The sequence below is a fragment of the Cnephaeus nilssonii genome, assembly GCF_951640355.1.
Source record: "Cnephaeus nilssonii genome assembly, chromosome: 1".
NCBI lineage: Eukaryota > Metazoa > Chordata > Mammalia > Chiroptera > Vespertilionidae > Cnephaeus > Cnephaeus nilssonii.
This window is the reverse complement of record NC_137072.1, coordinates 117,674,429-117,737,439: the sequence shown is the minus strand read 5'-3', so window position 1 is coordinate 117,737,439 and position 63,011 is coordinate 117,674,429. Positions and strand designations below refer to the sequence as shown.

The following is a 63,011-nucleotide window of genomic DNA, read 5'->3' as shown; positions in this document are numbered from 1 at the left end:
GACAGTCACCAGGCCCGAGCTGCTGGCCAGCCCTGCGGGTCGTCAGTTGAAGGCTCTACCGGGGCTCCTCAGGCTGCGGCCCCACCTCCCGGCTCTGCACCTGCCTGATCGGAAAGCCTCCCAATCGCTGCTCACGGAACCCGTGGTGTAGGGGCGCCAGGAAGGTAGTTTCAAGGCCTACGAAACCAGGAAACGCTTTATTTGATGGCACTGCCGGAGCGCTGCATTGAGGAGAAACGGACAATCCTCCCACTGCCTCTCGTGAGCTTGTGGTGAGTGCGTGGCGGGCGGCTGGAGTGTGGCGGGCAGGGCAGGATGTCACCTCCTGGGCGGGAAGCCCCCGAGGCTGGCAGACCCTGCGGAGCACAGACCAGAGACACCGTGTGAGCACCACCAGCCCCGAGGCACCAAGCGGAAGCTCAGACACGACTCAGGAACACGTGCTGCCACACGCCACGCTGGTCACGCCTCTCCAAGGGAGGCGGCGGTCCTTGCCTGACTGCTGCCTCTGCAGGAGCCCCGAGATGCTGATGGGCGGCCTGGGTGCCGGGGCCGAGCCCCCTCCTCCCGCTCTGCCGGCCGCCTGGAGGCCAAGGCTTTGGGACGACCCCCGGCCGGGCATCAGCACAGGTGGGATCCTAGGAGCAAGGTCACAAAGTCACCAGCGCTTCAAATGACTTTGGCAACATCATACTTTTTTAGTTTTAAAGGCCACGTGTTGATTAAAACACACGTTCCCAGTGCCCAGGAGGAGGTCATGCCCTGTGCTTGGGCGATGGCACAGGGACAACGGCACACGCAGTGCTCGCCAGGCAGCTTCTGATGCGTGTGGCTGCCCCTCACCAGGGCCCGGTGCCTGCTCTCAGCAGGCCCTCCCACTGCTGTCCTCTGTGCTGGTGCCCACAAAATCCAGGAGTCACAATCGCAGGCACCTGCGGGAGGGCCAGTCCCCAGGCAGTGGATGGGGTGAGGGGGCCGGGTCCCAGGCAGCGGGCGGGGTGAGGGGCTGGCACAGTCCTGCATGGGAGCTGTGGTCAGGCAGCGGGTGGGGTTGCCCCATGCACCGGGGCCGTGGGCACCAGTGTGGCTCTGGGCTGGGGAGGATGCGAAGGCCACGGCTGGACGGTGGCAGGCGGCCAAGTGTGGACGTGGCCTTTGGCATGGGAAGCCAACAAGGGGCTCTAGGAGGGGTGAGGGGCACCCGCCTGACCTCCGGTGCCCAGGCAGAGCCCTGCGCAGATGCGGGCCCACGTCTCAGGCAACAGGCTGGGTCGCGGGTTATGCTCTGTTCAGGGGGTGGCAAAGGGCAGCCCAAGGGCCAAACCAGCTCCTGCCTCTGTCAGCAGCTGTCGGGACACAGATGTGCCATCGGCTCCCCGCCCGCCTGCGAACCCTGAGACCAGACGTTGCAGCCACGCAGGGCGCCTGGGAGCTGCTTCTAACAGGAACAGCCTGAGTTACATTTTAACTTCAGAAAAGCGAACCATAATGTGGTCCGCACAGCATGATCCCCGAGCGCACAGCGGGCTGGAAAGCAGCACGTGGGACCTCCTTTCTCACTCCCCACCCTGAACGTCCTTCGGGAGCTGCCTGGGGACCTACCTGAGCGCCTGGGACCCGCTGGTGCGACTTGGCGTCAGGCTGAGCTGCTGAGGGCCGAGGTGGGAGACGCTGCCTGCAGGCATGGGTGAGGGGGGTGAACACAGCGCTGCTTCAGGAGGACACACCTGCTGTCCCGCCCACGCCCACACTTTGCCCTGCACACTGCCCCCCCAACTCAGCCAGCACCCCTGTGCACCGAGAGCTTTCACACCACCACCCTGAGCAGCCGTGTGACGGCCACAGGACTGCTCAGGGCGGGCTGCGGGCCGCGTGAAGGCCACAGGGCTGCTCAGGGCGGGCTGCGGCTGACCTCCGCCTGTGCTGTGTGGTGGCGAGGGCGAGGCCGGGGCACAGGGCGCTCAGCACTCGCCCCCCCACTCCACTCCTGGCAGAGCCCACGTCTCCCCCAGCCCGCGTCACCAGGCTTATGAGAACCATTCCTGATGCAAAGGCCGGCTGTCTGCCAGTGAGACCAGTGGGCACGCGTGGCCCTGGCAGCCCTGCTGTGGAGGATGGTGACGGACAAAAGGCAGAGACGGGAGAGTGGGCAGGGGAGGCTCCCTGTGTCCTTTCACAGCCCAGAGCCCGGATCAGAGAGGCTGGGCACCGCTCCCGAGGCGGCAGAGCACTAAGTGGCCTGGGCTGCGTGGACTGTAGGGGACACTGCCCTGGTGACGCGCAGACCCCGCGGAACAGCTGAGAGCCCGCGATGCGAACACCCCAGCAGGTTCTGTTACTCCTCTTTTTATTTCCTGTATTTTCAGATGGTGGGACTCCCGGGGCCTTGCTAATCCAGACACACTGCTTCTCACTGGGCAGGCTGTCGCCTGGGTCAGAGGTTTGCCTGTGAGGATGTGTCTGCCCACAGCCTGTGCTCTGGCCACCTCCTCCATCTGGCACCCCGTTCTGCCCTAACCCCTGAGGCAGGGCCGACCCGAGGGGCAGCCCCTCACCCCCACACCGCCAGGACCCCCACACCGCCAGCACCCCCACACCGCCAGCACATGCACACCAACCAGGCCAACCCCGGCAGCTGGCCTGAGGAGCCTGGTGCCCACGGGCCCGTGTGGCGGTCGTCTCCCGGTTTGCGGCCTCCCGGCCAATGTACAAATCCCGGTTTCACGCTCAGGCAGACCCACACACGCAAGCACCTCCTCTTCACGCTCACAGGGGCTTGTGGGGTAACCGTGGTCAACCGTGACGAGGGCCTCGAGGCCCCGACTGGTCACGAACTGTCTGGGTCCGAGGCCAGGTGGCCCGGGCCCTCCGGTGCCCCGACGTCGGGCTCTCCATCGGGCTCTGCGGGTTCAGGCTGAGCCGTGGGCGCAGGGTCTGCTGGGGCGCATGGAGGCGGAACCTCTTGAGCAGAGCTCAGGGCAGACGGAGGGCGCCCTTGGGGCCTCAGCCCAGCAGAGACAGCCAGAGCGCTGCCGACCCAGGGCCCGAGCCGCGGCCTGAGGCTTCCGCGCAGACAGACCTGCCTCCGAAACACCTGGCGTCCAGGAGGGAGGGTCAGCCCCGGGCGCGTGGGAGCCTCGTCTCCCTGTGCCACCAGGCGAGGCTGAGTCCCCGCTGAGCAGGCGCCCGGACGCTGTGAAGCAGGGGGAGGGGAGACGGCTGACGGCGGCCCTCGGGCACGGCCTGGAGGACGCGATCAGACAACCTCAGGGTCCGGGTGAGGGAGGGACTCACCCATGCGTCCGTCCTGGGGGGGACTGATCAGGGAGACTCTGGTGGGGCCGGCTGGCTCGGGCTAAGGACGGGAAAGAGAACAGTGGGTCACATCCCTCTTCATGGGTAACGAGAGCCCCTCCGCCCCGAGAACACAGCCCCTCGCCAGCCTGCCAGGCCCGCCTCGCCCGGGCTGCTGGGATGTAGCCCCGTGAGACAGGGTGTCCCACTGCCCCCACTGTGCCCCTGGCACCCACAGCACTGAGTGGACAAGGGATTCGCTAGGTGCTTCTAAGAATTTCAGAACAGAGAAAAAGCAGACAGTTTTAGCTGACGTTAAACATTTTAAAATCCCGTGTAAATCCTCATTATCGGTGCAAAACCATCACCTGGAAACCCAGGTGTTGAGGACGGGGCCTGGTACTGCCCTGGCAGGGCCCGCGTGCTGGGCCTGCTCCCAGCCAGGCACATGCCAGCGCCACCCATGCTTCTCTCACGGTGAAGCTGACCACCTCCTCACCGACAGGTTGTCAGGGGTCCTGGATTCACTCAGCCCCCTTCCCACCACTTGCCCAGACAGAGGCAGAGCATGGCGGCAGCCCACCACGTGTCCCACGGCAGCGTGGCCCTGCCTTCTGTGGCGGCATGGTCAGGAAGGAGCGGCCACGGTCGGGACAGAGCAGCCACGGTCGGGAAGGAGCGGCCACGGTCGGGACGGAGTGGCCACAGTCGGGATGGAGCGGCCACGGTCGGGAAGGAGCGGCCACGGTTGGGAAGGAGCGGCCACGGTCGGGACGGAGCGGCCACGGTCGGGAAGGGTGGCCACGGTCGGGACGGAGCGGCCACGGTCGGGACGGAGCGGCCACGGTCGGGACGGAGCGGCCACGGTCGGGAAGGGTGGCCACGGTCGGGATGGAGCGGCCACGGTCGGGAAGGAGCGGCCACGGTCGGGAAGGAGCGGCCACGGTCGGGACGGAGCGGCCACGGTCGGGAAGGAGCGGCCACGGTCGGGAAGGAGCGGCCACGGTCGGGAAGGAGCGGCCACGGTCGGGACGGAGCGGCCACGGTCGGGAAGGGTGGCCATGGTCGGGATGGAGCGGCCACGGTCGGGAAGGAGCGGCCACGGTCGGGAAGGAGCGGCCACGGTCGGGACGGAGCGGCCACGGTCGGGACGGAGCGGCCACGGTCGGGAAGGAGCGGCCACGGTCGGGAAGGAGCGGCCACGGTCGGGACGGAGCGGCCACGGTCGGGAAGGAGCGGCCACAGTCGGGACGGAGCGGCCACGGTCGGGACGGAGCGGCCACGGTCGGGAAGGGTGGCCATGGTCGGGATGGAGCGGCCACGGTCGGGAAGGAGCGGCCACGGTCGGGAAGGAGCGGCCACGGTCGGGACGGAGCGGCCACGGTCGGGATGGAGCGGCCACGGTCGGGACGGAGCGGCCACGGTCGGGATGGAGCGGCCACGGTCGGGATGGAGCGGCCACGGTCGGGACGGAGCGGCCACGGTCGGGACGGAATGGCCACGGTCATTAGCGCTGAGAAGCAGGAGGCCCTGAATGTGCAGGAAACACGACACACAGGGGAACAGACTACTCACCCTTCTCAGCGGGGAGGGCGTGAGGTCGACCTCCATGGGCTCCACTCTGTGAACCGACAGCCGGACAGTTACTGGCCTGAGACTTGGACGACTGACACGCGCACGATGCGCCAGGACGCCTGTCTCCATGCTCCTCGCTCACGCTGGGCCCCATCAGTCACCTCCCTCTTAGCTCTTGACTGGCTGCCACTGTCTGTCAGACCGAACCCAGCCCCACCGCAGAGGGAGGGCCTGCTGCGCTCTGGGAAGGCCCCGCCTGGCCGGCCCACGGTGTCTCCAGGGCAGGCGGCCTCCTCCACCGTGTCTCTGCTCCTCCAGGTCCTCCAGGTGCCCTGGAGGTGCGGCATCTCGTCTGCTTTCGGTGCCACTCAGTGCTGGGCTCACTGCACACAATCAGTGCTCGCAGGGCCAGCTCCTTAGCTTACTGCTCAAGGCTAACAGAGAAGCATCCCCTGGCTTCCCCACAGGAGGAAAGGGCAGGGAGGGAGGGGGGAGAAGAGAGAGGGGGGAGAGGAGGGAATCAATCGCTGAGTCACCTTCTGGCTGCGTGCTCAGCGCCAGAGCCCGGTGCCCTGGGGACACGGACGGGCAGTGCGCAGATGCCGCCAGGGCCTCCGGTGCTGCGTTCGGACCCAGCTCCCAGCATTTCAAGGAAAAACAGGTGGAGGAGGGATGCTCTCCAGGGACCGGCCGCCAGGGGGTCCCCTGTGCCACATTTGTTCCTGAGCCGCCCTGGGCATCCTGACCCCAGAGGAGAGAGGCCCACCCAAGTCACATGACCACTCCTCCACCTGCCGCAAGGCCACAGGGACAGGGCTGGGATGGGCCAGCCCCCAGGCCCTGGCGATGAGTAAGAACTGCTGCAGGGCGAGCTCCGGGGGCCGGTGCTGAGCGTCAGAACTTGGGAACCTGGAGGGGTGGAGGTGGCAGGAGGGGCGTGGGATGGCAAAGAAGGACCTGCAGCTCCTGAGTGTGGCTCACAGACACCCCCCCCCCCCAGCTCCCCCAGCCCTGCGCACACACCTCTCGGAGGAGGCGGAGGAGCCGGGAGGCCGGAACAGTTGTCCGCGGGGCTCTGCTGAAGGAGCTGTGACAAAACACCGCACGGTGAGGGCGCGCCTGCCCTCGGCTCTGCCCTGGCACGTCCTCGGCTCGCCGCGCAGCAGGCCGCCACTTACTTGAAACCGGACTTCGTAGCGCGCCGAAGGCTGTATGTTGGGACGGTCTCATACTAAACAGACGGGGAAAGGGATTGGTAAACCATAAGAACTTATTCCCAGCGGCGGGCAGGGCTGAGACCCCCTCGGTCCCTCACCAGCGCCTCGCCCGCCCAGCGCTCACTTGCAGCCCAGAGGCTCTGAGGAGCGCGCCTGGCCAGGAGGCCCTGAGGCTGGCCACGCAGTGGCAGGGCCGGGCCCATCGGCGCCTCGGCAGCACTTCCCGCTTCCCAACGACCCCAGAACTGGGCACGTGGGAGGCTGTCTCCCCGGACCACACGGGACAGAAAGCAGGGCAGGGACCCCTCCCCCCAGGATGCCTGCGAGGGAGCGTGGACACGGGCGAGGGACCTGCCGGCGGCGGGGTGTGTGGGGCCCACCCTGCAGGAAAACCAGGCCACACTGGCGTGCACCGACCCCATGCCCAGAGGACCCTGCCCGGACCGCCACCCCAGAAACGCTCCGCGGCGAGCGCGAGCCGAGGGGGAGGCAGGCCTGGCCTCTCAAGGGTTTCAGGGGCAGGAAATGGGCTGCCCGGCAGACACAGAAATAAGCCCCGGTCAGGGTGACCAGATGGCCTGGACGGCTGAGCAGAGCAGAGACACACGCTCGAGGGAGAGGTGAGAGCAGAAGGGCTGGAGCCTGAAGGACGCCCGCAGGCGTCAGGGGGCCTCGCGGGAGGGCCAGCCTGCGGGCGGGAGGCACAGACAACGCTGCCGGGGACTCAGAGGGCCACAGCCGGGAAGGCGACGGCTGGAACTTTCCAGAATGATGAGATGATTGCCCAGAGGGAAAGCAGGTTATACAAAGGGGGACAAATACAAGGGCCCTGTGCGCCCCTGCAACTGGGTCTCCCTCCGAGCCGCACCCCAGGGGGCCTGTTCCCAGTGAGGGCTGGGGTGCACCCTCGGAAAGCAGCCCTGTGATGGCGGCGGGTGGGCAGAGGCTGAGCGGGACAGAGTGCCCAGCTCCTGCTGCAGCCCGGCCACAGTGCGCCGGGCACCTGCACACACAGCCAGCCGACAGCAGCCCCTCAGGACCTCGGCGCCGTGGCCTTCACGTGAACGTGTCTTACACACAGGGCTTCGGAGTATTCAGCCGCGTCCCACAGCACCGCCCTCCCTGACCGCGTGGACCGTGCACGGACGGCAGCCTGTGCTCACCTTCCATGACCGCCATTCCTGGGAAAGGCCCAGGCTCCCCAGCCCTCCCGCGGCCTGCTAGTCACAGGACAGGATGCCCCCTGGGAAGCCACTCCCCTTCGCTGTGTGCTCTCCTCTCCCCTCCTTCCGCACCTCTGCCCCGACAGCTTCTGGGAAACAGGGCCCCTCGTGAGGGCTGGCCTGGGAGGCAGCGAGCGGACGCCTGGCTGGGCTCCGGGGTGCGGGGTGAGGTGGGGGTGGGGTGGGGTGGGGGTGGAGACCCACCTTTGCAGCTGCTCCACCCGCAGCATGGCCTTCCTGAGGGACTCCTCCAGCCTGGCGATCTGCACACATGCAGCGAGTGACTTGGTTACAGATGGCGGTGCAAAGATCGCGACCCTCAATTCTTACACCCAAGTCGGGAGGGAGCTGCTGGGCCTGGGGCAGCGTGCCGGGGCCAACGGGGCAGTGGCCAGGTGCGGACTCTACCCACAGGGGCCGGGGCTGGGCAGCGACACGTCCCCTCTGGGCAGACCCACCCAAGGTCTGGCCTGGGGCATGTAAGGAGGGCAGCCGGCAGGAGATACCAAGCACTGGAGGGCCAGGCCTAAGGGCAGCGACACCTCACACCTGCCCTGTTGCACAGAGACGTCACGGCCACAGGATGGACACCAGCCGGCTTCCACACTCGAGGGGGTGGCCGTAGAGTCTGTGGCTTCAAAGCCAGGCCCCTTACCCTACTCACTCCATAACCTTCAATTTTTAAAAAAACACGATGGTATGATTGAATTGTCTAAGCTGCTCTGAGGCCCAGACATCACTCCCGCCCAGGTGAGGAAGCAGCCAGGTGAGGTGCGGCCCTGGGGTGTGTCCTGTGGGCGTGGCCCCAGCACAGGAAGCTGACCTTGCCCCTTTGCCCTCTGCCGGTCCCTGTCCCTCCAGGAGGCCTGGTCCCAGCCAGCTAACGTGCCCTGAATGAAGCTTCCTTTCCCGGAGCGTCCCCTGCCTTCACGTAGCTCACCAATCAGGGAAGGAGGATGTGTGTCGGGCAAATGAGCAGGCGTTTTGAGCCTCCCGTGTAAGCGCTCATCAGAGTCGCTGTTTATGAAATGTGCCCGGTGAGTTTGGGGGGCACCACGGTCAGAAGTGACCCCGATATAAAACTGGCCCAGTGACCCCTGGCCCTGAGCATCGCTGTGGCGGACAGGAACCGTGCAATGGGCTGAGGGTCCACGGGACAGATGCCCACCCTCAGCCCTCCCCCGAGATGTGGGGTCAGTCACAGGGTCACATGAAGTCGAGATGGCGTTTACCTTTTCTCCGTAGAAGGCTAACAGCCTCTTTCTGTGTTTTTCTTGAAATTCTGAAATCTGGGAGGATGACACAGGTCAGCTGCTGCAGCAGCACATGGCCACCCTGTGCATTCCCCACCCCCTGCTGCCTGCTGGCCCAGGGCTGCCTGCGTCTTCGCGACCTTGGTCACCCCGCCGTGCACGCAGAATGCAGCGGGCACGCTCACACCGGGGAGCACGCCCCACTGAGGCCAGGAACACACAGGGCACTGTCTCTCTCTAGCCCCCCCACCCCCCGCCCCCGTGACACATTCGTGCAGAGGGCTAGGTGGGCGGGACAAGCCGCCTCCCGGGAGCTGTGACGGGGCTGGGTTCTCAGCCGCACTTCCGTTCAGGAGCTCCCTTGCACGCGGAGTGCACGCAGTCTGGAGGCGGCCCCAGCGCTACCAGCTGTGCTGACCCGGGGAGGGAAGCACTACGTCACGTCAGGGACGTATCAGACACAGAGCGGGAAAGCCCCTCCGGCTCCTGCACCTCGAAGGTGGGGCGGGTTGATGGACGCAGCGGGGTCCCAGGGCGGGTCCCAGGGCGGGTCCCAGGCTCACCTTCAAGTTATTGAGGACCCCTAAGAGCTCTGCTTATGTGGGTTTTACCTGTCGATGTTTCCCCACGAGAAGTTAATACTGAGAGAAACGTAAAGCATTTATTACTGTAAAATAACAGCAAGCCCAATGCTGAGGTAGACAGCGAGCTGCGATCCCTGGTGTCCGGGGCTCTGGAATCCCAGGTGGCACTGGGACAGACATGACGCCCAGGGGCCTGGAGGGAGGCACTCGGCAGCCAGCTGCCTCCATGGCCTCTCTCCACCTGGGCGGGGCGTGGGGCCCGAGATGGAGGCGCCCTACCTCCTCCTGAGGCTGCCCAAGGCTCTGCCTGCGGGTCTGAGTGCTATGGGGAGGGCTCCCCAGCTCACCAACACGGCAGCTTCTGGGTCCCGGGGACCTGGCGCAAGAGGCCCCCTGGGAATGTGCAACGAAGTCAGTCCATGTCCCTGCTTGGCTGTTGCCTTGTGCCCAGGCCCCCGGGAGCCTGCAGGGTGGAGGGGCACAGCCCTGACACCGTGGGCACTGCACCCGAGAGCAGCCCCCAGAGCAGGGCAGTCCTGGGGCTGACATGTCTCCGAGAGGACAAGCTAATGGCCGAGAATGGCCTGGCCAGAGTGTGGTCGCTCAGCCTGCTGCTCGGCCTCTTCAGGGAGGGGCGGGGGAGGTGCCAACAGCGGGGGGCGGGGGCAGCACTGCTATCAGAGGGGAGGCAGGATGGGCTGGCGGAGAGGGCTGCTCTCCGGACAGCTCCTTGGACAGCCTGGTGGACCAGGAGGTCAGACTGGCATCGGAACCAGGTTGGGCACCGACTCGCAACCTCAGAGGCTGGGGCTGGGGAGCGCGCCTGCAGCCAAGAGACTCAGGGTCAGATACTGCAGCCACAGCGCCATGACACAGACTCCTGCCATCAGCCGGGCGTCCCGACCAAAGGACCCGTCACCCCGCAGCAGCGGGGCAGGAACACGGAGCAGAGCGAGTGGCATCCCTGCAGGGGAGATGGGGCAGGGGCAGGGAGCCCCACCCACCCCCCCGGCCCCTGGGGTCTTCTCTCCAGGGTGAGATCACTGGCCCTGGGTCATCAGGAAACGGGTTCCCACGGCGACGGGCACGCGTGCCGAGGAGAAGGCGCCCACGCACCTGGGAGGTCTCCCTGGAGTACTTCCTGCACAGGCCGTCTATGCCCACGAAGAGCGCCTGGATCCCTGGGTCCGTCTGGAAGAGAAAGACTCCAGCTGCTCGCTGCCCTGGCACACGCTCAGGGCGTGATGCAGAGGCAAACTGGAGGCCCAGAGTGAACCTCGGGGACCTGTGCTTCCCTCGCTGTCCCCAGCAGGCACGGGGCACCCACCTCCTGGCGGCCCGGGGCTGTGGGTGAGGGCAGCCTGCCCGGCAGCTGGTAGAGCCCTCTGGGCCACGGGTCCCCCTCTGTCAGAAGGAGCCCAGGCCTCTGGGGAGGGCTCAGGGCGGAGGGGAAGCCAAGCTCAGAGGAAACACTGTGTCCGGGAGGGAGTGCTGAGGAGCCTCCCATCAGTCAGTCCTTCAAGAAGCAAATATGAAGAACTCGAGGAAAAGCGGGGTTCAGAAGTGGTGCTGCCCACTCCAGAGTCATTCCTGCCTCCTCCTCCCCCCCCTCCCCAGCACCCACAGCCCGGCATCCGCAGCGGCCAACAGTGACAGCCATCCGAGGGCATAGGCGTGGGAGGACGCCCTGAGCAGGGACAGACGGGGACAAACACAGCCCCCGGATAAGGACAGCAGACCCAGAAGATGCCGGCGAGCCGTCCCCTCTGCAGCCTGGCCCTGGCTTCGGAACCGTCAGCATGACCCGGGCATCAGAATGGAATGTGAGCCCATCCTCTTAAACTCCCTGTGCTCCCAGGTCCCACCAAAATGAAGTAAAGCTAAGTGTAGGGAGGACACTTGATGGACAGTAGGAGCTAGAAGATGTCCTGGAAGGCCGTGCCTGGCCCTGAGCCGCCGCCAGACCTTGGAGGGAGAGGCCACACAGGGTGTCTGGACAGCGGGGTCCCTGGACCCCACCCTTGCAAGTCACATGCAGGGGGACCTCAGGCGGGGCGGGGCTCCAGGTGCCCGTGAGCCCTGCTCTGCACCAACTCAACCTGCCACCCTGGCCTCGCCCCACACCTCAGAGCCTGGCCCCGGGCCACAGGAGGGAAGCATGCCTTCCGAGGACCTGGGGGCCCAGGCCGCAGGAAATGGGGAGCGCCCACAGAGCGTGGCAGCCTGTGCTCAGGAGTGGAGAGCAAGTTACACACAGATTGTCACACAGTGAAGACACCTGTGGACAGGGACCCGCGTGGACAGGCAGGTGTGGCTTCACTCTACGTGGACAGGATCCCGAGTGGACAGACAGGTATGACTTCACTCTACATGGACAGGATCCCGAGTGGACAGACAGGTATGACTTCACTCTACGTGGACAGGATCCCGAGTGGGCAGACAGGTATGACTTCACTCTACGTGGACAAGATCCCGAGTGGACAGGCAGTGTGGTCTCACTGTGTGAACAGGACCCTGAGAGGGACTGGGTGTAGGGAGCAGAGGCTGAGCACCTCCACTCTGATAACAGCCCCTGCACAGGTTTTGGGGTCTCCCTGAAGCTCAGCAGGATACCACAGGACAGCCAACCCGTGAAAAGCCACCGCAAACAGATCAGTGTTATCCCAGACACAGGAAGCATTCATGTCCAGGAAAGCAGGCTAACGAGTGCAATATGCATCACAATGCAGGCAGCTAGGGGCGCTTGGCACCAACGGCCTCAATGAAGGACTGACAAAAGGAATTCCCGAGGGCAGAAAGTGACCCTCAGGGGCGTCAGGGAGCCGGAGCGGGGGAGCCGGAGGAAGCGGGACTGTGGGAACCTGGGCTTCGGTGGCGATCTGGCAGCGATGTCTGTGGGCTTTACGTCTCTGGGAGAGAAGGTGTGCGGGGCAGCACTAGGAACCGTGGGAAGGAGGAAGTGGAGTCAGAGCGTCCAGGCCCCGCCCGGGGGGATGGGAGCCTGTCTGACTTTAAAGGCAACAGTGCTGTGCGCTCAGGTGTCCCCGACCAGGGCGAGTCACTCTCAGATCGTGCAGAATTCGCTGAGCTGTGCCCTTTTACGTTGTGCACTTCCTGCATTAGACGCCAATGAAAGTTAGTAGAAATGGTAACTAAAATCCCCCAGTATTTCTAAATTAACCAACATACCCATGGGTCGCAGAATAATTGAGAAGAAATGTGAATTGTCTTGCTCAGGCAAGGATGAGCAGAGATGGAGGGCCGGCCTGGGGTGGAAACAGGAGGAAGACAGGTGGGGAGTGATGTGAGCACCATCTTACAGAGCGAACGAAAGCAACGAGAAAAGAGAAGACAAAAGGGCAGACAACAGTGTACAATAAAGAAACACAGAACCAAGCGTTAGTTCTTGAAAAAGACGAATAAAGGTCAACAAGCACTTGACAAGACTGTTCAAGAAAAGGAGAGAAGCCCTAACCGGTTTGGCTCAGTGGATAGAGCGTCGGCCTGCCGACTGAAAGGTCCCAGGTTCGATTCCGGTCAAGGGCATGTACCTTGGTTGTGGGCACATCCCCAGTAGGGGGTGTGCAGGAAGCAGCTGATCGATGTTTCTCTCTCATCAATGTTTCTAACTCTCTTTCCCTCTCCCTTCCTCTCTGTAAAAAATCAATAAAATATATTTTAAAAAGAAAAGAAAAGGAGAGAAGGCACAATAACCACCATTAAAATGAAAAAACACGTTTCACTCCAGACCTTCCTGACACTGAGAACCGGAGGACTGAACACGTGGTGGGGGCAGGACGTTCAAACCTTGAGATGAAGTGCACACACTCCTGGTAAACGCTCACTTAGGTCCTCTGAGGAGAGGGAGGCACGCTGAGCAGTCACATGTCTACACAGAAATTAAGTCCCTGGTGGGAACCTCCCCCCCCCCCATCCCTTCCCGGTGCAGACAATTTCACCAGAGAATGCCACCACATTTTACAAATAACCCCCATCGCCGAGAGGAGCGGACGGAAGGCCCCAGCTGCTTCCACGAGGCTCGCCCCGAAGCCTGGAGAGGCCCGGGAGAGGGCCACGCGCAGCCCACGTGGACACAGGTGCACGGCGTCTAGCTCATCTAGACACGCGCACCAGCTGCCTCGCACCAGGCCGGACCTATTCCGGGAGCTAGTGTGAGTTTCAAGCTCTAAAAAACAAATGCAATTCACCACACTGACAAAATAAAGTAGGAAAACCAAATTATAAGCTCAATACCATTTGGTAAAGAAAAGCCATTAGGTAAAGCTCAACACCGTTCATGATAAAAAGCCTTAGCAAAAAAACCACGCCGCACACAGCACCTCACGGAAACACTGCCACGGACCCTGAAATCGGGAGACGTCCCGGCGTCTGTGCTCCACACAGCACGGAGCCCAGGCTGAGCCGGGGAGACAAACACAGAAGGACTGACACACAGTCGGAGACGACGCGACTGCGGAGTGTGGACAAACCACAGCCGAGCCAATAGTTACCAAGCGCACTTAGGAGGCCCGTAGGTGTAAGTTCATAGACCAGACTCATCATGCTCGGCCCGTGTGCTCAGGGTTGAGCATTAACACAAGAACCAAGAGGTCACATGCCTGGGTTGCAGGCTCAATCCCCAGAAGGGGGCGTGTGGGAGGCAGCCCATCCATGTTTCTCTCACATTTATGTTTCTCTCTCTCTATCCCTCGCCCTTCCTCTCTCTAAAAAAAAAAATAATAATAATAATAAAATAAAAATAAAAAATAAATAAAAACATATTTAAAGGGCTATGCAGTCACCTTTAAAGAGTGTGGGTGTGCCCACAATATGTCGCCTGAGAAAATACCATTTTTGTAAGAATAAACCCGAGTAGCACACAGACCGGGCGCTCCACTCCTGGCTGCTGTCTTTGGGCAACAGTGTCTGGGGCTTCCACCTCCTCCACTGTGATCTTTCGTATCATTTGCATAACGTGTCACTTTGTTTTACATTTGTCATCAGAACAATTGTTATAGATTAAAGTATCAGGTCAAATACACATCTCGGGAGCCTAAGTGTAAAGAGGACAATTATTTGTAACTAAATTTAAAGCAAACAAGTTAAATTCATGTATTTTACAAAGAGAACAAAAGACATTGTTTTAAGCCTACTGCAACAGCAATCCATTTAAAACCTACTTTCCTCCAATCCTCTTAACTAGATATGACAGCTGTGAAAAACCAAACTCGATAACCTTCTTCTTTTTGTTGTTACTCCTCACCCGAGGTATTTTTTCTATTTATTTTTAGAGAGAGTGGAAGGGAGGGAGGAAGGGGGAAGGATAAGAGAGGGGGAGAGAGAGAGAGAGAGAGAGGGAGAGAGAGAGAGAAACATTGATGTGAGAGAGATCGATTGGTTACCTCCGGCACATGTCCCGACCGGGGCCGGGAATCAAACCTGCAACCCAGATATATGCCCTTCACTGGGAATTGAACCCACAACCCTTTGGTGCGTGGGCTGACACTCTAAGCCAGTGGTTCTCAACCTTTCTAATGCCGACCCTTTAATACAGTTCCTCATGTTGTGGTGACCCCCAACCATAAAATTATTTTCGTTGCTACTTCATAACTGTAATTTTGCTACTGTTATGAATTGTAATGTAAATATCTGTGTTTTCCAATGGTCTTAGGCAACCCTGCTAGCGGTTCTCAATCTGTGGTTCTCAACCTCTGGCTGGTGTGCTTAGTAAGCACTGAGCACACCGGCCAGGGCTCCATCACCTTAAGGAGCTTGTATTGCCCTGAAGGAATCCATGCAACACATTTTCATTCCCAGGAACAACGCACAGCAAATGACCAACCTACAACTAAGAAGGTTGTATGAAGTCTCCCAAACCAAATCCTAACGGTACTTTGAAATTCTGTAAGACCTTCCAGTCAACCTGACAAAATGAACGAAAATTTTAGACACCACAAATGACTGAAAATCGAATCTCAAATGGAAGGGGAAAGACGGTGATCAATATTCAGAGTATACACTGCAGATTTCAACTTACATGTTTCGAAAGTAAAACTGTTTGACAAGGAAGTTTACAAATCAAGCATTCATCCTTTTTACCTATATGAAAAAAGAGCAAATGCTGTATTATCCTGGTCGGCAGTGCTTTTACACATAAATACAGACTTGAAGTGGTAACACTTCTTCAAAAAACAGGCAGGGTTTTGGCCCTTACATTTTTTTTTCACCTTCAGACAGTGGGTGAGACTCTGGATGGAGTTGAAAAGATTTATACAACTAACAATCCTTTTCTTCCCTGTTTTCCAAAGACGCCCCCAAACAGCGACCCTAAAGGGACAGACTGCCTCCCCCAGTCTCTGCCCCAAACCCAGCGCCTGCAGCACCTGCTCCTCGGGGCTCCGCTGGAATCCCAGCTCCACCGCGTGGCCAGCATCAGCCTTTCCTCCCTGCAGGCCCCGCACCGCTCCCCGCCAGCTTCGCTCCCTCCCCCAGCAGCCTGGGCCCAGGTGGCAGCCCGCACCCCAAACCCAGCTGCCGGTGTCCCCTGACCCAGGACGGCATCACCCAGCTGGGAAGTGGGTCCCAGCACCGCGGGCTCTGCAGCCCTACGGGGTGTCCCCTACTTCCTGGGTGTCCCCCATTCCTTCTGCGGGGTTCGTACGGGCTGAGGAGAGAGGGGCCCCCAGTTGTGACCGGCTTCAGCGTCTCCACCCGTTCCCACCACGGAGCCCAGCTCACCACCCCTTCCTCTCCGTCCTGGGGGGGAACGCCCCCCCCCCACGTCCCCGCAGCGCTGACATCTCACCATCCCGATGTCTCTGCCACTGGCCCCACCGTGTCCTGGCCACGCCCCTCACGCCCCGCCCCCCAAGGCCCCACTGCGCCCCCCAAGGCCTGCCACCCCACGGCCCCGCCCCACCACGGCCCCGCCCCACCACGGCCCCGCCCCGCCCCGGGCCCGGCCCCAGGGCGGCGCCCACCTCTGCTCAGGCAGCCGTCGCAGTACACGTGGCCGCAGCTGGTGAGGCTGAAGTGCGAGGCCCGGCCGGGCGGCTGGAAGCAGCCGTTACAGAACACCCAGCTGGCCATGCGTGCGCCCGCCGCCACGCCCACGCCCACGCGGCCCGCACGCGCGGCCACGGCGGCCCAGGGCTGGCCGGAAGTCCGGGCCTGCGCCCGGGGCAGCTCTGCGCCTGCGCCGACGGGAAGCGCAGCCCCGCGCATGCGCACCAGCACCCCCGCCTGCGCCCCGTGCTCCCGCCAAAACCCCAGCGGAACCCCCAGCCTGACAGGCGCGGGCGAGGCGGCGTGAGGGCGCGGGGCGGGCCTGTCTCCCCTGCTCCCGCCGCACGTCTGAGGGAGCAGCAAGCACCGAGGACCTGGCACCTCCTCCCGGGCTGGACTGTCCTGAGGGCAGCAGGTCGCAGGCCAGGCCACCGCCAAGGTGTGGCGTCCGCGTGGGCCGCAGGGTCAGGTGAGGCCGCGACTGCGACTGCGGGGACACGGCGCGGCCTAGGGGGGACCAGGTGGCCCCGCATCTGTCCGTCTGTCCGTAACTGTGGGTGCAAGGGTGGGTCCTTGGGGCTAGGCAGGCCGGGCGGGGACACGGGTGTCCAGAAGTTCGGGAAGGGTGATGGGGAGGCGGGGCGCTGGGGGGACAGGGAGGTGGGGTGCTGGGGGGAGGGGCGGTGGAGTCCGGGGACCTGAGGGCCAGGTGCGCCCGTGGGCGGCCGCCTCCTCTCGCGCACCTGGAGGGCTCGGCCAGGGCTGGGTGCTTCCCCACGTGCGGCCATTACCTCCGCGTCCGAAGGAACAGGAAGCAGGTGGAGCCCGCCGCCAGGCCTGCTGGGCCGAGCTGTTAACTCCTCTCAGAGGGGCCGGGGCGGTGGCTGCGCGCAGGAAAGTGGTGTCTCCTGGGCAGTCGGAGAAGCGGAGCTTCAGGATGACTCTGCGCTCAGCGTGGGCCGTCCTACTGTGGCTGTGACCCCTGGGACGGGGCTGTGACCCCTGAGATGGGACTGTGACTCCTGAGACATGGCTGTGACCTCTGAGATGTGGCTGTGACCCCTGGGATGTGGCTGTGACCCCTGGGACGGGCCTGTGACCTCTGAGATGGGGCTGTGACCCCTGAGACATGGCTGTGACCTCTGAGATGTGGCTGTGACTCCTGAGACATAGTTGTGACCTCTGAGATGTGGCTGTGACCCCTGGGATGGGGCTGTGACTGCTGAGATGTGGCTCTGAGCCCTGGGACGTGGCTGTGACCTGAGATGTGCCTGGTCCAAGCCGAGGTGTGTGCCTAGTGCAAAATAATATAAAATAACACCCACGTTCCCAAGCCCTCATATGGAAAAAGGAGTGCAGTAACAATTTGTGCTGATTCTATATAAGCCGTAACATTAAAAAACACGTTTGTATTGATTTTAGAGAGAGAGAGGAAGGGAGAGGGAGAGATGGATAGAAACAGCAACATTGATGGGCTGCCTCCTGCACGCCCCCTACTGGGGGTGGAGCGCAACCCAGGCATGTGCCCTGTTGGGGAATCCAAGACCTGGTGGTGCAGGGGTCTGTGCTCAACCACTTAGCCACACCCACCAGCAGTGGTAACATTTAAAAATATATATTTTTATTGATTTCAGAGAGGAAGGAAGAGAGATGGAAACATCAATGATGAGAGAGATTCATTAATTTGCTGCCCCTTGCACACCCCACACTGGGGATGGAGCCCAACCCGGGCATGTGTCCTGACTGGGAATCGAACCTGGAACCTCTTGGTCCATGGGATGATGCTCAATCCACTGAGCCACCACAGCCGGCCCATTTTTGATGTAATGGGTTAAATATGTGTCACTAGGGTTGATTTTGCTGGTTTTTAAAACCTTCGTTATGTGACAAGCAGAAAACTTCAGTTTTGCCTATGTGGCTGAGACTTTATTTCTGTTGGGCAGTGATGGCATACGCCAAGTTTGAAATAAGAACTGATGATGCGCTTACCCATCAAACCCAGGAGCTACGTTGTCAAAGCAACCTTTTATCAGTGTTAGAATTCTATAACTTCAACCTCTGATGACTGGAGTCATGGAAGTACAGTAATCCTCACTTAACGTCGTTGACAGGTTCTTGGAAATTGTAACTTTAAACAAAATAATATATAATGAAACCAATTTCACCCTAGGGCCTAGGCTAATTGATATTAACAAGAGTTAAGTTCCTAAGGCATATTTCTGGTCAGAAAAACACCTAACTTCTAAATAAAGACCCCAAACACTTCTCATATTAACCATTGAGGTAAATATAAGCTACATATACATTTAAGAAAGATTAATGAAAAAAAGACAAAAAAAAAAAACAACAACAAAAACAAAAGATTAATGGAAACAAGATCATTATTTTCCAACCTGCTTATTCCTGTTTAGGATCACTGATGGCCAGCCCATCCCAACAGCTCAGGGTGCAAGGTGGGACCCCACCCAGACAGGATGCCCTTCCGTCGCAGGGTCACCCACACCCACGCCCATACTCACTCCGACTGGGACAGTGTGGATGCACCGTTCACTTCACATGTACATCTGTGTGTGTCATTGGGATGTGGGAGGACCCCCCCCCCCCACACACACACACGGGGAGAAAGTGTAAATTCCACAGATAGTGAGCCCAGCTGGGAAACATTTTTCTTATCAATATTATGACAAAACCAGGGGCCCAGTGCACGAATTTGTGCACCTTGAAAGGAACTGTGGGCTGCGAGGCTGCGGTGGGCACAGGGGCAGGTCTTGGCCCATCTTCCGCACCCCCACCCAGCCCCTCCCGCCGTGGCCCCGGTCCCCTGTCTGCTAGAAGCCCTGCTCCTGTCGCCGCCGCTCCCATACACTGATGGTGCCGGCCCCGCTCGCACCCGCTGACAGCATGGAGCAATTGGGGCCAGCGCCAGCAGTGGGTGCAAGCGGCTGCTGCTGCCCTGATCACCCCTCAGGAGCAGAGGGAGGTGGAGAATTCCTTAGGGGTGATCAGGGCCTACAGCCGCCACTCATACTGGCTGACAGCACCGAGCAATCAGGGCCAGCGCAGGGCACCGGCAGTAGGTGGAAGTGCTGGGCAGGACCATGGCACATGGGAGCAAAGAATTTTCAGTAACCACCAGAGGCTCGCCCCGATGACAGCGACCAGGGCCCCACCTTGGTCTGGTGCCCCCGTTCACCTGCTCCACCATCCTGCTGCGGCTGACGCCTGTCATGTTCCATGTGCGCCCCCTGGTGGTCAGTGCACATCATAGCGACTGGTTATTCGGTTGTTCAGTTGTTCTGCTGTTCGGTCTATTTGCATATTAGGATTTTATATATATACTAGAGGCCCAGTGCATGATTGAATCATGCACGTGTAGGGTCCCCTACACGCTTTCGCTTTTCGAGGTGGAGCTGGGTGCCTGTCTGCTCTGGCACCAGGCCTTTCTGAAAAGCCTGGTGCAGGAGCAGACAGGCACCCAGCTCCCACGCTTTTGATGGTCCACAGCCGCTGAGGGGGGCTACCCTGCTGTTGAGAGGCGCAGGGGGCGGGACTCCCGCCCCCTGCGCCTCTCAACGGCTGCTGAGGGGGGCTGCCGCGGACACCTGGCTACCCTGCTGTTGAGAGGCGCAGCTGGGTGTCCGCGGCAGGCCCCCTCAGCGGCCGCGGATCTGGCCGTTGACAGGCACAGGGGGCGGGAGTCCCGCCCCCTGCGCCTCTCAACAGCAGGGTAGCCCCCCTCAGTGGCAGCGGATCCGTGCCTCTCAATGGCCGGATAGGCCACCCCGAGTCCCGCCCCCCAGCCTCCCGCCGCCCAATCGTGGGTGTAGCAGAGTGATGGTAATTTACATGTTACTCTATTATTAGATAGGATATATAGATGACATTAAACAAAATGATGTTATTTGAGGATATGCTGTAATACACATTTATGAATGTATTTTGATTTATTAACTCAAATGTTATGCAAATCAGCAGGTAGTTATCTGTCTTTATTAGCATTTTAAACAAGCTTCTTAGCTATAAAGAAGTCTTTAAGGTACTTCATTTGGAAAATTCCAACTGAGATAAAGATTAATGTTTGTGCAAAAGCCCACCATAAAACATTGCTATTTGTGTCTTCACTGGTCATTCGAAAATTTTCTTCACGGTCCTATACAGAAGAGAAATAGGCAGGTTTAGTTTCTTTTTCTTTCTTTCTTTCTTTTTTTTTTTTTTGTTAATCCTCACCCAAGGATATTTCCATTGATCTTTTTTAGAGAGAGTGGAAGGAAGGGAGGAGGTGGAGAAAGAGAGAGAGGGTGGGGGGTTGAACCTGCAACCCAGGAATATGTCCTTGCCTGGGAATTGAACCCACAACCCTTTGGTGCGGGGGGCTGAAGCTTTAACCACTTAGCACACCGACCAGGGCAGTTTCTTAAAGAACTTACCGCATGAGTTTGAGGGGAAGGTGTTGTATGCATTCAAAGTATTAGATATAAAATAAAACACACACACAAAAATACAAACAAACAAATAAAAAACAAAGTATTTGATGTTTCTCAATTAGTATCTTATACCAAAGTGTCATCTCTGATTTTCTAAGCCAGGTGTGGTGTTGGCAAAGACAAGGATTAAGAATCAACCTTTTAAGACATTTTTGTATTTTGGTGTAAAATATCAGATACTTGATCTATTACTTTATACATCTGTCTCTATTAAGCAAAGTGAACGTTACCCAATAGTTGTAGATTTTCATGGTTTGAATTCTTACTTTACTCTAAGCTGGACTCTGTGTCAGGCACACCTGCCCTCATCTTATTTCCAGATGAGGGAACTGAGGCCTAGAGATGACACGAGGTTAGTGATTGGTGGAGCGTATTTGAGCGCTCGTCTGACCAGAGTCCACTGAGTGCAGTGACCCAGAAAGCATGCTGTCGCAGGAACAAAGCTGTGATTTAGAAAGTGGGCATGCTTAGCCTCTTCACATCCGTGGGTTGTATTTGGAAGCACTTATTCCTTCATTCTGTAAACTCATACCCCAAAGGTGAGTGGGCCGCAGCCCCCAGTCCTAGAGGAACCTGCTGTCCAGGGGGCAGAACTGCCCTCCCCCCACACCCCGCGTGTCCACGCAGTGTGGCTCAGAGGGAAGGACCGAGCAGCAGTTTATTCTTTCCTCGGTTCAGGGACTTGGTCTGCGGAATTACGTTCCTGGCAGGAAGAGAGAAAATGAGCTGAACAGGCAAACTGACCCTTTGATAGTTTTGTTCTTTGACTATTTGCTCAATTTGCTCAATTAGATGTTCAAGCTTGAAGCTAACTTCATTAACTTTGTCCTTGGCTTGAGCAATGGCGGCATCGAGGTCATGTTCTCCAACGCGGATGTCTAAATGGATCCGCTGTGCAAACAGAATGAAGAAGGCGTTTTTAAAATAGCTCCCTTTCTCCTTCTCTCTCTCTTCGTGTCCTCAGTTCCTCTCTCCTTCCTTTTCCCCCTTTCAAGAGCAGGCAGCCCCTCGTTCTCCAGCTCCCCTTCCCCTCACGGCCACTCTGTCCCCCGTTTTACTCAGCAGTCCTCTTTGTCATAATAATGCACTGAATGCTCACCTACTGACCCGAGGGACTCACACCCTCCTGGACATCAAATTTACTATCAGGCAAATGCGTTTGGTGCTGAGAATCTGATTACTCCCAGCAAAGTTTCTTTACACACAACTGAGTTTCTGATGCTAAAGTACACATTCTCCTCGTTAGTTCTCAGCACATTTAGGAAATAGCCAATCACCATCTACCGTGAAGAGTTTTATTTATTGGAATTCCATTATTAATTCACCCTCAGCCCTCACTTGTTTTCAAGCCTGAATAATCACAGTTCCTTTAACCTCCCCTCACAGTTCTTACTTTTCAAGCCCTTTAATCAACTTCGTGGCGCTCCTTTGAACCCCGTCCAAGCTTTCCAGCTCCCTCCGTGGTTGCTGCGCCGAGATCTGGGCGCAGGACTTTAATAAGTTTCTAGCCGGCCCGGGTGTCATGGCTCTGCATACTGATGTCATGCCTGAATAGTGCTGACACTGTGTGCAGCAGCAGCGACGTGGGGCGGGTACTTACCAGCTTACTCCCTCCAAACGACACAAGCCTCGTGGAATTAGATTCTAAGCAAATGATGTGTTCGCCAGGTGAATGTGAAGTAAAATAGAATGTTCCTTGTGGGCCATATAACTTGGACAATAGTACCTAGGATGGAGGATTTCCATAGTGTAAGTTTATTATTCTCTAGTTGCCCTTCTTAAAAATAAACCTTCTCTGTATATCTAGTAAAAAGTGTGCAATTCCTAAAGAAGAAATCAAATGGCCAACAAACATGAAAAATATTCAGACTTCCTAAAAATAAAAAACATACAAACCACAGTAGGATATCCCTTGTTTGTTACCAGGTTGGCAACAATTTAAAAGTGCCCAAGGACGTATTGAGAAATACTATCTCCCAACACTATTTTGGGAATTGAACAACCATACTGGAGAGTACTTTGGCACTATATATTGATTATTAAAATGTGTGTAACCAGTGACCCAGGAGTTCTACCTATGGAAGTTTACCCTATAGAAATGCACATGTAGATAAAGTTATATGTAAAAGGATATCCAGTGTGATGTTATTCATAGTAGCAAAATTACATTAAAAAATTTTTTAAAATCTTCATCTGAGGATAGTTTCATTACTTTTAGAGAGGGAGGAAGGGAAAGAGAAAAACATTGATGTGGGAGAGAAATATCGATCAGTTGCCACCTGTGCGTGCCCCAACGGGAATCGAACCTGTAACCCAGTATGTGCCCTGACTGGGAATCAAGTCTGCAACCGTGTGTGTGTGTGTGTGTGTGTGTGTGTGTGTGTGTGTGTGTGTGAGTGATGCTGCTGTTCAACCAACTGAGCCATCTGGCCAGGCCAAAATTGCAATTTTAAAATAATTTTAACACCTTTCAGTGAAGGGGATTGATTAAATTCAGGCAAAGCCAAATAACGAAACATGTAGCATTAAAAGAGAATCTATACATATAAAGAGGTAATATGCTAATTTGTCCATTATGGTGTCCCAGTCATGACCAGTCTGTGGGCGGGGACGGGGCGGGGACTTCCGCCCCCAGCACTAACGTCAGGCTGCCTGCGAGCGTCCCTGCCCAGTGCTGAGGTGAAGCTGCCTGCCTGCATCCCCGGCTAGGATGTGACACTGCCTGTGTGCGTCCCCCTTCAGCGCCAATGTGATGCTGCGGGGCAGAGGGGGCTGGGCTTGACGGGGGACCTCAGGCCACGTCCCCCGCCCCAGTGCCAGGCCGGGAGATCTCAGACCACGTCCCCCGCCTGGCAGGGCTTGACAGGGGATCTCAGGCCGCACCCCCTGCCCCGGTGCCAGGCTGGGGGACCTGAGGCTGCGCTCCCCACCTGGCAGGGCTTGACAGGGGACCTGAGACTGCGCCCCCCCACCCGGCACCGGGCCCGGGGACCTGAGGCTGCGCCCCCGCCCAGCGCCAGGCTGGGGGACCTGAGGCTGCGCCCCCTGCCTGGAGGGGCTTAATGGGGGTGGGGCTGGCCGGGTCTGGGTCTCACCCAATGAGGGTAGGGCCAGCGGGTCTGGGTCTCCTGCATTTTCAAAGCATGTGCGGGTGGTGGGCGGGGACTTGACTCTAGGTCCCATGGCGCGCCCTGGACTCTGACAGGAGGGAGATTTTATATACATTTTACTAATTTTCTTTCATCTCTGACACTTCTATTATAGAGAAAGAGCAAATAGCAATATTAAAATGTTTCTCCTAATTAATTCCCTTTTAATGTGCACGGATTTCGTGCACCGGGCCACTATTATATATTACTAGAGGCCCAGTGCATGAAATTCGTGCATGGATAGGGTCCCTAGACCTGGCCGGCAATCAGGGCTGATCGGGGCCTTCCTTCCCCTGACTGCCAGCTGCTGGCTGGGCCTTCCTTCATTCCATGCTGCCCCCTAGTGGTTAGCATACGTCATAGCGAGTGGTTGAACTCCCGGTCAGTAGAACTCCTGAGAGGACAATTTGCATATTAGCCTTTTATTATATAGGATAGGATATCCATATCTGTATAGAAGGTGTCCATAATATCCTCTGGTAGAGCAGTCTGTATAGGATTCTCTTTTTGTAAAAAAAGTATCATTTTTAAAAGAATGAATACACGTATATGTTGCTGTGTGCTTACAAGAGAATTGTAAAGAACACACACCAAATTGTTAGGTGGTTATATTTGTTGGGGAACTTTGGTTTATTTATATATTGTTTGGGATTTTAAAACAGGTATAGGACTTCTAGTCTGGCATATAAGGAGCTTAGAAGTTGTTGTTTTGTCCTAACAACGAGTAACAAGCTGAACAGAAGGAAATTACTTCTTAGAACTGTCAGAGAATTGAGGTCACAGGGCCAACTGCTGCCTCCAGAATTGGAGAGAAGAACAAGCAAATACAAAGAATACAATTTACCAGAGAAGAACCTCTGTGGGAACCAGTACTGGGTTCCCTTTACCCATTACGTCATGTGCAGCTTACAACAATTACAAGGCACATTGTAAGGCAAGAAGACACAGTTTGAAGAGACAGAGCCAGCATCAGAATCAGATTCAGACATGCTGGGATATTGGAATGATCAGAACAGGAATTTAGAAAAACTATGACTAATATGCTAAGGGCACTAATGAAAAAAGGAGACACTATGCTAGAACAGATGGCAGTGTAAGCAGAGAAGTGGAAATCCGAAGAAGGAATCAAAAATAAACTCAAGAGGTAAAAATGCTGCAGCAGAAGTGAGGAAGACCTCTGATGGGCTCCTTAGCAGACTGGACACCGTTGAGGAAAGAGCCTCGAAGCTTGAGGATAGATCAACAGGAACTTCCAAAACTGAAAAGCAAAGAGAAAAAAGAGGGACAGAATATCCAAGAGCCATGGGACAACTGCAGAAGGTGTAACACACACATAATGGGAACCCCCGAGGGAGAAGAAAGAGAGAAATATTTAAAGCATCAATGACTGAGAACTTCCTCCAAATTCATGTCGTATGCCAAGCCACAGAGCCAGGAAGCTCAGAGAACACCAAGCAGGATAAATGCCCAAGCATATTATGTTGAAACTGCAGATACTAAAGATACACTCATGAAAGAAACCAGAGGGGAAAACCCTTAGCAACGATCAAGTAAGTAGAGAGGGGAGTGGAACAGTGTTGAGAGAGAGAGAAAAAACCGTGCCAACATAGAATTCTGTATCCTGCAAAATTTTCCTTCAAAAGTGAAGGAAAAACAAAGATTTTCTCAGACAAACAAAAAATTGAGGGAATTTGTCACTGATAGACCTGCCAGGAAAGAGATGTTAAAGAAGTTCTTCGCAGAAAAAGAAAACAATATAGGTCAGAAACTTGGATCTACATAAAGAACAGAAGAGCATTAGAGGAGGAGTAAGTGAAAGTAAACTTTAACATTTAATTTTTCTTTACTGATCTAACACATAACAGGCTGTTCACAATAACAGCAGTAATGATTATAGTTTATGCATCAGTGAAATGAATGGCAGCAGTGATGCAAGGGAAGGAAGACTTAGGGATACCAAGTGCTGTAAGGCACTTGCTGTGCTTGTGAAGTGATAGGATGTTGTTTGAAAGTGGCCTCGGACTAGTTGCAAATATATATTGCAAACACTAGGGCAGTGGTCGGCAAACTCATTAGTCAACAGAACCAAATATCAACAGTACAACGATTGAAATTTCTTTTGAGAGCCAAATTTTTTAAAGTTAAACTTCTTCTAACACCACTTCCACAATAGACTCCCCCAGGCCGTGGTATTTTGTGGAAGAGCCACACTCAAGGGGCCAAAGAGCCGCATGTGGCTCGCGAGCCGCGGTTTGCCGACCACTGCACTAGGGCAACCAATAAAAAAAAATGTTTACAAAAAAAGTATAACTGATGATTCTCTCTCACCATTGATGTTTCTGTTGCTCCCTCTCCCTTTCTCTCTGAAATCGATAAAAATATATGAAGCCTGGCTGATGTGACTCAGTGGTTGAACATTGACCTATGAACCAGGAGGTCATGGTTCGATTCCCAGTCAGGGCATATGCACGGGTTGTGAGCTCAATCCCCAGTGTGGGGCATGCAAGAGGCAGCCAATCAATGATTATCTCTCATCATTGATGTTTCTGCCTCTTTTCTCCCTCTCCCAAATCAATAAAAAATATTTTAAAAATATTTTTAAAAAAAGAAACATCAATGAGAGCAGCTGCCTCCTGCACACCCCCTCTGGGGATCAAGCCCCCAATCCTAGAATGTGCCCTGACTGGGAATTAAACCGGTGACCTCTGCATCGGACAACGCTCAATCCACTACACCACACCAGCCAGGCTTGATGGGGAAATTTTATTAAATAAGACAGCATTCAAAGTTCTGATTTTACCATGGATTTCTGATTTTAAATGAATAACAGAGAACTCTTCTCTGAAAAAGCATTATGACTGCTGGTTATCACATTCGGTGTCTGGGCTTTAATTTCATGTTTGCTTCAGGCTCTGCATAGTCTACTTCCAGGGCATAGTCAAGTCAGCACACACTCTGAATGCCTGCTGATTGGTGTATTGGAAAAGACACACATACATGAGTTTAAATCTCGTTGTTGCCACTTGCTGATGGTGAGCTCTTGTCTGTCATGTAACCTCTCAGAACAACAGGTTTTCTTCTACAACATGGAATAGGAATATTGGACACGGAATAGTGGGAAATGGAGCACAGAAGACATGTTTGTATGGTACATATGCATTGTTGATGTGTTCTGCCCTGCATGCGCATGCTATTCTATTGGGCTGTCGGTCACATGCATGAATGGACGCAACTTAGAGGACCCCAAACCCCTAGTGTCCTTGTGGTGGGGGTGCCGATAGGTATCTTAAATGGGGATCTGATCTTGTACGAAATGCTGAAACTAGAGCCATTTCTTTTTTTGAAAAAATATATTTTTATTGATTTCAGAGAGGAAGGGAGAGGGAAAGAGAGATAGAAACATCAATGATGAGAGAGAATCATTGATTGGCTGCCTCCTGCACACCCCACACTGGGGATCAAGCCCTTGACCGGAATCGAACCTGGGACCTTTCAGTCTGCAGGCCGATGTTCTATCCATTGAGCCAAACCAGCTAGGGCGTTGCCATTTCTTATCTTATTCCAAACAGAAGGGCCTTCCTGAAAATAAGGCCTGAAGGTGAGAGTCTTGTCTCTCCTAGGCCAAGCAGAGGGCCGGGCGTATAGTAGGCCCATGATAAGATGTGTTGGGTGTTTGCAGAATGAACAGAAACCTATCTCCTCTCTTAGGCAATTGTGTTTTTGAAGAACAGACCTTCTCTGTCTTCATAACAGTAAACAGATTTTCCTGTGACAGTTTTTAGCCCAACTAGGATTTGGGTTCTGGTTTTAATAACCCGTGGAGACAGTTCCAGATTGCTCATGAAGGGCTACTGGGAAAGAGCAAGAGACCTGGGCTCCGGTATCCCCGGACAAGGGCCACGGGAGGTGGGGTGCAGGGAGGACAGGGGCCTGGAGGAGGGAAAGGGTCCCATTGGACCTGTTAGGAAGGAGGTGGCGAGTGCGCCAAGGGAAGAACTAAACAGGCAAGAACCAAGTGTCCAGTCGTCCAGCTGGAATGGAGTCTCCAGCGACCGCTCCAGCCTCCACATGAGCAGGGGTGTCACATGTCTGCCCTGCGCTCAGGCCCAGGTACCCCTAGTTTTCATGAGAAGAGGAACGTTGTCCTGCCCACACCAAGCACCTCTCCGCGCAGGGGCGGTGCCTGTTCTACCGGGCGGCGCTCCACCACATCCTGCTCCCAGGAGCCAGCGCAGGACGACGGCAGTCGGGGCAGCAGTGCCTGCAGCTGTGTTTGCGGTGCTGGCCGAGCAGGCCGGAGCACCTTGAGCTGGCTGGTCAGGGATGGCCGTCCTTCTATCCATCGTGCAGACGGAAAGTGGAGGGTCACGCAGGCAAGTGTCCTGCTCAGGACTCAGCTGAGAGGCAGTCTGCACTGTACTTGGCTCTGATCCCACCACCCGTGTCTGTTCCCCTGGGTCAGGAGGCCTCCTGCTCCTTTGCTAACGCCCAGAGGCCACACAGACCCTGCCAGAGGCTGCCAGGACCCGGGAGGTGTCCTGTCTGGCCCTCACGGGGAGGGTGTGTATGTGGCCCCGGCAGAAGCATTGGGACGCCTTGACCCCGTGGGTGCCCTCTGCCCAGCAGGCCCAGCAAAACTCGGTTTGTATTGTTTTTAAACTCTCTGTCCGGGCATCAGCTAGACGAGGCTCATGATGGCAGGCCCCCTCTGTGTCTGGTGCAGTGCCTGGCTGACTGTTAAAAAGTGAAAATGCTGGTTCGTGAGTGCTTATGCGGAGATTTTAAACATTCGTGGGGATGCGTGCCTTGTGAATTTAGGGACTGGAACATGTTAGTGACAATGTAAGAGCGTTTTACCTCCTCGCTGTACGTTGTGACAGTCACGAAGAGCCCCAGGCCAGGCGCCGATTCGAGGAAGTCCTGTCTGACCACGTCCCATTGCTGTAGCTTGAAGGAGCCTGTTTCAGAGCATGAGACACGACAGGTTACAGGGGAACTAAGGCATGGCTACCGTGATCACCGCTACACGCACTTGTGCTTTGGAGCCGTTTACACCCTGAGTGGGTCACGTGGCAGAGGCGGAAAACTGGAATATGTAGGAAGGTTTGAGCTCTTGGTCCCGTCTCTTGTCTACGGTGGTTTCGCCGCCCTGAGCCTGCATTTCTATGCAGCGAGGAGGGGACAGTTCTAGTCCTGAGGTCTCAGCCATGGGGCTGCGGGGAAGACAGCCTATGAAGCTTTCCGCCAGAGCATAACCTGGCATGGGTCATGCAGGGCCTCCTCCAGCACCTCCTCAGCGGTTCCGCCTCAGTGTCTCCCCGACCCCCAACTCACCCTGAACACTCCTGGCATCATTCCTTCTTCAAGCTTAGGTGTGTGCATGCCAGATGCTTTTGTCTCCAAAGGCTCCTGCTAAAATGTGGGTTGCTGAAGGGACCCCCGCCTTCTCGCTTTAGGACCCAATAAGCATCCTATGGCTCAGCTTTCCCCTCCTAGCCTTCAGAGGTACGATCAGAAGGAAGAACTAGCTAACACTGGTTGGAAAAGATCTAACAGTACCTTATGTACGCCAGGCATTATGTTAGCATTTAACATTCACTGTCGCATGCGTTCTCAAAGCGTGCTCTTAGGAAAGTATTGGTATCCATTCATTCATTCACCCAGCCGTGTGACAAGTATGTAACGGGTGGGAGCCCTGCTCCAGGAGCTGAGGACAGAAGTGAATGGAACGGACAATGTCTTTGTCCCGGGAGCTTTCCTACAGGCAGTCAGGTACAAGCGGGCGGATACCCAGTGTGGGGCGTGCTGGTGCCGACGAGCAGGTAGCAGCAGGTGTGCTCGGGACTCGAGGACTCTGTGGGGAGTCGGGGGGCTTGCTGGCATTGAGCACAGGCCTGAGGAATAGGGGGTAGAAATGCACAATTTTATACTATTTGCACTTAGAAATGTAATATGAAAGTTACATTTCTATCACACTCAGTGCTAATTATGTGCCAAGCACCTTTCTAAGGAATTCACACATATAATCTGAATTTTAATGACAACATTATATAGTTAGATACTATTTTTTATTGATTTTTAGAAAGCGAGAAGGGAGAGAGAACGAAACATCGATTTGTTGTCCACTTATTTATGCCTTCATTGGTTGACTCTTGTATGTGCCCTGGCCAGGGATAGAACTCAAAACTTGGTGTATCAGGATGATGCTCTACCAGCTGAGCCACCCGCCAGGGCTGCTAGGGACTATTCTTATGATGATTTTACAGATGTTGAAGCCACAGCCTAGAAAAAGCCATTTACCAGAGGTCACGTACCTAGCACGTGGCAGACTCGGGGTTCAGACCCAGGCAGCGCGTGCCTTTTCCCTCAGCACCACATGGTGCTGTCCCCCCGGGGAAAGGGCCTTCTGCAGCAGCAGCACGTGCAGAGGTCCTGGGGCAAGAGCATGCTCGCTGTCTGAGGAACAGCAGATGGCTGGAGTGAGGTTAGCAGGGAGAGAATGCTTAGCAGGGAGATGGGTTGACGGGAGAGCCCGGGCCAGACCAGGGAGGGCCTACAGGTCCGTGGTAAGGATTTGGGGAAGCAATTGGTTGGAGGAGTGAAATGCTGTGGTTTTCATTTTGAAATTTTATTGTGTGGAGAAAAGGATGAGGACGGATCAGGAGTGGCAGCTGGAGGCTGTCGTAATCCAGGTGGTGTGGAGCAGGTGCTAGTGTGGAGGCTGCACAGAATGCTGGAGTCTGTGTTACTATCCCTGTTGTTCAAGCTGGGAGCTTGGTCTCAGAGAGGGAGTCACAGCCCAGAGCCGCCCAGGAATAAGTGGCAGAGGCAGAATCACCGCCAAAGTCACCTGCTTCGAAAGCCCAGAGGTCTCCAGTGCACACGGCCTTGCTGGGAGGCAAGCGGACAGGCCTGACAGGGACCTGAGATGGGAGCCCTTCCCTCACGCAGCTGCAGGGGGCAGCTCTGAAGTGGGGGACCCTGAGGGACACCGGGAGAGCATTTCCTGGGACGGAGGCTGCAGCCTGCACCCTGAGTAACTGGGACCTTCGGGATCTTTTGCATAGACCTGCCCTCTTCCCTTTAGAAGTCTGCTAACTGAATACTCTGTCGTTTTTAGAATGGTCCACCTTAAGGTCTTTTAAAAAGTATCATAGATGTTTCTGGAAAAGAGGGAGCAAGTCTATTCCACCCCCTTCCTCCTGCTAATTACAACTGAGCACTGGGCAGCGGTCAGGAAACTCTGGAAGATGGAAAAACAAGCTCACTGGCTAAGGACCTCATGACTCAGCACGACTCTGCAGTGCATTCAGTTTGTTTTCCCCACACTTACACGTCCTCACCTGGGAGCTAGAGCAATATGCAGCTGCAGACCAAATTAGAGGGGGGGGGAAGGAAGTGAGAAAACCCACTCCCAATACGTCTCTCCAGTCAAGGGATCTGGAACAGGTGATCCTGCAGGATGCAGCCCCTCCACGTCTACCTGCCCTGCTCCAGATGGAAGAAATTGCTCTCCTCCCCCTGGACACGGCCGATGTTGAGGTCGGTGGGGCCTGTCAAGATGCCCGCCCTGCACTAGAGGACAGTAGAGGCAGCATATCCCGCTTCAACCCCCGAGCGCTGAGGGAGGGTCCCAGAGAGGAGGGAGCTGGAGAAAGGGACCTTGAAGACCGCGCCCGACGTCCTGCACACACTTCTGAGCAGCCTGTGCTGTAGCCAACCAGGTCAGCGTGGCAGAAGCTCGGAGAACCCACCTCGGTGTGGAATGCTGCCCAGGTTTTAGGTGGGCCGACGTGGAGCACACAGCAGGGTAGACCACAACAGTTGTGCAAAGTCTCGGAAAACTAAACTAGCATCAGGGTGTGTTCTGAATCTGAATGGGTCGGCTGCCTACTGAAACAGTAATTAGATGGAATTCAGAATCATACATGATACTCAAACTGTCCAGGATACATTACATTACAGGATTACTCTCCATACCAAGAACCAGGAAAGTCTCAACTTGAATGAGAAAAGATGGTTAACAGACACCAACATCAGAATGACATAGATGTTGGAATTATCTGACAATTCTAAACAGCCGTCTTAAAAGTGCATCAACTAGAAGTTGGAACACCCTTTAAAAAATGGAAAAATAGGAATTCTCAGCAAAAGAGTAGAAGGTATAACAAGAAAAAGTGAACACAGAATAGGAAAAATACAACATTTGACATTGAAAACTTACCGAATAGACTCACTAAAAGTTTGTAGACAACAGAAAAAAGAGTCAGTGATCTTGAAATTGGATCAATAGAAATAATGAAATCTATTCAATGAAAAGAAAATGAATGGGGGAAAGAGCCTCATGAACCTGCGGAACAAGGTCCCGGGGGAGAAGTGCAGCCACGCCTCGGGGACGCTGCAGGTCAGTCCAGACCACGCCCGTAGGTGCACGTGGCAACGCAGCGAGCCATGTGACCTCTCGTGTCCTAGTGCGCGGGGAAGTGTGTGCACCGTACTGTGGTCCAGGTGTGTGACGGCACACATCTAGAAACATGCATGCCTAATTAAAAATACTTCCGCGCTAACAATGCCGGCATCCTCTGAGCCTCCAGCGAGTTACAGTCTTTTTGCTGGTGGAGAGTCCTACCTTCAGTTTGTAAAAAGTGCAACATCTGCAAAGTATAATAAAGCAAATGGGAAGAAATGATGGCTGAAAACCCCAAATCTGTTGAAAGAAAGAAGCCCACAGATTGAAGAGGCTGAGTGAACGCGGGCTTTACTGAATAAGAGAACACAGCCATGCGGTGGGAGGCTTCCCGCACGCGTGGCCACCTGGGAGCCTCTGCCGCGTGTTTCCTGACGTCCTGCACACACATCTGAGCAGCCTGTGCGGTAGCCAACCAGGATCAGCGTGTCTTTTAGTCCCAGGCTGTGCCCTTCCCGCAGCCCACGCACCTGAGATGGTTCCCTGGCCTCCCTCGGCGACAGTATCTTTCCACCACCAAGTGCTCACCTGTGCAACCCCCTCTCTGCCTGCCCTGGGTGGGGTGCCCCTGCTGCCAGTGGCTGCCCTCCCCTCCCCTGGGACTTGGCTCTTGTCACTCTCCCACACTGGCCCACTCCGGGTCCTGTCATTGTGCCAGCTCCTCTGTCGCCATCCCGGGTCTGCACGCTGAGGTTGTGGGGCACAGGCACATGCTGTGTCCTCTTCCGTGGGCTGCTGGGGCCTGGCTGTAAGCCCAGGGCAGCGTTTGGCTCCAGGGCAGAAGCTTGGTAAGGATTTGTGGGGTGGGTAGAAATGCCCCCCAGTACATGTTCAATAAAGAGTTCTGAATGGCCGAAACTGGTTTGGCTCAGTGGATAGAGCGTTGGCCTGCGGACTGAAGGGTCCCGGGTTCGATTCCAGTCAAGGGCATGTACCTTGATTGCAGGCACATCCCCAGTAAGGGGTGTGCAGGAGGGAGCTGATCGATGTTTCTCTCTCATCGATGTTTCTCACTCTCTATCCCTCTCCCTTCCTCTCTGTAAAAAATCAATAAAATATATTTAAAAAAAAAGAAGAGAGTTCTGAATGCATGTCAGTGGCCCATTGTTAAAACGCCAGTGTACTTGGCTCACTGCCTGAGTAATCAGAACAAGTGAGGTGGTTTCTGTTGGCTCTCACTATAATCACCCAGCCCCAAGCCCCCCACTGGGCCCCTGGGTGGGAGGGGAGCTGGAGGGAGATGTCATGTCCCTCAGTTACCACCAGATGGCAGGAGAGAAGCATGCTGGGCACAGCCTGGGAGAGCCCTCCTTAGTGTGGGTGGAGCGGCCCAGGGGACAGAGCACAGGGACAGCTGCCTCCTCATGCTTCTTACCGCATGGCGAGGCAGCGGCAGGGGCTTCTGGCTAGACACGAGCACATGGGCAGAACACGGAACTGCGTGCCTCAGGCTCCCCATCTTGTAAAACCAAGATAACGAAGGCAAGTATCTTAGGGTATGAAGAGAGATTTAAGCCCTGCCTGGTAGCTGAGTGGGTTAGAGTGTCGCCCCAGGATGCCAAGGCTGTGGGTTCGATCCCTGGTCAGGGCATGTACAAGAACCAACCGATGAATGCACAGATAAGTGGAACAACAAATGGATGTTCCTCTCCCTCTCCCCCCCTCTCTTTCTCTCTCTCTCTGAAACCAATAAATAACCATTTTTAAAAAGTGATTTAATATTTGTCAGCTGCTTAACACAGAACGTGGCACGTTGTAGGCTCTGTGCACGCCTTGATACATGATTCCGGGCAGTTCCGTGGGCTTTCAATGGGCAGTGTTTCTGTGAGCTCCCTGTAAAGCTGGCACAGCCGTCCCCACGGCCGCAGAGCAGGCGGCTCAGGCCCCAGGGCCTAAGCGACTCCTCTGGGACCACCCGACAGCAAAAGGCTGAGCGAATGACAAGGTCCCGGAATCGAGGGCCTTGCGCTCTCGCCACAAAGTGCGTTCACCCACCTCGGTACGCAGCCTGCGGGCCAGCCTCACTGCCACGGGGTGTCCCTTCAGGGGACACGGGCTGAGAGCGGGGCGCGTGCAGACCAGTTACCCCACGCACACAGGTGCCTCTCCTGGTCTCCCCGAGCGCAGTGCACGCACTGTTCAGCCTCTCATCCCTGTCCTGTGACCTGATGTGCTGTCCCTGACCCCAGTCCTTGAGGCTGGAGCCATGGGCCCTTGATTTAGTATCAGAAAAATAAAATGCATCCATTGTAGGAATTTTAGGAAGCAAAAAATCCCCTCTAGGAGTTTTCTGTGCTCAGTATGATCCTTCCAGACCTTTTTCCTATAAATACAAATTATATATTTTATAAAAAATAAGATGATACTGCCCAGCCAGTGTGGATCAGTGGTTGAGCGTCGACCTATGCACCAGGAGGTCATGGTTGGATTCCTGTCAGGGCACATGCCCGGGTTGCTGGCTCGGTCCCCAATAGGGGGTGTGCAGGAGGCAGCCGATTGATGGTTCTCTCTCATCATTGGTGTTTCTATCTGTCCTTTTCCTTCCTCTCTGAAATCAATAAAAATATTTTTTAAAAAGAGGAGATGAGACTGCACCTACTCTCGGTAACTTGGTTTTTCCACCCTATTTTGTGACCGTCTTTCTATATCCTTAAAGGTTCTTCTAGAGCCTAAACTGTGGGCTGTTCAGAGCGGAAGGAAGACTCAGAGCTGAGTGCAGAGTTTTGCAGACAGGAATTGGGCGTCTGGTCCGGAGTTTGACCCATGAGTAAAAGAATGAAGGGGTGGGGTCAAAGGCCCAGTGGTCTGGTTGACCCCTGGTAAGCCCTGGGCAAGGAAAGCAGTTGCTCTTGAGTAGCTATGAACACAGAGTGGTCCCTTCTAGAATGCTCCAGGTTCCCCAGGGACCCTTTCTGAGATAGCACGTAGCGGGGAGGGCAGGCAGGTGCTGTGTGGCTGAGAGGGAGTGAATACGCACGTCACACGTCACACACGCGCAATGAGTGGATAGCTCGCCAGTTCACCCTGGTCAAAACATGGTCAGCATCCCAAACGCCCTGCCACTCACCCCTCCCCCTGCCCCAAGGCAACCACCACTGACTTCTAAAGACAGGCTATTTCTGTCTGACTGGCCCTTGTATAAGTACGTGTACGCGTGTGTCGGCACCGAATCGACCCGTGTTTGTGAGGCCCGTGTGCTGCCCAGCGCTCCACTCTGCATGGGTGACTGCTTTGTTTCCCGGCATTACGGAGAGTGCTGCCACGAAGCTTCTCGTGCGTGTGAGCACGTGCATGCGTTTCCGCTGGGAACTTGCGGTTTGCCTGGGTCACGGGTGTGCCTGTGCTGAACTCCCGTGGAGGCCGTGCAGTGGAAGTCAGGGCCGGGCCGCGAGGGCTGCCCGCACGCTTGCTGTTCTCTCTCTCTCTCTCTCTCTCTCTCTCTCTCTCTCTCTCTCTCTCGTTTGCATCCGCTGGATGTGCCTCTCCCGGGCTTTGCTCTGTGTTGCCCTGAAGATGAAGGAAGCGGAGCCCCTTTCCATCTGCTTTCTGGGTGCTTGGTCTCCTCTCGTGGGGCATCCGCCTGTCTCCGCCCGATTTTCTGTCCCAGCCACACGGGACAGCCCTCCGTGCTGGTGTGTCCCCTCACTTCATTCTCAGGTACTTGTCACGTTTTCACTGAGGACGATGAGAGCACCTGCCGTGACGCGTGCTGGCCCGGCCCTGGTGGACACTGTGAGCCCCACGCCACACGCTGTGCGGTGACCTGGGCCCTGCCCCGGCCGGAAGTGAACGGTGAGGGGACAATGCCCAGCTCCTTAGCCTGGAGGTGGGCCAAACTCTGTGGGTATCTCATCCGACTGTTTTTTTTTTCTTTTTCATTCTTTTCTTTTTTCTGACTATTTTTTAATGTTTTAGAAAATCATGGTAACGTATATACAAAGCTGAACATTCTAACCGTTTTAAGTGTGCAGTTCCGGTGCGTTAAGTGCCCTCACATTATGTGCAGCCACCACCATCCTTTCCAGGACTTTCCCATTACCCTCAACAGAAACCGTCCCCGTTGGAGGCACGCCCCATCCCCTCCCCGCTCCTGGCGCGCTCGCTTGTGCTTTTTGCTTTCTGAATTGGCGTCTGCAGGGACCTCACTCACGTAGTGAGATCAGACAGTAGTGGTCCTGTGTGGTGTCCTCAAGGTTCATCGCGTGGTAGCAGGTGCCGGAATGCCTTCCTTTTGATGGCTGAAGAACGCCACCGCGTTCTGTTATCCGTGCATCTGCCGATGGCCACTGGGCTGCTTCCCCTCTTGGCTGTTGCGAATGCTGCTGCTGTGACCTTGGGTGGGCCCATTCCGGAGCCCCTGCTTTCAGCTCCCGTGGACGCCTACTCAGAGCAGGAGTGCTGGGTCGTGTCTGCATTGGCATCTTATGTTCCTGAGCCCGGCTTCACCTGAAATCTCACCTCTCCTGGCTCCTGGGAGCGCCTTCATCCGTCACGTGTACTTGAATCCTTGTCTCAGGGTCGCTCCAGAGAGCACCCAACCTCAGACACCCAGGGTGTGGCGTGGGCTTCTGTGAGACACGGGTGGGGTGATGAATGATAACAGTCATTTAATTTTTCCTGCTCCCTAATGAGATTTGCTCTAAAGAAGCAGCACACAGCACCCCTGGTATGTGGCTGAGTGCAAGAGTCCTATCTGGGACCTTTGAAAGGGAGCAACCAGGAGCAGACGCATTGGTGCAGAATTCTAATTATTTTTACTTTTTAAAAATATACTTTTATTGATTTCAGAGAGGGAGGGAGAGGGAGAGAGAGAGAGAAACATTAATGATGAGAGAGAATCATTGATTGGCTGCCTCCTGCATGCCCCACACTGGAGACCGAGCCTCAAACCTGGACATGTTCCCCAACTGGGAATCGAACTGTGACCTCCTGATTCACAGGTCGATGCTCAACCCCTGGGCCACACCAGCCGAGCTAATTATTTTCTTTTTCATGATCACTGTGCTCCGTGGCACTCTCCATTGCTCTCAGTGCCTGCCTTTTATAAGGGACTAACAGCCTTGTTTAAAAAAAAAAAATGTGTGCGAGGACCAGCAAGTGGTTTTAAAACTCATCCAGCTGGCAGCCGGGACCTACACCAAGGCCCCTCCAGAGGTCCCTCCCTGCTCCTCCTCGCTCCCTTTTCATTCAAGACCGTCTGGAATGTGTTCTTGGAGAGCATTGCTAAGAGAGCTAAGAGAAGCTCTATAAACGCGAATACGTTTGACTTTGAAGCTTCTAAGCACATTCCCAAGCAACTGCGTTTGACCCCGGCGCCCTGGACTGCGCGGCCCTCAGGTTCTGTTGTCACCCTCTCAGCTCCCAGGAGGGGAATGCCCACATCTTCTCTGCTTCTCAGCACATTTTCTTCCTTTGGGGGAGGGACATGAGCCGGAGTGGCAGCCACACCTGCTTCTCCAGTAGCTTGGGGCACACACTGGGAGGCCAGGTGACGGGGTTGGGGCAGAGTCCAAGGGGGTGGGGACCGACGTTGACAAACACCTGCAGCTGCTCACTTCCTGCCAGGTGTCCTCCCGGGCAGGTGCAGCTTCCGTTTACAGATAAGGAAACAGCTCAGAGTCACCGGCTATTGGGCAGCAAAGGCAGCTGCAAAGCACGCCTCACCTCGACTCCCAGATCGGGTCTCTGTTCCCCTGTGGGCCCCGAGCTGCCGCCATGGGGGCGGCGGGCCGAGCTCACGTTCCCGGCCGGCTATTTTCAGTCCCAGGGAGCAAAATCCACTCAGGGAGGTTTGGTGCCTGGCTCCGAGGGCTCTCCGGCCTCCCGACGGGTGCCTCTCGGTGGGCAGATTGGCCTCAGAGCCGTGAGGAGAGAAGCGAGCAGCTGGCTGTGCTCTTCCCGGTCTCAGGGCCCCACGGGTTCCCAGGAATATGTCGTCTGTTTGTCCCTTTAGCGGCGATCTAAAAATTAAACCTAAGTGTATTCTGGGTCAGCTTTCCTGAACCAAGTGTGTTCATGACCGAGCGTGCGCCAGGTGGGAGCCGGGGACTTCACCGGCGGCGAAGGTTTTGTGACGGGTCAGTGAGCTGTGGGGGAGCGTGGAGCCCCTTCCTGGCGCTGGCAGCACAGGCGGCGAGCTCCTGGCCCGCAGCATCAGGAGCGGGTCCACACGGCGAGCCGGTGAACGCGGCCAGGTTCTCGCTGAAGACACACGGGCTTGCCACACACCGTGGACACAGCGTACAGCAAACAGGAAGCAAAGCTTTTTCACGAAAGGGGTTTAAAGAGATGTGTAAGAACTGTATCGTGAGGTATGCTCTATGTCACTTGGCGCGTGTACATAATGGGCTGCTGAGGAGAGGCCTGGTTGTAGCTACAGGAACGTGATCACACGAGTATGTGCTCAGATGCCTTTAAAAGGGGGGCCCACGAGTCACGCCGGAAGCACGTCCAGGCATCTTTCTATCGCTCGGCCCAGCGTCCCTTACCTCTCGGAGACGGGTTTTCTGCACGTGCCCTTTACACCCGCTTTCCTTCGTTCACATTTGCATGCCTTTCCTCGCTTTTCCTTTCCTTCCTTCCTGTGTGAGAAGTGTTTCATTTGGAAACAGTGTATCACTTTGTTTTTAAACCAGAGGATCTGTCTTTTCCTGGGAGCGCTGTCCGTTGTCACGTCGCGCAGTGTCACCTGGAGCTGGGCTTCAGCCTGCGTTCTTCTGTTTGTTTTCCGTTTGTCCTGTTGACCCCTGCTTCGTTCTCTGTTAGCATATTACACCTCTGGGACTTTAGGGCCACATTCTCTGTGAAAGAAAAATGTGAGCAGGTGACCCGACACCTTTCCAAGTTGTCCCTGTGGTTACAGCAGACTTTGGAAGCTGAGTAAATAATTGCACGGGGTGCTGGCTCCAGAGGGGACAGCGGGGAGAGCAGAGACGGAGGCTGGAGCAGGCAGGGCAGAAGGGGCAGCTGGAGGCAGGGAGGACCGGGAGAGGGTGGACCCAATGTCCATGGGGGACAAGGACTAAGAGAGGCCCTGATTGGGGCGGAGGGGCTGGCCAGACCGGGATCTGCTCCTGGCAGCGCAGAACACCGCTGGCCTCGTTGGCCTCCTGCCTCAGACCCTCCTGTGGGTCAGGTGATGCTTGGGCTCCCTGCTAGCGAGTGTGCCCTGGGCCAAGTCCACCCAGCTTATGGGCCTCAGGCAGCGGGCGAAGGGGAGGTAGGCTACTCCTGTTTCTCCTACTGCTCCGCCTCCCCTTCACACGCGGGCTGACAGGCGCACAGGTTCCTGGGAAAGTGATCACCGACCACCGGGAGCTGGGGCGTCCCTGAGGTGAAGAGTTGGGGTCAGGGAAGTGTGTGGTTGAGTCCTGCGAGCATCATCACAACCAAAATAAACGGTTGTCACTGTTATTTATGCCGTTTACCAATGAAGCAGAGGGGTCAAATCACTTGCCCAAGGGCACACAGCTATTGGGCGGCAGAGCTGGGACCTGAACCTGGCGGTGCTCCGCAGTGCCAACCCAGCCCATGTCCACCGTGCCGCGACCGCCGCGAGGCTCTGCCACAGGGCTTCTGTGTGTCTGCTTTGCAGGCGACCCCTCCCCAAGGTCCGTCCCACACCGCGGTCTCTTCCTCTGCCCTGGCGCGGTGCGTGGTGGGGCTTTTTCAGGATGGATATTGGTCTTTGCAATAGAACTCCCCAGTGTGGAGGCCAAGAACGCAGGAGGATCTGACGCCATGCGCTGGAGTGAGCTGCACGTACGCACGCATGACCAGCCCGACAGGGAACGACCGGGTTCGCACCTGCTCCTTTTTTCCTTTTTTGCATGAAAATCGGGGCATTTGATGTTGAATGTGGAACACACTGGATTTTCTCTGCAACCCTGAGCCCCTGCCACGTGCTTCTCTCTCAGCAGGCCAGGGAAGCTTCGCCGTGCGGGGCGTACTGGGTGGGGATGGGAGCGAGCAGACGTCCCGAGGTGGTGGCAGGCTTCGTGGGCAGCTGGCCCGGGCAGCAGCGTCAGCCCCTCACCGCCCCACCCTGTGGGACATGGGCGTTCAGAGGACATGTTAGCATCTGCTGTTTTGTCCGTTTTGCTGGAGCCGTCTAGAGCCCTCGCGTGTCTTCGGAGAATTCAGCCATACTTAGCAGAATGGATAGCATCGGAGTCTCTGACTGAAGGAAACATGACAACAGGAAAACAAACCAAGCTTGCATTCTGTGGTGCTGCCTCTGGGCTTCCTGTTTACGAATTATGCAAGTCACTCTCAAACGCTTTCACGTTGGCTTTGCGTGACTTGATAGACTGTCTCGAGAGGAAACCACACAGCATGACGCTCACTGCCCACAACGCATACATCAGGGGCGGGCGCGCGACCACAGCCCGGCGCCCCAGCTCAGCGTTCAGAGCACACCACCTACCTGTGATCAGCGTGTCGCTGGGAATGTCTTCTATGATGCACTTCTCCTCTCGCTCCCCGGCGTGGAAATAAAAAGCAGTGGAAAGTGGAAAACAGAAACTTAAAAGAAATGCCAGCGCTCGCATTTCGGCTGCTTCAGCCACTCCCGGTGGTGCTTGCTTTGAAACGGATCAATGGCGAGTGCTGCTGCTTAGGGAGTGTGTGTCTCCTCCGACACGTGTGTTCATTGATTTCCGTGAGAAGTGACATGTGCTGGCTACCCTTGGGCAGGTGATTGCAGCAAGGCCCAGGGAACAAGACGTCTGTGCCGGCCTTTCCCAGCCTGATGACATCAGCCTGCCTGCCGACCTGTTGTTTGATGGGGTTCAGAGTTCTAACGAATGAAGGACAACGTGGGCCTGGGGAAACCAAAGCGCCACGCCCAGCAGCTGCCCGGTGACCCAGCCCGCGTGGCCATTTCTGGTGGTCGCCGCTGCTTGGCAGGAGGTGAAGACTGTCCTGGGGTGCAGAGCTGAGAGGAGGGGTCCAGAGGAGGGAGACGGGTGGAATGTGCCAGAGGAACAGCCGGCTGCTGAGGCGAGATGTGCTGCCCTCAGAGGCCTTGCCCTGGACAAGACTCTCCGAGTCTGTTTCCTTATTTTAAAGAAAAGTGTTAAAATCACCCGTGCGATCCATTAGGTCCTTTCCGTTCTGGCATCCAATGTATTTCCTGAGCTTTAATTTTTTAAATTATTTTTTTCTTTTAACTTAAATTGAAAATTTGTTTTGTCCTTATATACTTATAGACCCTCAAAAAGTGGCAGAAAGAGTACAGAGAGGTCCCATGTGCCCAGCCCTACCCAGTGGTGACGTTTCGCATAACTGCGTCGTGGAACCAAACTGGATGTTGGTTGTGCTGTCTTTTTGAGCATCTTTACAAAAAGGTCTTTGTTTACTAGATCTGCCATTAGAGCTTTTTCGTGGGCAACTTTGTTGACTTATTCTTTTCCTTTGAATGGGCCATACTTTCCTATTTCTCTGTAGCCCGTGATAAATTGTTGGGCACGGGCTATTTGGATTGAATATCGTGGTAACTCTGGAAATCACATCCTCCCCCTTCCCAGGGTGCTGTTCTGTTACTGTTGTCACGTGTTGTGGGCTGGCTCTGTCAAGGCCACCGGAGGAATGGCCCTAAGGTCTCCTCAGGTCTCTCCTGAGACGTCCCCCGGCATGCCCAGTCACTCTCTCGTTTTCCCTGTGTGCGCAGTTGTTTTAAATACCTTCTCCGTGTTTGGCTCTGAAAGGGGAAAAGTGAAAAATTAAGGGGGAGGCGACAGAAAAGGAGGCCAGCTCTTTAAGTCTCCTGCAAGCCCCTTCCACTGGAGAGGGCAGGGCTTGTAACAAGGCCCCCCCCCCCCCCCCCGCCCTCGCATCGCTGTGATCAGAAGCACCAGTCACCAGTCCGCTCACAGATCCCTGGGCGACAAGGCCCTGTTTGCCCACCTGGTCCCTGCAGGCTGCACGTCGGCTGCTCCAGGAGCAGGTACACAGCCGCCTGACCCTGGCTGGAGTCGGGACGGGTAGCTGCTACTGTGCTAAGAGCTGACGTTGGGCAAAATTAACCACAATGTACCGTCCAAGTCTTCCCTGGGCGTTGCTGGCCGTCCTCAGATTCCAGCGCTCCAGGGCAGTTGCATCAGACAGATTCTGGTGGTGGTCCAGGTGGACCCGTGCTCCTCTCCCCCGGCTGCCCCTGGTCTTGGGCTCCTCTGATACAGATAAGACACCGGGTAGAGGGTGTTTGTCCCCAGGGCCGTCTGCGCTGAGCGTTTCCAGGGCAGAGAGGGTGCTTTTGTGCCGAAGCTCCTCAAGGAGCTCCTTCCCCGGCAGCTGCCTGGTGTGACGCTCAGTTTTCCTTCATCTGAGAGTGTGTAGCTTCATCCTGAAAGCTTCATGCCGTCACTGCTCCGGGCTGACAGTTCCTCTCAGCATGCGGACGGCGGTGTTGGCTGCCTCTGACCCCGTGGCTGCTGTTGGAAAACGCGGTCGCTCCAGCAGACGCGCCTTCGTGGTGATGTGCCCCCGCTCTGGGCCGTTGAAGGCCGTCTCCTGTGTTGGTGGAGGGCAGTTTCATGTGCACGGGCGTGGTGGCTTTTCTCTGTCCTGTTTGGGCTCTATTACGCGTTCTTGTTCTAAAGATACCTTTTTTTGATTTTTTACAGAGAGGAAGAGAGAGGGATAGAGAGTTAGAAACATCGATGAGAGAGAAACATCGATCAGCTGCCTCTTGCACACCCCCTACTGGGGATGTGCCCGCAACCAAGGTACATGCCCTTGACCGGAATCGAACCAGGGACCCTTGAGTCCGCAGGCCGACGCTCTATCCACTGAGCCAAACCGGTTTCGGCTAAAGATACCTTTTTAAAAAATTTTTTATTGTTTAAGGTATTACAAATAGTAGTACATATGTCTCTTCTTTTCCCCCACTGACCTCCCCCCGGCCTCCCCTACCCCCCGGCACTTGCCCTCGTCCCTCCATGCCCAGTGTCTTGCGTCCATTGGTTGTGCTTATATGCATGCATACAAGTCCTTCGGTTGATCTCTTACCCCCACAACCCTCCCCTACCTTCCCACTGTAGTTTGACAGTCTGTTCGATACTTCTTTGCCTCTATTTTTGTTCAACCGTTTGTGATGTTCTTTATTTTCCATAAATGAGTGAGATCATGTGGTATATCTTTCGCTGACTGGCTTATTTCACTGAGCATGATGCTCTCCAGATCCATCCATGCTGCTGCTATTTTAGCTTTCTCCGCTACCCCTGGCATATCCTCAGTGTCGGGAGTAAGGCTTCTCATTTTATCTTCCGTATCTTCTGGAAGTTTCCTGCCTCTGCCTCCTCTGTGCTGCATTCTGGGGGATGTCCCAGTAATGCCTTCCAGGTCCCTAGCTCCTCCTCCAGCTGTGCTTGGGTCGGCTCTTTAACCGACTGACCGAGGCCTGGCGGCCCACATGGCCTTTTCTTTCCGAAGGTAGCTGTTCCTTTATGATCATCCCTTGTTGATTGGTCATTTTTGTTGTAGCTTTTCTGTGTTCTAGTTCTGATCATTTCATTAGCTTGGCTCTCAGGATCTATTGGGGGGTTTTCTCTTTACTTTCAATTATAGTGACTTGCTTTTTGGTTTAACTGGTGGCTTTTGGGTGGCACTCAAGGCTTGATTTTGATTGGTGGGAGGCCTGAGACCCCACTGGGAGTTGGGAAAGCTTCCTGCAGAGAGAATGCATCTGCTCTTCCCTGGTATCGAGGGACACCGCTGTCTGGGAGGGCCCGTTGAGCAGGAGAGCGCCAGGCTGTCTTCTGGACTCTGCTCTGGCCCACGCTCAGCAGCAGCCCCCAGGAGCCCTGCCCTTCCAGCTGCTCACATAGTTGGCCTGACCCCAGCGCCTCTGCTCCAGGCCCAGTTCAATGCTTTTGTTTGCTTATTTGTGAAAGTGGGAGGAAGTGAGAGCTCTCCCCGAACTCTTATGGAATGTCAGTGTCTCAGATGGTGTTTCCACCCTGGGTTAGGGTCCGGCTGTGTGTGTGTGTGTGTGTGTGGAGGGGGAGGTCCCTTCAGAGCGCCTGGGCAGACCCAGTGCCCAAGGCAGCCTCTGGGTTATTCCATCTAAACATCCTTTTCTGTAGTCTTAGTGGAGTGTGGACAGAAGTGGGTTAGATGTGAGTGTTCAGTCCACCATCTCTGCCAGGACACCCCTCCCATCACTTCTCAACGTCCTATCCCTACCTTCTAACCCCCCAATGCCACCAGCTGCTCCGCCCTGCCCTGGTCACGTGCTTGGTGTTGGTGAGCACGGTGGACCATCGCCATGACCTTCCCCTCCTCCTGTATTTGGCACTGACGATCACTTCTGCCTCCTCCTCAACGTGCCAGCTCTGGGTCCCGCCCCTGCTGGGCCCAGCCGGCAGCCCCTCGAAGCCCAGGGTACACATTCCCAGCCTGTGCGAGAGACCTGCAGGTATCGCAGTAGATGCTGGGACAGCGCATTTGGCCCAGTGCCCTTCAGCCACCCAGCACATGGTAGCACGCCAAACCCACAGGAGCCTCGGAGTACACCTGTCCTCACTCATTCCCTCACTCTCCCTGGGCCGACCCAGGCGGCCAAAACCTTCCTGTACTGAATGTTGTGACTAGGGTTGACACCACCACCATCATCTTCACCACCATCATCACCACCATCATCACATTGTCACCGTCATCATCACCATCATCACCACCACTGTCACCATCATCATCACCACCATCATCACATTGTCACCGTCATCATCACCACCATCATCACCACCGTCATCACCACCGTCACCACCATCATCACCATAACCAGCATTGCCACTATCATCATCACTGTCACTGTCATCACCACCATCATCATCACCACCACCATTATCACCACCATCATCACCACTGTCACCATCATCACCATGACCATTATCACCACCATCATCACCATCACCATTATCACCATCATCATCACCATAACCAGCATTACCAGTGTCATCACTGTCACTGTCATCACCACCATCATCATCACCACCATCATCATCACCACCACCACCATCATCACTACTATCCACCAGGACCAGCACCAGCACCAGCACCATCGTCACCACCAGCAAGTATTCAATCCGTTCTTCTCCAGAGCTGAGCACTGTGTAACGCAAGATTCCTTTACTGTTTACTTCCATCATCTGTCTCCCAAATCTCCGCGTCTTAACACGACAAAGGTTATATCTAAGTTGGCTGCAGGTTCGAGGCACTTTCCAGGGTGGGGGTCCTCAGTGTGTGAGCTCCAGGTGGCATCTGCGAAGGCGCCTCCATGTTGTCATACACTTTGGGGTCTGGAGCATCTGACATGAGCAGTAAAAGTTCTGGCCCCAAATGACACTTGTCACTTCTCCCCCTGCCCCGGAAGAAGGGGAGGCAACATGGTGTCGACAGGGGTCTGTACCGCTATATCTGCCCCCCACCTGCGGTGTTCTTTTGGGACTGTACACGCCCTATATAGAGTACATGGTCCTGGGAGACCTGCCTGCTGGTCTGTCATGGGACTGGCATGTGCAGCATGTGTTCAGGTCAGACTCCATGCTTGGTTCTATGGAACGCTCTCAAGTTTGCACTCCGGCTGCATAACACAGTCATGTGCTCAATCACGTTCTCCCCATGACGATCCTGCACCTGGGCATGGTGGGTCTGACTTTGTAGTTTGCTGTTTCCTCTAATTTAGGGGGGCCCTGCTGACTCCCTTGTGTGTCGGTGCATTTAGATTGTGAGTTCATCTTATAGCGGGAATTCTGTGAGTCCCGAATCCACAGTAGGGTCTCCAGGGAGGACTTGTGCTCATGTCTTCCAGGAGCCTCAGGGCGTCACCAGCCCAGGAACTTTCAAGCAAAACTTTTAATGGGTGTTTCGATCTCCTGCCTGTGTGAGCAGGGGCTGACATTCAGGAATTTTCAGGGACAATTTTTTTCTTCTCCGCAGAGCCAAGTGCAAGAGAGGCCGTGCCCTTGTAGGGCCAGCTGTTTGTTCGCTCTACACTGGGGGGTAGGGGGGGCACGCTGTGAGATAAGAGCCTCGGACATCCCAGGCCAGCAGGGCATCCAGGGTGGAGTCTGGCTCCTGCACGTGCACTTACCCAGTGGCTGCTTGCTGTTTGGCCGTGGAGGAATTCCGTGCCTTCTACCGCTTCATCAGGGCATTATCTTTTCTTAAAGGGTGTCTCATTTTGTCTGGTATCTTATGTGCTCAGTGTCAGGACTCGGGCAAAACAGATGAGGAGAGTGGAGTCCCTGCTCATTCAGCAAGAATTTGCTGTGTCTGCCACGTGCCCAAGCAGTGCTGTCACCACGTGAGTGCCCTTCACCCCAAAGCCATTCGCTGGGAGCCTGCACGGCCAGCTCCTAGGGGCGAGGGTGTCCGTGAGCAGACAGACCCAACATGGGGCCTCGCTGGAGTGCAGGGCTAGGCACACGGGGCTCCCTGAGGAGCTTGGCCGGTACCCCTCCCTGGGGAGCGCTGTCAGGAAGCATCTCTGAGGGGAGCCCCAAGATTACATGCCCAGAACATTCTGCAGAAAAGTGCCTCCTCTCAGGGACGCTGCCAGTCTGTTTAGCAGCACTTCCAGGCCTGAGCGCGTGTTTAAGGCACTCGCTGTGCCTTCACACCCCACACCCCCGCCTTTAGCAAAATGGTCACAGGCAGCTGCTTTTCCTCCTTCCTCCCCAAGGCCAAGGGTCAAGGTGACCTTTGGGGATCTGAATCTGGAGAGAGGAATGGGGCCAAGGAGGGGAGTGTTCGCAGAGGATGGAAGGGCCCTGAGGTCAAGTTTGCAGGAAGGCCTGTCAGGGAGGGGAAGGGGCATCTCCCGGCCAGGAACTTGCTGTGTCAAGGGGGAGCTGAGCCCCGTTCCTGAGAGGGCCAGCAATATGGCCCCTGGGTCCTGGAAGGCATGGGGGCAGCCTGCCTGGGAAGGGGGGGCGCTCTCCAGGCCCCTGGCTGCAGGGTGGGTGAGAGAGAGGGACCTGCGGGAACCCAAGCAGGAGGAATAATGGCCTGAAAGTGTCTCCATCTCCCACCGTCCTGAGGGCCCAGCCCAGCCTCCACTCTGCTCCCTGGGGAGTCCCTGAGGGATCCATGCTGGTGGCACAAGCTTTCGAACCCCCAACCTCAGACAAGGGCCAGGGCAGGCAAGCAGTGAGCCCTCTGGGCCATCTCTGAGGTGGGGCCCTGGTGCTCAATGGCCTGGGGAGGACTGCAGATGTGCAGGGAGCCTGGCACCATGTTTACATGTTCTGACGTTTGCTGTGTGCTCTTCAAGGAAGTCTGGGGGAGACCCTGCTCCGGGGGCAGGTGGGCGGCCCTTGTCTGCCCTTATCCAGTGCCCGCCAGGTGATGGCCACCAATGTCAGGAAACAGATAGTCTTTATTCAAGTGCAAAATCAGTCATGTGACAATACCAGGTGAGGTACCCCAGCCTGACCCCCTTTTTTACCTCCTGAGGCGTCACTGCTTGGATGCCAGGAGCAGCCAGTGCCCAGGCAGCCTTGCTCTGAGGAGCAGGCGTGGTGAGGGCTCCTGTGCCCGCGGCCGCCTGGGCTCCAGGACCGAGGTATTTCACAGCCAGCACATGCGGCTCGGCTCCTGGGCCTGGGGCGGGTGGCTGTCCTGCAGGGCACCCAGCCAGGCATTGTGCACACGTCCTCTGCACGGAGGACCATGGCTGCACGGTGGCACACACACCGGACATGGGTTAGAGCAGACGTGTGCGTCCACACGAGCGGACCTTAGGATGTGGGGCCACAAGGGAGAACTTGCAGAAAGGAGACGCCTGCTTCTGATGCCCCTCGGGCCCGCGGGCACGCTGTGCAGAGCGTCGGTCAGCAGTGCGGCTCAGAGGTGATGAAGCTGCGCTCGGCCTGCTCGCTGAGTGGCCCCAACCCAAGCAACTGGGCCCGTGGCTCACACACAGTTGTCAGGGACGCACTCGGCCTCCTCTTCAAGCTCGGGGCAGGGCGCCCCATGGTTGGCAGGCTGCACGCGGACATAGCGAGTCCTGGTCTTGGCTCCCAGCTTCCCGCACAGACCTTCGCACAGCCCCCAGGATGACCAGAGGGAGACCTCGCAGTCCAGCGGCGTTTCTGGAACTGGACCAAGCACAGAAGGGGGCTGTGAGCCGCAGGGAGGAGGAGCTGTGGCAGAAGGGCACCCGGTGTGGTCACCCGTGAGACCTGCTCCAGACTGCAGAGTGGAGAGGAAGCGCCTTCGCAGCGTGGTTCAGTCCGCGACAAGAAAGTGCCACCCACCCTCCTAAGGAACCACGGAAACGACTTGGCTTAATGCTCCTGCGCTGCGAGCCGCGTGCTTGCTCCTCTCCACAGGCAGCGTGGGGACGAGAGCCCGGGACTCAGCCATGCCCACATTCCTGGGGGAGAGGACCCCTGCTGTGAATCCAGTCACTGACCCGCTCAGAGCTGACCACGCGAGCATGGCCCCACACTCACCAGCGCCTGACACCGGTATCCCGCCCCCGTGGGCAGGGCCACCTCCCACCTCCTTCCGGCTGCACTTACCAATGTTAGTAAGTTTAGAGCTTGAATCAACCAACTACCAAGTCTCCCAGAATTCTAGTCATCCTCACAGAATGCTCTGAACCACCCAACGCTCGGAACCCCCAGAACCCCATCTTCTTGTACCACCTGCTGTGAACCACCAGGACCCCGGAGGTCTTGTGCCGAACCCTAAGCTCGGGCCCTGGGCTGTGTGGGCATCAGTGGCCTCTCCCTGGTTTGACTCCCTTCCTGCCCCTGATGTTGTTGGGGTCCTGGCCCAGCCTGGTGGTGGGCAATCACCCCCAAGAGCCTGGCTTAGAATGGGGTGACCTCCATGGCAAGTTGGGGCTGCTGCAGGGGAGCACCGTGGGGGTGGACGACGTGACCTGGCCCCTGGACCGTCACCCCCTGTGGGGTCACATGTGGGCGGCTGGCCTCGGAAGAGTGGGGGGGGGGAGGTGGTGGTATTGCCACGTCAGACAGTCCCTCTTGGGACACTGCTTCAGGGTTACTCTCAGGGTGAGAGGTAAGAGCCGGTGCAGGGCTGGGCGTCGGCGCTGCTGTTGCCATGAAAGCTGAGCTCAGCCCCGTGTGACACGCTCACCGAGTGGCTCTCTGCCCTCAGGCGCCAGTGGTGGCGTGGCGGCTCCCGCGGGCCTGAGCACTTGGCCCAGGAGCACGGCTGTCGAGGGCAGGGAACGCGGTAGTGGGGGTGGGACCTGGGCTTACCCGAGAGGCCGTCCCCGATCTCGTTGCCCCTGCCGGCCAGGTCTATGGCGGGAGGCACGAAGGCCCTGGGGCTCTGCCGGAGACGCACCAGGGTCACCCTGGCGATGGGGGGCAGGGCCTTCAGCCGTGGGTAGTAGAAGGAGTTTGCCGGGTGGCTGGGAGAGGAGGAGGTTATCTGGGGAGATGGGAGAAGGGCTGTCAGCTCGGCTGGGGGCCCAGGAGCCCACCTGCACCTGCTGTGTGCTTGGCCCAGGTGGGAGCCAGCAGGGCAGTGTGGAAACACCCCAACTGGGCCTTCGCGGCCCATTGGGGCGCCTGGTGCATGGTCCGGGCAAGGGACCAGGAAGGCCTGGCCTCCTCCGGGCCCCCACCTCGTACCCCCCATCCTGCAGCGCAGCCAGCTCCCTCCTGGGCAGGACCACGCCCCTGCTCACTGTGACCCTACGGACAGGGGTGCTGTCCAAACAAGAGACAAAGCTGGAAAACAGGAGCTGCCCCGAGTGGCCAGTGCTGTCACCGCCTCCCCGTCCCTCACCTCGGTCACTGTGTCCTGCGGGATGGTCGCGAAGTTGGGGGAGGAGAAGGTGAAGCCGCTGTCTGTCCCCGCGTCGTGTGGGTAAAGGTCCACGGTGACCTGCTCTCTCCAGCGGTTCCCATCACACAGGTCCAGACTGTCGACGCCCACAAACCAGTCGGGGCTGGGGACAATCCGGACCACAAAGGACACCTGGGGGGCCAGGGGCTCAGCAGGGTGGCCGCCACGCCCACGCCCCTCCCCTCCTGCCCACCGTCTGCACTTACCAGTGAGTGCCGAGCGTGCACCTCGAACTCCGAGGAGGTGTGCCCCATGCCGCTGGGCACGGCGGGTGCTGAGAACACCTCGTGCACGCTCTGGAGCTTCTCTCCGGCCGCCTCGATCTCCTTCATCAGGGCCCAGGCCTCGCCCCGCTCCGCGAAGTCCCGCAGCCCATTGCTGGCGTACTGGTTCTCCCGCCACATGCTGTAGTCGGAGCTGTGCGCTGCCCCTGTGGCCCATTGCTGCATGAGCAACCGCCCCGCGTGAGCGCACCCCTCCCCCCTCCCCATCCCCGTTACATGGGGATACCCTGTGGCCTCGTGCTGCCCAGAGACACTGCTGGTGACCAGCTCAATGGCCTTCCCCTGACTCTGGCCATCCTGCCCCCCACCCCCAGAGCCCAGGCCATCACCGGCCAGCATGCAGTCGGTGTCCAGCAAACAGAGCTGGCACTGAAGTGAATTGGATGAGAGTGCCCCCAGACTGCGAGGTGTGGTGCTGCTGCCAGGTGCCGTCCCCCCGCGTGGCCATGCCAAGCGCAGGGGCAGGGCCGCGCTTACCCAGCAGGGAAGACCATTGCGCGGGCGGCCGGAACAGTGGGTACTGCTTGGGAAAGGCCGTCTGGCTCCACTTGCCCGTGAAGGTGATGCTGTACTTGGCCAGAGGCCGGGCCGTACACACGGAGTCTCCCCGCAGTGGCTGGCTGGCTGTGGTGCCCAGTGTGGCCAGTAGGAGAGCCCAGAGGGCCCTGCCCTGGGCGGCGGCCGGGGTCCGGGTTTCCATCCCCTAGAAGAGGGGTGAGCTCCACAGGCTGCACAGCTGGCCCCCAGACACCCTGCTGCGTGCCAGCCCAGACAGGGCCTTCGCTGACAGCCTGAGCCGTTCCCTCCCTGCTCCGCCTCCGGCTCGGGCTTGGCCTGCCCCCATTCTGGAAAGTGGAAGCTGGATTTGCAGGTGTGTGTCTAGGAACCTAGGGTGCCCGACAGGTTTGGGGCCCTGGTGCCCAGGCGTGGCATCCCCAATTACACACTTCTGGTGTTGCCGTCCGAGGGAACCCAGAACCTGGAGGGTCAGCTTTTGGACTCACTATGCCCAGAACTGCATGGCCAACTCGGGCCTCCCTCCGCGGTGCTGCCGGTTTCTGTATGGGGGTGGGTAATGCCAGGAGGCCGGTGACTTAGGGGTTGGGGTCAGAGGCGCACACGCGGTACTCACCCAGCAGGAGCAGCAGGAAGGCAGGCAGCTGGGCTGTGGCCTGGGATGGTCCCCGCAAGAGCCCAGAGCTCCAATTGATGCTGAGGATGGCACCCGGCTGGCCAGCGGGCCCAGGTCCCCACTGCAGCCGGCGGAGCGCAGAGGAGAAAGGGACTCCGTGCCCTGCAGCTGCCCTGGCCGCCTGGCTCTGAGGCTGAGAGGCTGCTCCGGCGCTGAGGTCACTCTTGCTCTGGTCGGGTGCCTGCCAGTTGCCGCACCCCTTTCTTTGTCTTTCCCTCCCTCCCGGCCTCCCCGCCCTCTCCTCTCCCTGCTGCTCTCTGCTTTCCCAACAGGCCTTCCCAGTGTCTCCCTGGAGGTGGTGCCAAAGCCAGCGTGTTACAGCCGCAGCCGCAGCCTGCTGGTGGTGGGAGTGCCGGAGCCAGGCTGCGAGAGGGGCCTGGGGCCCCGCTTGCTTAGAACACAGCCGCCTCCTTCACATCCAGCTGCCCAGAGCTGGGCGGGCGCCCCCAGGGAATCAGAACCACGGGTGGGGGGGCGTGCTCAGGGAGGAGAACCTCCCACCCTCAGGGCTGCCAGGTCCCTCGGGGCAGGAGGCGCCCGTCCCTGACCCACTTCCCTCGAGGGACAGAGGTCAGGGGTGCTTGGCCCGCAGGACATCGCTGTCAGATTCCGGTCTGTCTCTGCTCACTGTCAGGAGAATGTTTCTAGGACCGAGCCACAGGCCTGGGAACGGGGAGAGGGCAGGATGGTCTCGCTCCTACGAGCCTGGGAGGTCTGGGGCACGAACAGAAAGCATGGTGGTTTTAGGATGTTTCACGTATTCAAAAAAGGAGGGGAAAGGATCAACAAGAACAGAATGCAGACAAAAACAAGCCATGTCGCCTGCATTTCAAAGCAATAACACGGGCTCAGGGACGTGGCTGTGAGCACTGCGTGGAGGCTGCAGGCCCCGCAGCTCAGACGTGGACTCGGGACCCTCACACCAAAGAGCTCCTGTGCGTGGGTGATGGACAGTCACTCAGGATACGTCACTCACTTAAAATAACAAGGGAACCAGCCACATGCTCACAGAAAGAGCAGTGTTTGTGACCGCCACTACAGTTTTCAAGAAAACCTTTGTGAGCAAGTGGCCTGGCTCCGCCTTCACGTCCATCTGTCCTGTCTGGCTCCCGCGCCTGCCAGACAGGTGAGTCGTGGTCGCCGTCTGTGCGGCCCCCCGGAGAAGGGCAGTGCTCGCACGGCTTCGGTGGGTTTGTGTGGACCTGCCGTCAGCCCGCACCCTCGAGGGAGCGTGAGCAACAGCAGATGGCAGCTCCCAGCTCCGGCGCCGGGTTCTCCTGGAGAAGCAGCGTCTGGGTTTGAGGACAGAGGCAGGACATGCCTGGGATAGCTCGTCTGCTCTCCCACCGTTCGCTCAGGCATAGTCCAGTCTCGCCCCTGTTCACCGGCCACGGGGCCCTCCGGGCTCACCCCACTTGACAGTGGGCCCAGGATGGCCGAGAGGCAGCCCAGCGTCATCGGGGGCCCTTCCCCAGCCACCCACACCCATCAGAAGAGGTCTCACCTCTCCGGTCCCCACCTGGGACGTGCTGCTGGACGAGAGGCCAGGAGACAGGGCCCGGCCTTGTCCAGGGTGGGGGGCTGAGAGGAGGTTGGCCAGGAAGGCGCTGCCTTTGGTGGTAGAATGCCCCTCTTCAAGATCATGCCTGAGGGGGTTCTTAGGACACATGGGACGGGGAAGGGCCCAACTATTTGCTGTGCTCAGAGAGGGGCCTAGGAGAGTTCCGGGGGCATGTGACCTGTGGCCCTTGGTCTGGGCCGGGCCTCAGGTGGGGAGCCCAGCTGTAGGGACTAGGCTTACTTTGTGAGTCCTGGACTCTGCTGCAAACCACTCTGACCCTCAGGCTCCTCTTCTGCAAACCAGGACGCTCTATCTTGTCTCCTGCCGAGGACTAAGAGCTGAGTACTTTCTGGGTCTTGGTGGTGGGGACACAGAGTGACCTCAATAGATGGAAGCCCTGCTCCCTAAGGCTTCAGGAGGAGGGACTGGAGGGGACGGGAAATACACTTTTTAGGGGTTCTGTTCTTCAGTGAGTGCTTGGTTAACGTCGACACTGACTTGGGCCCCTTCCTGTAAGTCACTGTGCTCAGTCACCCCCGAGGTGGTTTCAGAGGAATGAGGCCCAGGGTGTGGCTGTAGGCCAGGACTGTGCACCCCCACACTCCTGTCTGCACCCCACGCTCCCTGCCTGCTCCCCTCCCCTGTGGCTCTAACAGCTACGGGGGACATCCCTGTCCCCTAACCCCCGACCTCAGCGTCTGCCGTAGCTCAGATGAGTGTAAGTACAGAGTGGACACTGCAGGCCCACCTCAGAGGATGTCTGCAGTGTTTACAGGTGTCCAACCCCAGGGCGCTGCTAATGGTGGGCGTTGGGCAGCTGCGCAGGCCTTCCCGCGTGGGGAGGTGGTTTGTGCTGCTCAGATGGCCTCAGAGGGTGTGGGTTTCCAGGACCCGAGTTGTGAGTTGCTGAGGACAGGCCTGGCATACAGAGACGCTGGGTAAGCGGTGTCGTCCTCCTGTTGCCAGCGTGGCCTTGCCGTGGAGCCCAGACCCAGGATGCCCCGGGGCGCTCTGCCTCCAGCTGGACCCGATGACCTTGGCCACCCCGTCATGTGGCTTCTGGCCCAGGGGCCTCTAGGTCTGGCCTGACCAGGCTCTTTCAGGGCCCTCCCTGGGCATGACACAGCCCGACGTGGGTGGGGTGAGGGTGGGGACAGGCCGGCTTCTCAGCACAGACTCAGGCCTGTGTCTGGCTTCCTGGGGGGATTAAGTGCCAGTCACACAGGCACACACTTGTCTGCTCACTCACCCACTCAGCAGACATCCACCCGGAGCCGTTCCCGCCAGACACCACAGACCGCACACAGCTTCACCAGGGCGGCTCCGTCCTGCAGGCTGAGCTTCCCAGCCTCCGCCCGGTCCCTCCTCTCCGCACCTTCCCTGTACCCATCTGGGCCAGGGCACTCCCGGGAGTCTTCCAGGCGCCTCCCTCAGGCCTGGGAGGAGTGCCTGGTCATGGCCAGGAGCTGGACTGGTGTAGGCAGAGGGTTTGCCTCAGGTGTCAGCCACGTCCAGAGTTGTTAAGGCTGGACAGACTGGCTGCGCTGCCAAAGCCACCAGCTGCTCCTCGCCCACCTGCCTGGGAACCTGCCCACCTCCCTCCAGCTCAGCTCCACTCTGGCTCAGGTTGCTCAGAGCACCCCAGACCCGTGGGGAACCCCAGATCCCGGGCTTACACACCCTCTGCAGTTCAGGATCTGGGAGGTGCCGAGCAAGGGAGCCCCACGGCTATCCCGGTGGGGGCCTTGCCTGCAGCCTCGCTCAGTAACCATGCCCCCTCTGACCGAGCAGGGGGTCGAGGAACCCAGGGCTCTGGCCAAGCATGGCCATGGCCTCCAGCTCCACGTCTCCGAGGAGGCCGGGCCGCACTCTGGGCCCAGAGCTGGGTGGTGTGCCGTCCTGGCCGTGAACCAGATGTGTCCGCCGCCCGGGAACACAGGTCTGTCTGTGCCGGCTGCACTTACCACGGCCTCATTCACATTGGAAGTCAGGACTTCAGCAAGCATGGCGCCGAGGGGGTTTCCGAAAATGCCTGTCCTTCGTCAGAGAAAACAGGCAGGAAAGGTCAGAACAGGCTTTGTTTCAGTCGCATGAGTGCCCAGTGGCCTCCGTGGGTTCTGCGCCTTTAAGCAAAACCACAGGAGACAAAGGCAGTCGTGCCCCGGGCTCGTGGTTGTGAACGAGGGCGAAGTTCCTGAGCAGCATCTTCAAGGTCAGAGCCAAACAGCCGGCGGCGGCCTGGCCTGACGCAGGGCCGGCTGCCTGTGCAGGGCAGCCAAAGGCCGGCTGCAAGTTTGGGTTTTACCAAGAAAACTGGCTGAGTCGTGCTGAGGGCAGGAGGCCACGTTGCGAGGTGGTTTTGTCTGTCTGTCTGTACCATCTTCAGTGCCCGGCTCAGTGGTCTTAGATCAGTGCCACTGCTGGGCACCGTCAGCACCATCATCCCCAGAACTTTCCACCTCGTGACCCTGGACTGTCCCGTCCAACGCTCACTTCCCTCCTCGTGAACCTGGACTGTCCCTCTCCAACACTCACTTCCCTCCTCTGCCCGGCCCATGGCACCCACCATTCTACCTGGTGAGCGGGACACTGCAGAGAACTCGTGTGAGTGGGGTCATTACGGTATTTGCCCTTCGCGACCTGAAGGCCGATGCACCCGTGTTGTAGCTGTGCCGGCGTGTCCTTCCTCTCTGAGGCTGACAACAGTCCATTGCACGGATGGGCCACGTTGGCTTATCTATTCACTCGTCCACCGACACGCGGGTTGCTCCCATGTTTGTAACCACGGGCGCACAAAGACCTCCCCCGACCCGCTCAGTTCTTTGGGGGAGCCCCCAGGAGTGGAATCGCTGGGTCATAGGGTGGTTGTACTTTTCCTTCTTTGAGGAACCTCCGTGATTGTGCCATTTTTGCATTCCCACCCACAGTGTACAGGGTCCCAGTGTCTCCTCTTCCTCGGCAGCAATGAGGTGGCTGCATTTACCCAGGCTCACCCCTACTGTCGCGCTCTGTGCAGCATTCGTGGTGAAAACCAATAATAGCCTGTCTGTCCCGGATGGGAAGGGCTGGGCTGGAGCTCGTTCCCAGAGGCATTCCCGGAAGGTGCCACTCCGACCTGTCTGGTGGTTTCTGGGAAGACCCCGCTGGCACGGCTGCCTGTATTTACTTGGTTCAGGGCTCCCCCAGCATGAAAGCTTTTCCCCAAGAGAACACAGCCTGGGCGTGGCCCCTTCCTCCAGCTCTTCACTCCTGCGGGCTGGAGGGCTGTGTCCGCACCCCTGGAGGGGGCGGGGCGGCGGAGGGCGCTGTCCCTGGGCTGTGGGAGCAGCGGGCCCCGCGGTGCAGGAGCGGGAGCACCTTGGGCGTTCTCACCCGCTGTCAGCACCCTCGCCTCCACTGCAGTCACTGCTGTGGACTGCGTCTTGGCTCTGACCTCTGGTGCTCGTGGCTAGAGGAGCAGTCACCGGTGTCGCTCTTCTTACTGACTCCTAGTTCTTAAACTAGGGTAAAGGGAAGTCTCTAGGTTTGCAATCCCGTCATCAGCACAAATGGTTTTATCTATTTTTCTTAATGTTTATGTCACTTATTTGATTTTCTTATTCTACGGTGTTTGCTAGACCCTCCAAGAAAGCGCTGAGTAACCATGGCAACGGCCAGCACCACCAGGCGCCTGCAGGTCTTGGACCGGTTTTGTGTTCCTGTGTAGAATGAGCGTGGCCTCTGTTGTGTGCCAAGTCTTTGATTGCTTCTGTTTTAATTAGTGTTACTAATAATGGTTGCTGGATTTCACCACATTTCTCGTCAGTACTTACTGATCGGGTTCTCTGAATTTTCTGTGCTAACTGTTAATGAAATTACGTCAGTCCGCCCCGGAGCCTGTGCAGGCCTGCTGAGTCCTGATGGACAGGCCTGCAGTTTCTTCCTGGGTTCTCTTCGCTCATCTCTTGATTTTTTTCTCATCTTCATTTATAAGTGACATTTGTCTGTAGTTTTCTTTGTATCACATCAGGTTTGTGTATTAAATTATACTGGTTTCATGAGATGAATTGCAGAGTTCTCGTCTTTTTTGTCTTGGGAAAGTTAAAATAGCACTAGAATGACTTCTCTCCCAAGCTAAGGTCAGAGCCTCCTGGGCCGTGAGCATCTGTCCCCGATCTTTCCTTTATTCCAGTGGTCGGCAAACTCATTAGTCAACAGAGCCAAATATCAACAGTACGATTGAAATTTCTTTTGAGAGCCAAATTTTTTAAACTTAAACTATATAGGTAGGGACATTGTTATTAACTTAATTAGGGTACGTGGTATTTTGTGGAAGAGCCACACTCAAGGGGCCAAAGAGCCGCATGTGGCTCACGAGCCGCGGTTTGCCGACCACTACTTTATTCTTTCACCTTCAATCACCTTCCCAGGTTCCTGTTCCCCTGTTCAGGTTTTCCCCCATTTTAAGTCGTTGCGGTAATTTAGTACATTCACTGGAAAATTACCTGTTTCCCCAGACTGTCAAACAGCTGCTCAGATTTGCAGGTGATGGCACTGAGCACGCTCCCACCCCTCCCCTCCGTGGGTCCTTTCTCCTTCCTGATCACGGGTCTCCGGCCCCAGCACACAACAGAGACCGCGGTTCCCAGTCCGCCTTCCATGGGACGGGGTGTCTGCTTCGTGTGTTTTAGCAAGAACACGATCATTTCTCCTTTTCACCTATTGGTTTTCTCTTAACCTCTGGTTTGACCTTCCTTATTCCCTTCCTTATCGTCCTCACTCGGGTTTCCTGAGATGGGCACACAGTCCCTCCGTGACTCTTCCCCCAGCCGCCGAGTTCCGTGTCAGTTGAGCCCCTGGCTCTGCCGAGACGTGTTTACTTTCTGTGGCTTTCCCGGCAGCTCGCGTGTTCAGATTTGATGTCTCGTCGTATCTAAGGGCTACCTACGAGTGTGTCTCTTAGTTTCCGACTGTTAATACTGAGGGTATGTGCGTGACGTTTTTGTTATTTATTTTAAACCTTGCTGGATTACAATAAGATCATTTTGATTAATGTACTTTCTTCAGACAAGCGCAGAACACGTGGCCTTGTGGCACGTGCTGTTTTCCCTCTGAGGCTGTGAAGATCGGTGTCTGCACCACGCCTGCTGGTGTCTCCGTTGCCAGGAGCTGGATGTGAGGAGACGCCGTGAGCATGCCTGCTGTGTGCCGGCCCTTTCCCTTCCACTCGGCCTGTGCACGGCGTCTGGTTGTCTGGCACGTGGACTTTCCTGGCGTACGTCTCGGTCACTTGCTCACCGGTGCACAGACCGGTGTGGAGCGTGTGCACCGGCTCCTCGCCATCCTGCTCCTCCGTGTCGCCCCAACTTGGCATCGGCCCTATAGCCTCTGTCTGACTGATGGCCACTTCGCTAGTCTCCCGGTGTTCCCCTGCACGGGGTGCAGGGATGACTAACTCTCCCGTGCTCACAGGACTTCTGGGCTGGCTGCCTGGGCAGAGTCCTTCTCCCTCAGCGGCCCACGGGTGTCACCGCGCCGTCCTCTGGCCAGGGCTGCAGACGCGAGCTGCAGGCTGTGGTGGTGGTGTTTTCTCCCTTGAATCACATGCTCCTTTGGTCGGCAGGCGCATAGCCTTCCCCGGCCTGCTGCACCGTGCGTCCCGGAGGGCCATGGGTTGGTGAGGTGAGGCGAGGAGAGAGCGGGGGCCCCTGTGGAGGGCATGGCCACGGCGCTGTGATCATGGCAGCAGCACCCACCAGCCCTCTGCCAGCACTCACCGTTTCGCCACTTTCAGAACCTCCCTCGGGCTCTCATGGACGCATGAGGTCAATAACGCTGTGTTGGGACGCAGCCACGCACGTTCTTGTCTGTGAGCCCGTGGCCACTTTCAGGGTGTCACACAGACATGAGAGCTGTGACAGGCACACAGGCCGTAGAGACTTGCTCAGACCCCGCGCTCTCAGGTGGGGAGGAGCCGAGGCCCAGAGAAGCCGAGTAGCTCCTGAGGCCACACAGCTGGCGAGTTAGGAGCCTAAAGCTCCTGGCCTCCTGCCCCCAGAGCGCGTGGCCTCCTGTGGGGGTGCACCCAGTGGAAGACTGTGCTTCCCTGGGCAGCCCCAGCTGAGCCCTCGCTGGGTACCAGGCTGGGTACCTTCCAGGTGCGGCTTCACGGTCTGGAGCTAAGAAGGCTGCGGGCGTGTGGGGCCAAGGGTGATAGGCACGCTGGAGGGTGGGCAGCCTCGGGCTCGTGAGCCTCCTACACAGGAGGCAGTCCCCCCGGTTTCAGATCACACAGCACAGGTGAAAACGTGCTGCCTTCAGTGGTGGGGTGGAGGGCAGCCCGCCAGGCCCTGCTGGATCCGGCACATCTGCCGCCCATCACTGCTCCCCGCAGGCAGCTGCATCCCACACAGCCCCTCGTTGGCTGAGCCAGAACCCTCACCACTTGTCACAGCCAGAGCCACGGTGCCAGCCAATGGCTGTGGCCACAGGTGTCCAGGACTTCAGATGTTCTGACTGCCAAGCCCGGCAGTGTCACCCTGCAGAGGACGGGGAGCTGGGCCTTGTGCATTGCACCTGGTGGCCAGAGCCACCCACCCACCCACATATCAGATCTGCATCCACAAGGCCTGTGCCATGGGGTGGGGTGTGTTGCCCCAGCCAGCTAGTCCCAGGTGGCCGACCTTGAGGACTCATCACCAGGCTTCACACAGCGATTAACATGCCGGCAATAGCCCTAGCTGGTTTGGCTCAGTGGATAGAGCGTCGGCCTGCGGACTGAAGGGTCCCGGGTTCGATTCCGGTCAGGGGCACATGCCTGGGTTGCGGGCTCGATCTCCAGTGGGGGGCGTACAGGAAGCAGCCGATCCATGATTCTCTCTCATCATTGGTGTTTCTATTTCTCTCTCCCTCTTCCTTCCTCTCTGAAATCAATAAAAATAAAATCTATATATATAAAAGGCTAATATGCAGTGTCCCCTTGGGAGTTCGACCGCTTGCTGTGACATGTGCTGACTCCCAGGGGGCGGCGTGGAACGAAGGAAGGCCTCGGCCAGCAGCTGGAAGGAAGGCTCCGATCGGCCCTGATCGCTGGCCAGGCCTAGGGACCCTACCTGTACATGAATTTCATGCACCGGGGCTCTAGTAAAAAATAAAAAAACATGCCGGCAATGGGCACGGCCCCTGACCTGACCCCTGAGATAGAAGGACAGACATCCCTTCCTCCCTTAGGACTCCTGCCCACACCAGCCTCACTCCAGGCAGAGGATTGGCAGGCAGACCCCAACACGGGCCTGAGCAGCACCCCTCAAACCTCCAGGACTCTGGTCCTCAGGAGACATGGCTGCCATGCAGTGTGGGGTGGTCACGAGTGGGAAGGCTGCTGAGGGATGGACAAATAAGCAGTGTCTTGGCAGTGGAATTGTGGGAGGCAAGGCTGTGTGATCTGCCTGAGGGAGCCCTGCCCGCTGTGCCCCAGGCCAGCCCCTGGCCCTGCGCAGAAGACACCGGGGTTGCCTGGTCACCAGAGGGAAGACGCCCCACCCTCCCACCCCTTCAGTCCCAGCACAGGCCTCCAGGACCCCGAGGTGGGCTCTGCAGCCCTGCCCGCCGCCCCCCCCTTCACACATCTCCCCTTCACCCCCAGATGAGACGTGCTGGGGCTCCCTCGCCCTTCCCTCACTTTTGGGTGGTTGTGGGAGAGCTGATCCTTCCTTTAAATCCGCGGTGGCCACCTGGTTTAAATTGGCAACCGCTGCTTTAAATCCTGAGGAGGCCCCCTCTCCTTCCTTTGCTGTGGGACAGCCTTGGGGGTTCCTAGAAGGAGGCCGTGGGCATGGGGCAAAGGGCGCCGGCTCCACACCCAGCTCTCCGCGACCTGCAGCAGGGGCTGCAGCAGGGGCAACGCCAGGGCACCTGGCCCTTCGAGAGTGGCGCCCCTGGAGCTCTGGGGCCTCGGGGTGCCCAGGCAGCCGAGGGTGCAGACATCCTGGAGGGGTGAAGGCACCAGGCGCAGGTGCTGTGGGTGAGGGGCCCTCCAGGTCAGCCCAGCTGGGTGAGGCTTGTGGGCAAAGTAGACCAGGGAGAGTGGGGTGCTGGCCTTTGGTGCCAAGCCAGTCGACCTCAATCGGATGGAGTCACAGCAGGAAGGTGCGTGAGAGACCCAGGCGGCGCCTTGGATTTCGGGGGATCCTCGTGTGCCAGGGCCCTCCCTCTGGCCGACCATCAGGAGGTGGGGTCAGGGTCGCTGCTGGGGTTGGGCTGGGCCCCAGGCAGCCCCAGCTGGGTGTGCCTCCTTCCCCGGCTCTGGCCTCGGGCCAGGTGAGCGAATGCTGACCCACATTTCCACTGAGCCGGCTGAAGTAGGCACAGAAGGCCGGAGCCAGGCCGTCCCGCCACAGGGCTGTGGGCCGCCAGCACCTGCGCAGACCCAGGCTCAGCGTGGTCCCGGGGGGGAAGGCGGGCCTTCCCCTGGTCCTCCCGGGGTGCTGGCCCTGCTGGGCTGGGGCGACAGAGCCCTGCCAGGGCTTCGCTGGCGGTGGGGGTGCTGGTGGATTCCGGCTCTATCTGGGAGCCTGACCCCCCTCTTCGCGTGCCCCTCTGCTCACTCTTACTGAAGCCGGCCTTCTGGCTGCCACGTGTCCTTTGAAAGATGCTTTTCCTGTGGAGACTCAGCCCGTGCCCTCGTGGGCATTAGAGCACGGCATTGTGGGAAGAGTGGGAAGAAAGTCCGTCGGGAAGAGGAGACTGAGAAAGCTAAAGCGTAATTCCCCAGTCCCGGGTCCCTTCCCAGGACCAGCGTCAGCCCTGCCGACGGGTAAGGGCTGCCAAGGCCGTGGGCTGACTCAGAGCAGCAAAGCTGCCTGGCCGCCTGTGGGTCATGCGGGAGGGGATTATCTCTCCGCTGAGGCATGTGGGGGACGGAGGAGCGAGAGCCATCTGGTGAGCCCATCCCATCCCACACTCTGCAGAGGGAGACGCTGAAGCCTCCAGAGGGCGTGGACACAGGATGAGGACGCGGGGCCTGGAAGGGCCAGGAGGAGGAGGGCCCCAGCGCCCCTGAGCCTCTGTTGTCCTATCAGAGCCCAGGAAGCACCTGGAAAGGGGACCTTGGGGCAGGGGCCCAGGAGGAAGGGGGCTGGCTGTGCCGGAGCCCCTGCACCCTCCACACCCAACCCCAACCCCGTTGGGAACGTGTGCTGGGGAGGCCTGCGCACACCTTGGTTTCTGTGTGTCCCCCGTGTGACCCCGCCGGGCCGTGGTGGGGGCACCCCCTGGCCCCCAGGCCATCCCTGAGGAATTAGAGCCGGTCCAAGGACCAAGAACCAAGCTCCGTGGGGTGGGTCCCAGAGAGGGGCAGACATACGATGCAGATAACCCCTGCTGCCTCTCCATTCTCTCTCAGGCGTCTGCTGGTGAACGGAAATCTTAAGTGTGATAACCCCACTTTGCCATCGCCCTGATGGTGGTGTTTCTTGACTCTGAGGTATGGACCAGCTTCTGTGAGTGAAGGCCTCCTCGAAGCAGCTTCCTCGGCCCGGCCTGAGGTCGGGCCGCGGGGCCCAGGACACAGGGGCTGTCGGGCATCTGAGAGGCCAGCCGGCCGCTCCCCGGCTGCAGCCTGGCTGTCAGTCTCAGGAGGGACCAGGCAGTCTTTTCACCGACAAAAACTGTAAAACCTCGGACAGACAAGATGTAGAGTGGACATGGGGAGAAGCAAACAGGAAGTCCTGGCCGATGTGAAGGCTCCGCCAGCTCCCAGGGTCATGGGTGCCGGCACTTCCTGTTAGAATCCGAACTGTTGTTGTTGTTCTTCTTCTTTTTTAATATTTTTTTTATTGATTTCAGAGAGGAAGGGAAAGGGAGATAGAAACATCAATGAGAGAGGATCACTGACCAGCTGCCTCCTGCACGCCC

General features: G+C 57.3%; 2 protein-coding genes across 2 annotated transcripts; both read right to left on the bottom strand.

Moving 5' to 3' along the window:
- Positions 1 to 20,151: 20,151 nt before the first annotated feature.
- LOC307100208 (transmembrane emp24 domain-containing protein 11-like) lies at positions 20,152 to 40,924 on the bottom strand (the record flags this gene model as incomplete). Its single annotated transcript, XM_079772582.1, is given in 7 exon segments — positions 20,152 to 20,301; positions 21,380 to 21,526; positions 22,236 to 22,361; positions 28,642 to 28,742; positions 40,677 to 40,845; positions 40,849 to 40,879; positions 40,881 to 40,924. Coding segments are annotated over 7 exon segments (768 nt in total).
- A 6,688-nt stretch (positions 40,925 to 47,612) lies between these two features.
- SPON2 (spondin 2) lies at positions 47,613 to 51,782 on the bottom strand. The gene is made up of 6 exons (XM_079779339.1): positions 51,497 to 51,782; positions 50,842 to 51,067; positions 50,287 to 50,510; positions 50,021 to 50,212; positions 49,486 to 49,660; positions 47,613 to 48,351 (listed from the first exon to the last, which is right to left on the bottom strand). The coding sequence occupies exons 2-6, from the start codon at positions 51,062 to 51,064 to the stop codon at positions 48,167 to 48,169; spliced, it is 999 nt and encodes a 332-aa protein (XP_079635465.1). The 5' UTR covers positions 51,065 to 51,067; positions 51,497 to 51,782; the 3' UTR covers positions 47,613 to 48,166.
- Between the last annotated feature and the right edge of the window lie 11,229 nt (positions 51,783 to 63,011).

Coding starts and splice junctions, on each gene's coding strand:
- SPON2 (XM_079779339.1), bottom strand. CDS start 51,064: ATGGAAACCCGGACCCCGGCCGCCGCCCAGGGCAGGGCCCTCTGGGCT. Junction 50,511..50,841: donor GCAATGGTCTTCCCTGCTGG/GTAAGCGCGGCC, acceptor AATGGGCCACAG/GGGCAGCGCACAGCTCCGAC. Junction 50,213..50,286: donor TGCACGCTCGGCACTCACTG/GTAAGTGCAGAC, acceptor CTGGCCCCCCAG/GTGTCCTTTGTGGTCCGGAT.